This window comes from Macaca fascicularis, chromosome 12, assembly GCF_037993035.2.
Source record: "Macaca fascicularis isolate 582-1 chromosome 12, T2T-MFA8v1.1".
NCBI classification, from domain to species: Eukaryota; Metazoa; Chordata; class Mammalia; order Primates; family Cercopithecidae; genus Macaca; species Macaca fascicularis.
In genome coordinates, this window is record NC_088386.1 from 9950437 (window position 1) to 10022128 (window position 71692).

Genomic DNA, 71692 nt, shown 5'->3' on the forward strand with positions numbered 1-71692 from the left:
TCATGTCTCAAACAGGACCCATTCTGTATTCCAGACTCGCCACGGAGATGGGGCCACCAGTGGGGGTCTCTCTTCTACTGCTCTCCTGCCTTCCATCTGTCACTGCCTTCTAAGCCTCCCTTTCCATCCCTTCCCTGGGCATGGCTTACAGGTGTCCAGTGGAAGTGTCCACAGGCAGGAAAGAAACCTGGACAGTCCCACAAGACCCCACATTTAAAAAGACCCTGTGCTTGACTTAAATTTCTGCTGCCACCATCTTGAAATTCTTAGTAGTTTTTGAACATACGGGGACCCCCACATTTTCATTTTGCACTGGGTACTTCCAACTACATAGCCAGTCCCATCCACAGTACATACCACATGAATTAGTCAACTTTGACTAGCTAGCAAGAAACACAAAGCTTCAGAATCTCCCTCTCACCCTGAGTGTGGGTGGAACCCAGAGCGATGACAATGCTACAGCAACCTCACCCACATTTCTCTTCCAGGGAAGGTCAAGAGGGTGAGCAAGAAGATCAATAAAAATTATCACTAAGCATCCTCCCCACCTGGGCTTCAGGTTCCAGAAAGCAACCCTTGTCCCTAAGCCCCAACTACCTACCTGTGAATATACAGCAAGTGCCCCTATGGCCTAATTAACTGACCTCTCTGAGCCCGTGTTCTTTCTTTTCTCCAATTATAAAAGCCATAAATGCTCATTATAGAAAAATTGAAAAGTACAGAAAAATAGAAGGAAGAAAAGGTCACCTACCTTATTTAACACACATATTTTCTCTATAAGGTACATCGCAGCCTTACTATCTGAATGTCATCACTGTTAACACTTTCGAGTTTTCCTTCTGGCCTTCTTTTCATACCTACGCTTTTTCACATACATAAGGAAAGACCACCTTCTTCCCAGCAAGAAAGAGTATTGCTCATCTTGGGAGCTTCTGCTGCTGGTGGCCTAGAGAGCCAGACGAAGGAGTAGAGAAATGGCAGCTGACTGTAGGATGGTACCAGAAGGGGAGGAGAGGAGAGGTGAGGAGAGGGGAGGGGAGGGGAGGCGAGGGGAGGGGAGGAGAGGAGAGGCGAGGAGAGGGGAGGGGAGGGGAGGCGAGGGGAGGGGAGGCAAGGGAAAGGGAGGGGAAGCGAGGGGAGGGGAGGCAAGGGGAGGGAGGCAAGGGAAGGGGAGGGGAAGCGAGGGGAGGGGAAGGGAGGGGAGAGGATGGGAGGGGAGGGGAGGGGAGGCAGCCACCATGGCTCTCACGGGCATTGCATGCTTTCTACATAGGGGTGGGGGTGGGGAAAAGAATCCAGACCTGCAACCAGCCCAGCAGGTGACAAGGACCCCCTTGGCCCCAGCAGTGCCCTGCTCCTTTCACAGTTCCTACTGCAACCAGGATGGCAGGGGATGGAAGTAAACAGGCACAAGAAATCTTCTGCAGCTTTGGGGATGAGATCCTCAAGGAGCTGGGTAGACATGGATTGTGGATCATTTCTTTCAACCATAGCCCTCGTAGAGTAATGGGAAAGATGGCAGTGGCTAAGACTAGCCTCCCTCCATGACCAGAGGAAGAGACTTCCAGGGGGGTGCGGGTGGGGGATGGCGAGAAGGGAGGAAGGCACTGCAGGTGTTCATCGCCCCCTACCCACCCCGCAGGCTGATGGCATTTGGGAAACACCTGCAATGTGAAGAGGTTATCACATAGTATACGGAACTGCATATCCTGGTTTTTCACACGACACTAAGTGATTTTCCATCTTATGATAAAATCTTGATAAATATTTTATTATTTTCCATTATGTAGATATACTATAATCTATTTGGTACTGCAATGAATATCTTTGTAGTTAAAGTTTTTCAGTATTTAGGATTATTCCTTCAGGCTATAATCTCAGGAAATAAATAATTAGATTCAAATACTGTGCATTTGTCAGATACTCAATACACTGCTTTCCAAATTACACTAATTTACAATCCAACCAGATTAGATGAGAGTGCTGCACGTGGGAAAATACACATCTACACACACATATACATATACACTCAATTCTAATTATTCCTGGTAGTTACGTTCTATAAAGTCACTGCAAGCACTGAATTACAAATACTGAACTATGGCTCCTATGGGAAATACAGGGTTAGGTTCCTGCAAGCCTCTGCTCACAAGATTTTCATCAATCAGTCAATACATAACCTTGTTTTATGAGTGTTCTCTTTAAAGACACACACATGTTATTGATTCATTAACATTAAAATTACAGCCAATAGCACTGTAATGCATGACTCAGTGAAGCTTATCTAACACGCATATCTTCTCCGTAAGGCAACGTAACAGCCTTCTTGCACTCAGAAACACTAGACAGCACTTGAGCACTATTCTTGGGGGCCATTTCAACCAGTGAAATCCCCCCCGAAAAAAGCATACAAATGTAAAAAGTGTTCACCACATGTGGTGGCACACACCTGTACTCCCAGCTACTCGGGAGACTGAGGAGGGAGGATCACTTGAGCCCAGGAGTTCAAGGCTGCAGTGAACTATGATCATACCACAGCACTCCAGCCTGGGTGACTGAGTGAGACCCCATCTCCAAAAACAAGTTAAGGCTGGACATGGTGGCTCACGCCTGTAATCCTAGCACTTTGGGAGGTTGAGAAGGGCGGATTACCTGAGGTCAAGAGTTCAAGACCAGCCTGGCCAACATGGTGAAACCCACTCTCTACTAAGAATACAAAAATTAGGCCAGGCGTGGTGGCTTACGCCAGTAATCCCAGCACTTTGAGAGGCTAAGATGGGCAGATCACTTGAGGTCGGGAGTTCAAGACCAGCCTGACCAATATGGAGAAACCCCATCTCTACTAAAAATAAAAAAAAAATTAGCTGGGCGTGGTGGCGCATGCCTGTAATCCCAGCTACTCCAGAGGCTGAGGCAGGAGAATCACTTGCACTTAGGAGGCAGAGGTTGCAGTGAGCTGAGATCACGCCATTGTATGCCAGCCTGGGCAATAAGAGCGAAGCTCCATCTCAGAAAAAAAAAATGTAGCTGGGCATGGTGGCAAGCACCTGTAACCCCAGCTACTTGGGAGGCTGAGGCAGGAGAATCACTTGAATCCAGGAGGCAGAGGTTGCAGTGAGCCAAGATCATGCCACTGCACTCCAGCCTGAGCAACAGAGCAAAAACTCTGTCTCAAAAAAAAAAAAAAAAAAAGGTTAAATTAAAAAAATTTTAAGTGTTAAAAAAGGAGCACTAAATAGGCCACAAAATGGACCCTTGTTTACAGTGTGGGAGCTGAACCAAGAAGGCAGAGTATCCCCTTGTTCATCTCATCTAGAAATGTGCACATTGGAGAATTCAATTTTTTACCACTCTAAGCATGTCTGGGAATGACCATGAAGATTACTTTAGGAGTTACTAGTAAATTTTAACAAGTAGGTGAATTCACAAATACAGAATCTATGAATAATGAGGCTTGACTGTATTTATATGTGTGTGTACCTACATATGTATGTGTGTGTGTATGTGCATCTATATCTATAGATAGGGATAGACAGACAGATAGATCAATCTGGTCTTAGGCTCCAGGAGACCGTGTGAAGTTTTGAAAAAGTAAATCACTGGGTGCAGTGGCTCACGCCTGTGATCTCAGCACTTTGGGGGGCCGAGGTGGGCGGATCACTTGAGCTCAGGAGTTCAAGACCAGCCTGGACAATATGGCAAAACCTCGTCTCTACCAAAAATACAAAAATTAGCTAGGTGTGGTGGCATATACCTGTAATCCCAGCTACTCTGGTGGCCGAGGCAGGAGAATTGGTGAAACCCAGAAGGAGGAGGCTGCAGTGAGCCGAGATTTCAACACTGCACTCCAGCCTGGGCAACAGAGCCAGACCCTGTCTCAAAAAAAAAAAAAAAAAAAAGACAAACATACGATAAGACAGTAGAGTAAAATGTTAATGGTAAAATCTAGGTGGTGGGTTTATAGGTGTTCACTATAAAAGCCAACTGTTCCAAAGTTTAAAATTTTTCAAAATTTTTTTCTTTAGTCATATCTATAGAATAAACAAGGAAGAATATAGTCAAACTGATACAAGCACTTATTTCTGGAGAGTAGAATTATAAGAGACTTTCACCTTATTTTCTTCTTCTTTTTATTTACTTATTTTTTTAATTTAATTTTTTTTTTTTTGTAAGAGACAGGGTCCCACTGTGTTGCCCAGGCTGGTCTCAAACTCCTGGGCTCAAGCAATCCTCCTGCCTCAGCCTCCCAAAGTGCTGGGATTACAGGTGTGAGTCACCACCACACCCAGCCTGAGACTTTGTTTCTACCTGATACATTTCTAGAGAAAAAAATAAGATTATTCTTTATCCTTACCATTTCATCTTTTCTCATATTCCTTTTTCAGCCAAAGAGGTTAGCTGATTTGTCAATGTTTCTCCAAGCTTACTTGATGAGGACTCAGAGGCAAGGCTGACTGCGGAGGTGGGAGCTAGAATGTGGTGACAAGCCCGCAGTGTGGGCTGCTCAGACCTACTGCACTCACCGGTTCTCAGCCCACCCGTGCTATTTTCCTTCCACACCCCTGTATTGCTGGTGTCCTACATTGCACATTACTGCCCTGATCAGACAGCGAATTCCTTGAAAGCAGAGACTGTGGCAGCAGCACAGCAAATAGAAGGAGCCTCGACTTTGGACCAGGACTGCTGTGGGCTCAGGTCCCAGTGCAGGGCATGGCTCGAAACCTGTTTCCTTATCTCTAAAATGCTGTACAACTCAAGTCTCAGTTACAGAGTGCTTCAGCCTGGGGACATGATCCCAATCCTATCCCAAGAGTGCTGGGAATTTTGTCCCAAGCACGACTTCAGAAATGAGTCGCACCTAATCTTAAAGAAGGAGGAAAAGAACAAGGGTTAGAGTGTGGTGCAGGGAGGGGCTAGAGTTGAAGAGAGACTGCCTGTCTGAGTAGGGCATGTTGGTACTCTCTTGGCTGTGCAGCATTCAAATTTGCTTCCCACCCAGATTGTTGGAGCAGCATGAGCTTGGCTACAGTTTCCTCTGCCTACCTCTCTTGGCTCTAACCCGTTTTCCAGCAAAGGTGCCTCTTTGAGTTCAAAATGGTGCCCTGGGGTACCTTGGCACACAGCTTGAAACCCATGACTCTAGGGAAATAGGAAAAACAGAGTGGATGGGCAAGGATAAAATGCAGGCATCTTTGAATGTACCTTGTATAATGTTAGATTAAAAGCAAAAACAAAGTCATTCCTAACAATCAAACTCAAGCTGAAACTAATAAGCTTCATAGTATATCAAGTTTATGGCATAAAAATTATTTCAAGTGACTATGAAATACCTAGTTTCATTTTAATAGTACATCCCTAAGGACAAATACAAATACATCCAAAGGACAAAAAAGAATCATAAAGAAATCTTAAACCACATTCAGTAGAACTTAATGTTAATAACATCATTGGAATCAGTATTTTGGGGTTTTTTAAATTTTTATTTTATTTTATTTTTGTAGAGATGGGATCTCCCCATGATGCATGATGTCCAGGCTGGTCTCAAGCTCCTGGACTCAAGCAATTCTCCTGCCTCAGCCTCCCAAAGTGCCAAGATCACAGGCGTGAGCCACTGAGCCCAGCCTGGAATGAGTATTTTGAAATTATTGCAGAGCAAGAGATATGGATATTAATATAGATAATAAGAGAAGGCATGTAAGAAATCATGATAATATCATCAAGCACAAAAATGTTTAGGGTAGAAAAAAGAGAATCAAACATAAAATTCGAAAATGTTAAAATGCTGTCATCTTTAAATTGGATTGGAAATATCAGAATAATTCATGAATTATTTTTCTATTTTAAAAAGTATGGAGCCGGGTGTGGTGGCTCATGCCTGTAATCCCAGCACTTTGGGAGGCCGAGGCGGGTGGATCACCTGAGGTCAGGAGTTCAAAACCAGTCTGGCCAACATGGTGAAACCCCATCTCTACTAAAAGTACAAAAATTAGCCAGGTGTGGTAGCAGGCACCTGTAATCCCAGCTACTTGGGAGGCTGAGGCAGGAGAATCACTTGAACCCAGGAGGCAGAGGTTGCAGTGAGCCAAGATCATGCCATTGCACTCTAGCCTGGGTGACAAGAGCAACTGTCTCAAAAAATTTAAAAAAAATGAAACAATGAAAAAATAAAAAGTATGGGCTGGGTGCAGTGATTCATGCCTGTAATCTCAACATTTTGGGAGGCCAAAGAGGGAGGATCACTTGAGTTTGAGACCAGAATGGGCAACATAGTGAGATTTTTATCTCCACAAAAATGTTTTAAAAAATGAGTCAGGAGAGGCAGCACATACTTGTAGTCCCAGTTATTCAGGAGACTGAGGCAAGAGGGTCGTTTGAGCCTCAGTTAGAGGTTGCAGTGAGCTATGATCACAGGATAGCTGCACTCCAGCCTGGGTAACAGAGCAAGACCCTGTCTCAAAAATAAATAAATAAAATTTTAAAACTACATATGTCAAAGCAGTGACCACTGAAAAGGCCAGCAGCAATGATAACCCAGTACCAATTAGCAACCCCTGGCGCCCATACTGTGGTCTCTAAGTACCGTTTTCCTCTAAAGGGAACCAAGAAACCTTTGAGACATGGCTACTCCAGTTCTGCAGCGGAAAATGAATACTGAGTCTAGAATATCTTGTGTCTAAGAGTAAGAAAACTATCAGACACTCTCAGGTCATGTCAAAATGTTACAGAAATTATTGCATTTTGGTTAAGTTCACAAACAGACAAAACTCATTGCATCATGAGAAAAGTCAAGATAGTGGTTACTTTCAGGGTGGACAGAGCAGTGGCTGGGAATAGACAAGAAGCTTCTAGGGTGCTGGTATCTTGATCTGAAGGCAGTTACACAGGCACATATATTATTTTTTCTATGATTTCTTTATTTTTATCATTTTGTTATCTTTTTTTATACTTATCATCTTAACCATTTCTAAGTGTACAGTTTGGTAGTGTTAAGTATATTCCCACTGCTGTTCAACCAATCTACAGAATTCTTTTCATCTTGTAAAACAAGTTCCACATCCATTAAACAATAACTCCTCATTCTTCTCCTTCCCCAGTCCTCGGCAACCACCATTCTACTACGAATTTGACTACTCTATGTACCTTTTATAAGTGGAATAATAAACAGTATTTGTCCTTTTGAGTCTGGCTGATTTCAAGCATAATGTCCTCCAGGTTCATCCATGTTGTAGCATGTATCAGAATTTCTTCCTTTTTTTTTTTTTTGAGACGGAGTCTCGCTCTGTCGCCCAGGCTGGAGTGCAAGCTCCGCCTCCCGGGTTCCCGCCATTCTCCTGCCTCAGCTTCTCGAGTAGCTGGGACTACAGGCTCCCGCCACCACGCCCGGCTAATTTTCTGTATTTTTAGTAGAAACAGGGTTTCACCGTGTTAGCCAGGATGGTCTCAATCTCCTGACCTCGTGATCCACCCGCCTCAGCCTCCCAAAGTGCTGGGATTACAGTGCTGGGATTACCGCGCCTGGCCGAATTTCTTCCTTTTTAAGGCTGAGTAATAACCCACTGTGTGTATACACTACATTTTGTTTATTCATTCATCCATCAATGACGCTTGGGTTGCATCCACTTTTTAGCTATTGTGAATGACGCTGCTACGAGCATGGGTGTGCAAATACCTCTCAAGACCCTACTTTCAACTATTTAGATATATGCAGTGATGTGGAATTACTAGATCATATTTTTAATTTTTTGAGTATTTAAATTGTACCTAGCTATATACTTGAGATCTGTGCACTTTTACAGGGCATATGTTACTAACTGATCAGTGAGAATCAAAATACAAGCACTTTAGAAAACATTTTGACAGTGTCTGATAAAATTAACTATATGCTTATCATGAGTCAGCAATTTCATTTGTGGTTATTTACCCAAGAGAAATAAAAACACATTCACACGAAGAACTGTACCAGAATGTTTATAGCAGCTCTATTCATGGTATCAAAAAGCTGGAGACAACCCGGAGGATATCCATCTGCTAGTGAGTGGATGAATGAACTGTGGTACATCCATACGCATGAATCTGCTCAGCAACAGAAAAGGAAGAAACTCCGTTTCCTGCAGTGGAGAAAAGAAAAAGAAACAAGAAAAGAACAAACTACCACTATACACAAACATCAATGAATTTCAAAAGCAAGCTGGGCACAGAGGCTCACACCTGTAATCCCAGCACTTTGCGAGGCTGAAGTGGGAGGATCGCTTGACACCAGGAGTTTCAGACCCACCTGGGAAACACAGCAAAACCCCATCTCTACCCAAAAAGTAAATAAATAAACAATATGAAAGCATTATGCTAGGGGAAAGAAACCAGACACAAAAGTCTACCTACAAGTCCATTTATATGAAATTCTAGAAAAGGCAGAATTGTGGTGACAAGGCAGATAAGTAGTTGCCAGGAGCCTGGATTCAGGGAGGGCATGAAGGAACTTTTAGAGTTGGTAGAAATGTTCTGTGTCTTGATAGTGGTGGCAGTTACCTGGTTATATTTAAAACTCACCAAAATTGTATGCTTAAAATTGGTGAATTTTATTTTATTTAAATTATGCCTCAGTAAGGATTCCTCAGAGAACTAAAAGCAGATCTACCATTGGATCTAGCAATCCCACTACTAGGTATCTACCCAGAGGAAAAGAAGGCATTATATGAAAAAGATACTTGCACACGCATGTTTATAGCGGCACAATTTGCAATTGCAAAAATATGGAACCAGCCCAGATGCCCATCAATCAACGAGTGGATAAAGCAATTGTGGTGTGTATATATATATATGTGTGTGTGTATATATATGTGTGTGTGTATGTGTAGATATATGTGTGTGTATATATGTGTGTGTGTATATATATGTGTGTGTATATATATGTGTGTGTGTGTGTATATATGTGTGTGTGTATATATATACCATTGAATACTGCTCAGCCATTAAAAGGAATGAAATAATGGCATTCGCAGCAACCTGGATAGAATCGGAGACTATTATTCTAAGTTAAGTAACTCAGGAATGGAAACCAAACATAGTTTGTTCTCTCATACGTGGGAGCTAAGCTATGGGGATGCAAAGGCATAAGAATGATACATTGGACTTTGGGAACTCGGGGCAAAGGTTGGGGGTTGGCGAGGGATAAAAGACTACAAATTGGGTACAGTGTACACTGCTCGGATGGTGGGTACACCAAAATCTTAGAAGTTACCACTAAAGTACTTATTCATGTAACCAAATAATACCTGTTCCCCAAAAACCTATTGAAATTTTTAAAAATACTAAAATTTAAAAAAAAAATAAATAAATATAAATAAATAAATAAATAAATATATATATATATATATATATATATATATATATATATATAAAACAAGAGAAAAAAATATACCTCAATAAGGCTGCTTTTTTAAGTGTAAGAAGAGAAAGGAAACCCTCATTGGTCACTTTTGGGGGTTGCGAAGGCACCAATTCATCATTCTGGAAACTGATAATTAAAAGGAAAGAATCAAGTAATGGTCTGCCTTTCCTGTACGGACTATATTTCAGGGCGCAGCTTCTCCTGTGGTTCTTTTCAGATGCTACTAAACATTCAGACTCACAAGTTGACCACGAGCCACACCGGGAATCAGAGCCTCTGGGAAGGTCATAGGGCAGGAACCACAGCTGGCCCACCAGCAGCACCAGGCACTCCCCTTCCTTGGCTATAAGGACGCAAAGGCATAAGAACGATACATTGGACTTTGCCATGCAGCAGCCCTAGGGTCACCCCAGGAGCTGTCCTCTCCCCAGGGAGACCCAACATGGCACAGGAACAGGAACCGTGCTAGGGTAGAAGCCTAATGCCCACAGGAACCAATGTCTCTTGAAACAAGTCCACCGATAAGAGATTCCAGAGCTCCGCGAGAATCCCTGCACTCAAGGAAGCTATGCCAGATGGCGTTTTCCAAAGAGGGACACAATACTCTTGACCCATATGTTATTTCAGAAACTTGCCACATAGAGAGGTGAATCAAATTTTTACAATAAACCTGACTACTGATGTAACTGGTTTTTGTTTGTTTGTTTGTTTGTTTGTTTTTGTATTTCAGCTTCTTTTTATTTAGACAAATGCTTACAATTACAGGTCACTCCAAAACTCCCAGACCATGCACGTAAGTAATGATATTTACACATCACCCATAGTGGGAGCTATTGTCTACGGATTTAAATCACCCCATGCCTGGCACAAAGTAGGTACTTGTCTATCTTTGTTCAACTAAGATGTTGTTTTCCCCGTTACGTGTTTTGTGTCTAAAGTATAATTTCATATTTGTGTGATTATTTGATTAATGGCTAATCCCTCCTTTATACTAGAAATGCCTGAGGGTAACACTGTACATCTTTTTCTATTAGTATTTATATCCCCAGAACATATTATATACCATGCCGTCTGGCAAAAAGCTGGCCCTTGTTCTGTTATGAAGATTTAACATACAGTCCTTTAAAATAGTGGAATGGTTTTAGGTACATGCTAAATACCCTAAGCGTTACTGTCATTACTGTTGTTGTTGTTTGTTGCATAAATGAATTATTCATGGGCAATCTTACACCAACCTAATGTAGCAGATAAGGCAGCTTTTACAGTCTATATTTTTAGTAGATTTTATTATTATTATTATTAGACTTTAAGTTCTAGGGTACATGTGCATAACGTGCAGGTTTGTTACATATGTATACTTGTGCCATGTTGCTGTGCTGCACCCATCAACTCGTCAGCACCCATCAACTGGTCATTTACATCAGGTATAACTCCCAGTGCAATCCCTCCCCCCTCCCCCCTCCCCATGATAGGCCCCGGTGTGTGATGTTCCCCTTCCCGAGTCCAAGTGATCTCATTGTTCAGTTCCCACCTATGAATGAGAACATGCGGTGTTTGGTTTTCTGTTCTTTTGATAGTTTGCTAAGAATGATGGTTTCCAGCTGCATCCATGTCCCTACAAAGGACACAAACTCATCCTTTTTTATGGCTGCATAGTATTCCATGGTGTATATGTGCCACATTTTCTTAATCCAGTCTGTCACTGATGGACATTTGGGTTGATTCCAAGTCTTTGCTATTGTGAATAGTGCCGCAATAAACATACGTGTGCATGTGTCTTTATAGCAGCATGATTTATAATCCTTTGGGTATATACCCAGTAATGGGATGGCTGGGTCATATGGTACCTCTAGTTCTAGATCCTTGAGGAATCGCCATATGATGTAACTGTTTTAATCAATGATAAATGTTAAATAATAATGAAGTGGATACAAAGAAAATACAATAAAATTCACACTATATTTCTAAATTTCAAAGATGCAAATTACAAGCAGAATATAGACTGTAATTCTATTTTTTGGAAAATTTAGAACCACAAAAATATTAGTAGTAAATTTTCTTTTTTTGAGAGCACAAGATGATCTCACTGTCACCCAGGCTAGAGCACAGTGCACCATGATAGCTCTCTGCAGCCTCAACCTCCCGACCTCAAGCAATCCTCCACCTCAGCCTCTTGAGTAGCTGGATCTACAGGTGCACACCACCAGGCTTAGCTAACTTTTTAACTTTTTGTAGTGACAGCATCTTGCTGTGTTGTCCTGGCTGGTCTCAACTCCTGGGTTCAAGTAATCCTCCCACATCAGCCGAGCAAAGTGCTGGGATTACAGGCATAAGCCACCACACCCAGGTTATAGTGGGTATTTTGAGATGTTGGTGTTAAGAATAAACAATAAAATAGTAAAAAGATACATTGGTAGAAGTAGGCAAATTTTCAAACTCATAATAAGCTATGCTAGTGACAGCATGGTGAGACAGCCACTTTTACATACGGCTGGTGGTAGCATAAACCGGGATGACTTTTCTGGAAAGCAATTTGAAATTATGTATCTAGTCTTTAAAATATCATATCCTTTGCTACGGACTGAATCGTGACCCTCTAACATTTACATGTTGAAGCCCTAACCACCAATGTGACTGTATTTGGAAACTGGGCCTATGAGGAGGTTACGAAGGTTAAATAAGGTCCTAAGGGCGAGGTCTCAATCACACAGAGATGGTGCCCTTATAGAAGAGGAAGAGATATCAGAGCCCTCTCTGTGTCATGTGAGGACACAGTGAGAAGGCAGCCGTCTGCAAGTCAGGGAGCGAGCCCTTACCAGAAACCAAATCAGCTAGAACCTTGATCTTGGACTTCCCAGCCTCCAAAACTGTGAGAAATAAATTTCTGTTGTTTAAGTCACCTAGTCTATGGTATTTTGTTATGGCAGCCCAAGCTGACTAAGACACTCTTAATTCAAATATATGAGTTCGGGCAGGCACAGTGTCTCACGCTTGTAATTCCAGCACTTTGGGAAGCTGACGTGGGTGGACCACCTGAGTTCAGGAGTTCAAGACCAGCCTGGCCAGTGTGGCAAAACGCTGTCTCCACTAAAAATACAAAAATTAGCCAGGCATGGTGGTGCATCCCTGTAATCCCAGCTACTTGGGAGAGTGAGGCAGGACAATCATTTGAACCCGGGAGGCAGAGGTTTCAGTGAGCCGAGATCAAGCTGCTGTACTGCAGCCTGGGTGACAGAGCGAGGCTCCATCTCAAAAAAAAAAAAAAAAAAAAAAAAAAAAAAAAAAGCAAATATATGAGTTCTAGGAAATCTTCCAAAGGAAATAACCTGAGATGCAATCAATGGCTGCATATCAAGATGTTTATCACACTATTATTTGTCATAATGAAAAACTAGAAATTTTGTATCAAATATCAATATTATTCTTTATAGTGAAATAGAAAAAAATGGAAGACTATAAACAAAAATTTTAATAGTAGTTTCCTCTGGGTGGTACAAATAAGCATTTTTTTAAATTTCTCATGGGTTCTTTTTTTTTTTTTTCAATTTACTAGTGAATTTCTATAGCCTTTAAAATGTGTAGGGAGAAAGGATTTTTGTAAAAACAGTAGAGATAAGTCAACCACCTCCTCCCACCCCATCCCCCAGGGAACACATACCATCCATTCCCCAGCACCTGACCTATGGGCTCACAGTAGAGCATGCCAATAACAAAGGAAGAACAGCTGCACCTTGTTCATGTAGGAAACGTCTATTAGCTTATCGGAATGCATTCCTCTTACTGGTTTTGCTTCGGGGCCTCCTCTCACATTGGATAGTCAATGGGTGGTGGTGTGGTTGTCAATCAAGGGGCATTATTATCAGTCAGAACCCCAACAGGAAATCAGTGGCATGCTCAAACTGGGTAATTTGAGGAGAGTTTAATAAAAGGATAATCTATAAAGGGATGGATAGTGTTTGAAGAAAACATGAGGGCTAATGTCGTGCCCGTTAGCTAATAATAGGGCAGCACTGTTGTCACCCTGGCTGAGAGAAGGGCATGGTTATCGGAAGCTGAACGAAGGAAGAGAACTGTGAGGACAAGGTCCCCAGGCAGGAACTATGATTCTGGTTTAACAGACAAAGTCATCCCGATCTTACTTTCCTCCCTCCTCAGTCTTTTATCAGTGCTCCTTACTGGCCAGATACATCCAGAAGCTGGAAACCAGCGGAGACCTTTGACGTCATCCTCTAAGGAGACGGAGCAGAATGGAGAAAACTGGGAAGCAGACCTGAAGGCTATGTCTAGCACAGCCCCTGGGGCTCAGGAACCACAGCTCACAGCAAAGCTGAAAATTCAAAGTCTCTTCCTGGAATTCAGCTTCCAAGCTCTTGGTACAGGCATACTTCATTTTATGGTGCTTTGTAGATATTTTTTGCTTTGTATTGTTCTTTAGAGACAGGATCTCACTCTTTCTCCTGAGCTGGACTGCAATGGCACAGTCAGAGCTCACTATAACCTCAGATTCCTGAGCTCAAACGATCCTCCAGCCTCAGCCTCCCAAGGAGCTAGTTAGGTTTTGAAGGGAAGGCGAGGGACACCCACACAGAGAGGGCAGCTCAACAGCAAATGCAGGCTTTATGTCCCCCATAAAACCTACCAAAGTGGGGAACCATCCTAATGCCAGTGCCCACCACTGCTTATAGGCTGGGGGTAGTTACAGGTATGGGCGGGAGGGGTCTGAGCAGTACGGCTTGCTGACCGGCAGGATATTGAAAAGACGTTCCTGTGATGAGGTGGTTCTGGCCCTTGTTCCGGCGGGATGTCATCGCGGTGTTCCTTGGACCTTTGCCCACCAAGATATGATAGGGATGTTTCTTTAATACGGCCTTTGTCCGAGGTGGTTAGGCAGGATGTTTATTATGACCCAAACCCCTGTGAAATGTTTTGCTTCAACCAAAGTCTGTAAAATAGCAGGGAGCTTACAAAATGGTGCAATTTGGACTAACAGCTAGGACTACAAGTGCGTGCCACCATGCCCAGCTAATTTTTTCATTTTTTTGTAAAGACAGGGTCTTGCTATGTTGCCCAGGCTGGCTCAAACTCCTGGTCTCCAGCAATCCTCCCACCGCAACCTCCCAAGTGCTGGGATTACAGGTGTGCGCCGTTGCACCCAGTCCTAAACACAACTTTTATATGCACTGGGAAACCAAGAAATTCACGTGACTCACTTTATTCTGATATTTGCTTTATTGTAGTTGTCTACAACTGAGCCCAAAATTATCTCAGAGGTATGCCTATATAAATACGGGGCTTAGAGAAATGCTTCTCTAGCCAGTTTTTCCTTCACTAGAGAAAGGAGATTAAAACATTCTAAGGATAGAAAAACAGTTGGAAGACGGGCCGGGCACGGTGGCTCACGCTTGTAATCCCAGAACTTTGGGAGGCCGAGACGGGCGGATCACGAGGTCAGGAGATCGAGACCATCCTGGCTAACACGGTGAAACCCCGTCTCTACTAAAAATACAAAAAACTAGCCGGGCGAGGTGGCAGGCGCCTGTAGTCCCAGCTACCCAGGAGGCTGAGGCAGGAGAAAGGCGTGAACCCGGGAGGCGGAGCTTGCAGTGAGCTGAGATCCAGCCACTGGACTCCAGCCCGGGTGACAGAGTGAGACTCCGTCTCAAAAAAAAAAAAAAAAAAAATTAAAAAAAAAAAAAAAACATTCTAAGGATAGAAAAAGAGTTGGAAGACGATTGAGAGTGAGACACTCAACGATTGAGAGTGAGACACTCAAGAGAATCTTGGCTCCTAACCAGTCCCCAAAGGTGATGTCCAAGATAAGAGGATGACAGAGCCCTTCACACATTACGATCTCACAGAAGAGAGGGGACTTTCACCCCGCCCCTTGTCGAGACTCCCAGGAGGCGACAGCCTTCCTTGTGCTGTTAAGGCATGTAACAGTTCTATAGATTGGCAACCAACATGCTGGGGCAACTCCACGAGGCTACCTCGGTCCCATGTAACGTGTAAGTCAAATTTCCCCACGTCTCGCAGTGCGGTGTAAAAGTCAGCCAGTGGAGAAGAGCTGGTCCTGCAGTCAAGATAAGGGAAAGCCACAACAAAGACAAGCATGGGCCATATGGTCCGAGGCCAGGAAAAGGCGGACTTCACGATGGATGCCAACGTGGAACGAGGGAAACACACATTTGCACCTCCGAAGCTGTCAGCCTAAGACAGAGCATGACTGCAGACCAGCCACACACATGCACACACACAATCACACACGCACACACACACACACTCCCTCTGTCTCTCTTACACACACACTCTCCCACACTCTCACACACATACTCTCTCACACACACTCTCACACACACACTCACACATACACACTCTCTCACACACACTCCCTCTCTCATACACACACTCACACACATTCTCTCACACACACACACACTCACACACTCTCCCTCTCTCTCTCACACACTCTCCCTCTCTCTCACACACACTCTCTCTCACACTCCCTCTCTCTCTCACACACTCTCTCTCTCTCACACACTCTCCCTCTCTCTCACACACTCTCCCTCTCTCTCACACACTCTCCCTCTCTCACACACTCTCCCTCTCTCTCTCACACACTCTCCCTCTCTCACACACTCTCCCTCTCTCTCTCTCATACACACAGTCACACACACTCTCTCACACACTCTCACACACTCACACACACTCACACACATACTCTCACACACACACTCACACACATACTCTCACACACACCCTATCACACACACTCTTACACACTCTCACACACACATTCTCACACACACACACTCTCACACACACATTCTCACACACACACATACTCTCACACACATTCTCACACACATACTCTCACACACACACTCACACACTCTCACACACACACCCTATCACACACACTCACACACTCTCACACACACACCCTATCACACACACTCTTACACACTCTCACACACACACATTCTCACACACACACACTCTCACACACACATTCTCACACACACACATACTCTCACACACATTCTCACACACATACTCTCACACACATTCTCTCACACACACACACATTCTCACACACACACATTCTCACACTCTCACACACTCATACACATTCTCTCACACACACATTCTCTCACACACACACATTCACACACACTTCCTCTCAGTCTCACACACATTCTCACACACACTCCCTCTCTACACACACTCATACACATTCTCACACTCACTCTCCCTCTCTCTCTCACACACACATTCTCTCACACACATTCACACACACACTCACACACATTCTCTCACACACACACACATTCTCACACACACTCTCACACACACACTCCCTCTCTCCCTCACACACACACACTGTCTCTCACACACTATCCCTCTCTCACACAAACACACACACTCTCCCTCTCTCACACACACTCTCACACATCCTCTCACACACACACTCTCCCTCTCTCACACACACACATTCTCTCACACACTCCCTCTCTCACACACTCACACACATTCACTCTCTCACACACACACATTCTCTCACACACATTCACACACACACACACTCATACACTCACACACACTCTCACACACATACTCTCTCACACACATTCTCTCTCTCACACACACACTGCCATGGCACAGAACTGAGAGCCATCAAAGGGATGCGGTCAGAAGAAGAAACAATCCTGAACTGAATTCTCATCCAACATCACTGAGGACACCCTTATGTCACCGACGAAAAATACATTGGAGTTCTTTATACTATAAGAGAGAAGACATGTTCAAGACAGAAGTTAGGTTCTGTTATAGAGAAATTTATTTTTTTGCATACCTAAGTTCATGGCCCGTAAAAATCATACCTACTACACGTTGTCTTCAAAGTGCAATCTGATTCGCCATAGCCAAAAGGCAGAGCAACCCAAGTGCTCACCAGCGGGTAACAGACAAACAACATGAAGTCTACACACACAATGAAATATTACTCGGCTCTGAAGAGGAAGAACATTCTGACGCATGTTACAATATGGCTAAGCCTGGAAGCCATTATGCTAATGAAATAAGCCAGTCCAGTCACAAGAGGATAAATACTGTGTGGTTCTACTGACATGCAGTAGCCACAACTGTCTAATTCATAGAGACGGAAAGTACAATGAAGGTTGCTAGGTCTAGGAGGAGGGGTAAAAGGGAGTTATTATTTAACGGGTACAGAATTCCAGGTGGAAGGCCAGGCACAGTGGCTCACGCCTGTAATCCCAGCACTTTGGGAAGCCGAGGTGGATGGATCACCTGAGGTCAGGAGTTCAAGACCAGCCTGGCCAACATGGCGAAACCCCGTCTCTACTAAAAATACAAAAAATTAGCCAGGCATGGTGATGCACACCTGTAATCCCAGCTACTTGGGAGGCTGAGGCAGGAGACTCGCTTGAACCCGGGAGGCAGAGGTTGCAGTGAGCCAAGATCATGCCACTGCACTCCAGTTTGGGCAACAGAGCGAGACTCCGTCAAAAAGAAAGGAAGGAAGGAAGGAAGAAGGAAGGAAGGAAGGACGGAAGGAAGGAAGGACGGAAGGAAGGAAGAGAATTTCAGTTTGAAAAGATGAAAAAGTTCTGAAGATGGATAGCGGTGAAGGTTGTATAACAATGTGAATGTATCAATGCCACAGAATTACTCACTTAAAAATGGTTGAAATGGTAAATCTTAAGTATGTTTAATCACAGTTTTTCTTAAGATGTAGTCCATAAGCTTTTGTATAACTTCTGCAAGCTGCTCATCTTTCCAATAAATTTCTTTTTTATGGTTGAAAATTCTTGCAACTAAAGGCTGTAGCTAATCCTGAGGAGTTACCAGATGCCCAACCCGCAGGATATTCTCAGGAAGCCCATAGCAGTGTGTCAAAGACACGGATAATCTCTCAACTGTAGAATTTCTTGGACTTTCTCCATCAGTTCCCCAATCAATGGGAGTAAAGACAACTCCAAGTTATGTGGCCCAATAGAAGCCAAAAGCCGCATATCAAGCCCCACCCTGATTTCTCTCTCCAAGTCTCTCCCGGATACATGCAAGTGACTCCCTTCCCAATGCACCAAGTCAACCGCCAATCTAGACACAGAAATGTGTCCATCTTTTCTAAGGGCACAGAGTCCTTCAGCTCCTACCTAGAGTCTCCGCCATAGTCCCTTCCCATTCTTCTTCGTGCTGAGCCAGCAACCCACAATAATTGCAGGATTATAGAAGAGGGTATGGTCTTTTGTGATTGGCTTTTTTCACTTAGCACAATGTTTTCGAGGGTCATCTTTGTTGTAGCATGCATATTTCATTTTTATTATTGCCAAATAATATTTCATTGTAAGGAAACACCACATTTTGTTTATCCATTCATTCGTTGATGGACATTTAGATCGTTTCCACTCTCTGGCTATTGTGAATGATGCTGTTACCAACATTCTTGTTTTTCTGTGGACGTAGGTTTTTCAGTTCTCTCAAGTATATCCTGAGTGGGATGGCGAGGACATGGGTAACTCTGTTTAACACTTTGAGGGGCCTGGTGTGGTGGCTCACACCTGTAATCCCAGAACTTTGGGAGGTCAAGGTGGGAGGATCACTTGAGGCCAGGAGTTTGAGACCAGCCTGAGCAACATAGTGAGAATTCATCTCTAATTTTTAAAAATTAGAAATTAAAAATTAACTTTTGGCCGGGCGCAGTGGCTCACGCCTGTAATCCCAGTACTTTGGGAGGCTGAGGCGGGCAGATTATGAGGTCAGGAGATCAAGACCAGCCTGGCCAACATGGTGAAACCCTGTCTCTACTAAAAATAAAAAAAAGTAGCCGGGCGTGGTGGTGGGCACCTGTAGCCCCAGCTACTCTGGAGGCTAAGGCAGGACAATGGCGTGAATCCAGGAGGCAGAGCTTGCAGCGAGCCGAGATCGCGCCACTGCACTCCAGCCTGGGCGACAGAGTGAGATTCTGTCTCAAAAAAAAAAAAAAAAAAATTTAACTTTTTAAAAGTGTTTTCCACAGCAGCACAAGATCAGTTTTGAACCCTTGACACTGTCAAGTGGTGACCAGAATTCAAGCTAAAGTACAAGCCAACAAGCATGTAAGTAGGTGATAGCAGGGAGAGGATGGGCTGGCTGAGGAAGAAAAGCAGTGCCTCCTCCTCCGACTGTCTAAGACTCAAGCTGTCAACCCCAGGAGTCACACAGAATGGGTCACAGAATGGGTCACAGGACAGCTTCAAAAGTCAGATGATGTGATGAATGTAAAAATGCTTCACAAAGCAGAAAATGGCATACGACATCGTCTAGTTTCATAGGAATATCCAACAGTGATATGTTTTTTTCAATAATATCAGCTGTTAAATCAAGTTTACCTAAAGCTGTCTCCTTTACATATTTTAAGTTCAGCCTAAAGGTTTCTCTGTACATCGTGGACTATAACAAGTGGAGGTATAAACAGACCATAGCCTACACTTGTGCCAATCACCAAGTTTTGGCCAATCAAATGTAGCCATCCGTTTGAACCTTGGTTCAAATGAGGCAAACATCCAGTTGTAACCAACCAGGCTGTTTCTGTACTTCATTTTTGTTTTCTGTCCATCACATTCCTTTTACTTTTTTTTCTCTTTCTTTTTTTTCTTGGAGATGGAATTTCACTCTTGTTGCCCACACTGGAGTGCAATGGCACGATCTCAGCTCACTGTACCCTCTGCCCTCTGCCTCCCGGGTTCTGGTTTTTTTCTGTTTTTTTTTTTTTTTTTTTTTTTGAGATGGTGTCTCACTCTGTTGCTCAGGCTGGAGTGCAGTGGTGTGATCTCGGCTCACTGCAACCTCCGCCTCCCGGGTTCAAGTAATTCTCTCACCTCAGCCTCCTGAGCAGCTGGGATTACAGGCACCTGCCACCACGCCCAGATAATTTTTGTATTTTTAGTAGAGACAGGGTTTCACCATGTTGGCCAGGCTGGTCATGAACTCCTGACCTCAGGCGATCCACCTGCCTCAGCCTCCCTAAGTGCTGGGATTACAGGCATGAGCCACCGCACCCAGCCACATAGTTTTTTGGGTTTTTTTGTTTGTTTTTCCGGGACAAATTCTCGCTCTGTCACCCAGGCTGGAGTGCAGTGGCGTGATCTTAGCTCACTGCAACCTCCGCCTCCCGGGTTCAAGCAATTCTCCTGCCTCAACCTCCCAAGTAGCTGGGATTACAGGCGCCTGTCACCTGATTTTTGTATTTTTAGTAGAGATGGGGTTTCACCATGTTGGCCAGGCTGGTTTTGAACTCCTGACCTCAGGTGATCCACCCGCCTTGGTCTCCCACAGTGCTGGGATTACAGTCATGAGCCACCGCACCCGGTCCACTTTTCTTTTTCTGTCCGTAGATCTTCCACCATGTGGCCAGGTGAGTCGCTGAGCATACTCTGGCTCAGGAGGCTGCCCGATTTCAAATTGTTGGTTGCTCAATTAAACTCTTTTTTTTTTTTTTTTTTTTTTTTTTGAGACTGAGTCTGGCTCTGTCGCCCAGGCTGGAGTGCAGTGGCCGGATCTCAGCTCACTGCAAGCTCCGCCTCCCGGGTTCACGCCATTCTCCTGCCTCAGCCTCCCGAGTAGCTGGGACTACAGGCGCCCGCCACTTCGCCCGGCTAGTTTTTTGTATTTTTTAGTAGAGACGGGGTTTCACCGTGTTAGCCAGGATGGTCTCGATCTCCTGACCTCGTGATCTGCCCGTCTCGGCCTCCCAAAGTGCTGGGATTACAGGCTTGAGCCACCGCGCCCGGCCTCAATTAAACTCTTTTAAATTTAATTTGGCTGAAGTTTTTATTTTATCACAGCTTTGTACAAAAGGGGCAATGGAAAACGTGCTGCTAAGGGACGGAGGCAGCCTGACTGCAGAACCCGCACATCCACAGGGCTTGCAGAGAACTGGAGACCAACCGAACCCTCTGCGCTTCGGTGAAGGAGTTCAGCAAAGAGAAGGGACCATTCACATAAGCCATTAGCTAAACAACAGTATCAAATCAAAAGGTCATAGTAGAATTCACAGGTATCTCAGAAAGTCTTTTAAAACTCAGTAGTATATTTACGATAAATCACAATACAAAAAATCTATACACATCTTTATAATTTTTTGGCTATTTCCCAATTTTTTTTTTTTTTTTTTAAACAGGGTTCTCACTCTGTCACCCAGGCACTGCAGCCTCGACTTCCTGGGCTCAAGCAATCCTCCCACCTCAGTCCCCCTAGCAGCTGGGACTACAGCTGCGCACTACTACGCCCGGCTAATTTTTGTATTTTTAGTACAGATGGGGTTTCACCATGTTGGCCAGGCTGGTCTCAAAGTCCTGAGCTCAAGTAATCCACCTGCCTCAGCCTCCCAAAGTACTGGGATTACAGGCATAAGCCACCATGCCTAGCCAATTTCCCAATTTTCTATGATGATTTCTTATTTCTAATAAAAGTAGCACGAGTCAAAAAGGAGGAAAACATACAAAATGTATCATGAAGCAATGATACAGACATTTAGATATTCCCCGCAACTCCCACCATACCTGTGACAGAACACCAGGCAGTACCAACTATATCCCCTTCCCTCCTTCCAATGTGTATTTTTTAAAAGAAAGATTAAAGCCAAGGTTTTCCTTCTCCTTCTGGAGTCAGCTCACAAATGCTTGTGCCAACCCCACTTCCTTTTTCCTCAGTGAAAGTAGTTGGGGAAATAGTCCTCTTTCTGTTTTCGGTTTAAGGAAAGGTTACAGCTGCTTGATGATACAGGCAGCCCACAGCCCAAGAACCCGGGCACCCATTTTGCCGGTTTCATAAAACAACATAAAGTCACGTCCTTGTTCTTTGAGGGGGTGGGACAGTACATAAGACAGGCTTTCCAAGTCCCCTGGGCAGGACTCCTGTCGTTAACCCACTCATGCCCACCACCTCTGGGGTTGATCCCAGGAAGACTGATGGCCAAATTCTCCTGGGAACAGCTGAAGAAAGAAAAACCGGATCCATCCCTGCTGATCCTTTGTTCTTGGTCTTGGAGATTTGAGGGTTAACATCTAGATGCAAAGAAATAAAATCCAAACACTAACACTGACTGATGATGAGTCTTTGCTGTGGCTGGGCATGGTGGCTCACACCTGTCCTCCCAGCACTTTGCGAGGCTGAGGCGGGTGGATCACCTGAGGTCAGGAGTTCGAGACCAGCCTAGCCAACATGGGGAAATGCCATCTCTACTATAAACACAAAAATTAGCTGGGCATGGTGGCGGGCACCTGTAATCTCAGCTACTCGGGAGGCTGAGGCAGGAGAATCACTTGAACCCGGGAGGCGGAGGTTGCAGTGAGCTGAGATCGCACCACTGCACTCCAGCCTGGGCAACAGAACGAGGCTCCATCTCAAAAAAAAAAAAAAAAGAGTCTTTGTTGTATGGGTGCTGGTTCTAACAGTGTATCAAAGTAGAAGGGCCCAGTCCATCAACCATGCTTCCAAAACAACCCCTTAAATGATTACAACAGTCTTGCCATCTTTCCCCAGAAAGTAAAAGCAAACATCCTGCCCTTTATACTTCCCAACTGTGAAAAATTATCCGGCTTCACTTCCATTGTCAGGGTGAGCAAAGGGTTCATTAAAGGAAGCTCTGACAGCAGGGACGTGGCAGAGGAAGCTGAAGGGGAATCCTTCCGACTTCTGAACTGGTCTTGCTGGCAGGTCCAGCTGGTGGGTCCAGACAGCGAGGCCAGCATTCGATCATGAAAAAACACAGCTGCAACGGATGAACGCACAACTCTAGCCAGAGCAGATGGCTGTGGGTAAATGTTAATTAATATTAAATGACACCAGATGATCATGAGTAACTGATGTAAGGGTCAGGCTAAATAGGTTACTGCCTTTGTCATTTTTTTTCTAACAAGTCCAACTTTCTTCTATGGGGATTCTACATAATTTCATAGGTTTATTTTCCTTCAGCCAAAAACCTTACAGTCTTCGTAGTAAGTAAAGGATTTCTAGTGCAGTAGGAGAGAAAGCACGGTGCATCTGTCACATAACGGCCCCAGCTCCTGCTTGGGCAGACCTGGACACAGGCCTCCGGCTCCTCCCATCTTCTTGATGTCTTCAATCATGTCCCTGGGCTCCCTCTTCATCACAACCACAGTTCCAAGATCCACTCTATATCTAAAGGACTCCCTCACCTCCAGCCTCAGGCACCCAAAATTCTAGTCCAAAAAGTACAGCCAGCCATGCAACATCTAACACAGTAAACTCAACACTTGCAAAATTGAACTTCTCATCTTCCCCTCTTCCCCCAGAAACTAGTTCCACTGTTCCCATGGATATTCTTTCAGAAGCTCAGGCAGCTTTCCACTTCTCTCAGCCCCTACTCTGTCTACCCCAACTCCATCAGTCAGCAAGCTTGGCCAATTCTCTCTGCAGTGCACTCCATCTGCCCTTACCCAGTCATGCCTATCACCAGCTACCCAATCTGACCCTTACCTCAAAGACAGCAAGAGCTTGCTCACAGGTGTCCCTGCCTTTGGTCTCTCCCCATTGGTAACATGATAGATGCAGGATTCAAAGCTAGGACTGTCTGACTCCAAAGCTGCTCCCTCCTCGCCTCAAAAAAACCCTTCAGTCCTCCAATGCCTATCATTTGAAGTCCAAACTTCCTAACCCCCCAATTCAAGCTTTCCTAAATCTAACAATCCAACCTTGCCAGAGTTCCTCCTCCACTCACATGGGTGACCTCCCGAACCCCATTAAATGGATACGTTTCCACATTGGTGTCAATTATTCCGCCCAACCAAAATGACCTTCTAGTGCCATGCTTGTCTAAATCTCACCTCTTTCGGTGGTGGCTCACGCCTGTAATCCCAGCACTTTGGGAGGCCAAGGCAGGTGGATCACCTGAGGTCAGGAGTTCGAGACCAGTCTGGGCAACGTGGTGAAACTCCATCTCTACTAAAAATACAAAACTTAGCTTGGTGTGGTGACATGCACCTGTAGTCCCAGCTACTCAGGAGGCTGAGGCAAGAGAATTGCTTGGACCCAGGAGGCAGAGGTTGCAGTGAGCCGAGATTGTGCCACTGCACTCCAGCCTGGGCAACAGAGCAAGACTCTGTCTCAAAAAGACCAAAAAAAAAAAAAAAAAAAAAACTCACCTCCTTCATGACCTAGTTCAAGCAGCAGCTCCTAAACTATAGCAATTATTCACAAGTTATTTAGAAATTAACTACTGTGCCTATGACATCTTGTCTGTTATTGTCTTGAATTTAAACTCCTAGTAGGCAACCCTGATATATTGCTGGTGGGAATTTAAAATAGTGCAGCCACTTTGGAAGCAGATTGGCAGTTTCTTAAAAAACTAAACATAAACTTACCATTTTTACCACAGATTCCTAGGTACCTATCCAAAAGAAATAAACTCACGTTCACACACAGACTTGCATGCTAATGTTCAGAGCAGCATTATTCATAATAGCCAAAAAAATGGAAACTTAAATGTGTCACCATGTGATGAATGTATAGATAAAATGTGGAATATCTGGCCGGACTCACACCTGTAATCCCAGCACTTCGGGAGGCCAAGGCAGGCAGACCATCTGAGGTCAGGAGTTCAAGACCAGCCTGGCCAACATGGCAAAACCCGCCTGGCCAACATGGCAAAACCCGCCTGGCCAACACGGCAAAACCAGCCTGGCCAAGGTGGCGAAACCCTGTCTCTACTAAAAATACAAAAATTAGCTGGGCGTGGTGGCGCACACCTGTAATCCCAGCTATTCGGGAGGTTGACACAGGAGAATCGCTTGAACCCGGGAGGCGGAGGTTGCAGTGAGCCAAGATCGTGCCACTGCACTCCGGCCTGGGTGACAGAGCAAGACTCCATCTCAAAAAAAAAAAAAAAAAAGTGGAGTATCCAAACAATGGAATACTACTTAGCAATAAAAAGGAACAAACTAACATAAGTTATGAACCTTAACAACATTATGCTAAGTGAAAAGACACACGATCATTTACTGTAGGAGTCCATTTCTATGGAATATCCAGAAAAGGCAAATTTAGAGATGAAAATTAGTGTCGCCTAGGGCTGGCAGTAGGAGCAGGGATATTTTGGAGAGATTTTAAAAAGTTCTAAAACTGATTTATGGTGATGCTTCCACCACATGGTAAAATTAAATCACTGATTCATATACTTGATATGGGTCAATTTTATGTGTGAATGTATTTCAATAAAGCTGTTAAAATAAATCATAGTAGGCACTCAAATATTAGTTGAGTATTTAACCTCTTACCTGTTTAATATCTTTTCTCACCACCTCCTCCCCTGCAACTAGACCTAAACATCTTGAGGGTGAGGACCAAGTCTATTTATTTTCATGCTTATTTTTAAGACAAACCACACTTAGCCCAAAGTTAAACATACGCTTTGTGCTCTTAACTATTTGTGGATTTGATGTTTGCCTTGTCAGGCTATGAAGGGATGCCATGCAAGAGCATCCAGGAAGAAATGGTCTGTTAGAATGTCGAGGCAGAATAACTGGGTTCTGAATAGCAGCTCTTTCATTTCATAGCTATGAATTCACAGCCAGTTAACTGCCCTCTCTAAGCCAAGTCTAAAATAAGGAAAATAGTAGTAGCTACCTCACAGAGTTGTTACAAGGACAAAATGAGGTAACTAAACAAAATGTTTAGCCCAGCACATGGAACATGTAGAGCTCACTGAATATTGGCTTAAAATGTAACACAAATCCAACGCAAATGCACACACACCAGAGAACTCTGTCAAACAGGAGAGGGGTCCTGGGGCATCTTCTCTCCCTCCCAAGCCAACTGGTGTTTATGTGTATATGGAAATATTACTACTATATATTTAACAAATTGAACTAAACATCCCCCAAAACTTCAATATTTGTCTATCCATCCTCTCATCCTACAAGACAGGATTTCACTTCCTGACCCCCTTGTGGTTTAGCAGGGTCACATGTCTAGCTCTAAACAATGAATTGAGGGTGGGTGTGGTGGTTCACACCTGTAATCCCAACACACTGGGAGGCCAAAGTGGGAGGATCACTTGAGCTCAGGAGTTTGAGACCAGCCTGGGCAAGATAGTGAAACCCTGTCTCTATAAAAAATTTTAAAAATTAGCCAGGCATGGTAGCATGCACCTGTAATCCCAGCTATTAATACTAGGGAGGCTGAAGTGGGAGGATCACTTGAGCCCAGATTGCACTAATGCACTCCAACCCTGGTAACAGAGCCAGACTATCTCCAAAAAAAAAATAATAATTGTCAGAGTGACCAGATCATGTATTTGTGCAAGACACTCCACAGCTCCTTCCCTCTCCCACTAAAACTAGCAATGGTCCAGTTAGTGGCTGCTCTGTCACCCTACATAAGGACAACGTGGAACAGATCTCCAGCTAAGCTGCAATGGAGAGGGAAGCGAGTGAGAAATAAACCTTGTTCTTTGCCTGTGAGCTCTCGTGGTGTTCCCACAGGATAACCTAACCTAACCTGACAGATGAGTCATGGAGCTCCCAGGCTGTAGATTATTTTAAATCCCTCACCCAAAAACCTAAGATCCTTTATTCCCTGGCTTCTGAAACAAGCCACTCTTCCCATTCTGTTAGCCTCTCTGACCATTTCTCCACTTCCTTGTGGACTCCATTTCCTCTGCCTACCTTAAGCCATGCTATTAACCAAGAATTCGTCCGCAGCTTGTGACTCTTCTCATTGTAAACGCTCTCCAGGGAGATCTTACCCACCTTTGATGTATCCACCTGGCTGCTCCAGTGTCATAAACCCAACACATCCAAAAGCAAATGCATCAGCTGCCCAGCCCGCTCCAGACACGCGATCTTCCTACACTCCTCACCTCAGTGAATGGCACCAAACCTGGGCCAGAAACCCGGCAGCGATGCTAGATCCCTCCCCTTCCCATCTCGTCTCGTCCCACTACCCGCACCCAGCCCACTCATTCAACCAACCAGTCCTGGAAATTTTACCGCCTTTAAATGTTTGTTATTGTTGTTGTTGTCCAGGGGAAGGGACACTGTTTATTTTTGCTTGTTTGTTTGATGCTTATTACAGTAGATACTAAAAAAAAAAAAACAAATTCAGGCTCAGGGAAAGTCTTATTTTGGTGTCAGCCCTGACTGTGATGCTTTATCTGAAAAGGAGGACAAACAGTTTAATCCAGACTGAGAAACAAGCAAACTTTAATTTCTGAGTACACAATTATGAAACTATGCCAGTAGCAACCTGCATGTTTGTCTCATCTCTTTAGCCACTTAAGGTCTCAAAACACTGCCAAAGCTTTCCTTCTCTATTAAACTCCCTTAAGCATTGCTCCTATTATCATTCAAGTTTAAGACACGGCAAATATCCCCACGTGTATATGACTGGTTATCTTCTTATAAATGAATCCGTAAGACAGTGTCTCCTAATTCGTCTCTATTTTCTCTAACCTGCTTGATTTTCTACAATTGAAAAAAGTAATTCTGGTATACTCACACCAGAGCCCAGGTTTCTCAACATCTTCAGTTAAATGACTTTTAATTCCCCAATCAAGGTATAACACACAAATGTTATCTGTGCTTTACAGTATAGAACTCTGAGCGGCTGGTGTCTTTTGGTTAGTGTAACCATTACACGGCAGTATGTGCTTGTCACCCCGGTCTTCTTTAGCCTCAAAAAATATTCAGAATTTGTTATGCACATGGGAGATTTCTTACAGCAGCACACTCACTTACAAAAAGACCAAAAAAATTTTATTGCTTTACAACAAGCCAGCAACAAACACAACTGAGTAAGTATAAACATGACACTTCTAAATCCTCAAATGGAATTCCAAGACCAGAGTGTGCTTCTCCACTTAAATTGCATGTGTTAAAACTGAAATCCACAACTTCTGGCAAGTACTTCAATATTCTCAAGCAGAATCAATACTTAAAGAGGTTAAAAAAAAAAACCAAAAAAACCTATTATCAAACTTACTGCCTTATGTGTGATGATCTAATTTAAAAGTCTTTCATGCTTGATCCTGGCAGTGCTATTAATGCACATTTTAAGTGACCGCCATGGGCACTTTTAAGAACCTAACTTCACAAAAGAGCTGTCAAGAAAATTGTTCTAAAATCCCAATGCACAGTAACTCATGCCTCATTTCAACTGCTTTTCTCGTGATGAAAAAATGTAGTCAGCCTTTAACTTGTACTGATAAAAGCTGTGAAGAGTATGCCAAATAGCCCCTCATACAAACAGGAAGCCCAAATTGTTGATCAGGTTGATCAGGCCAGAAAAGGTGACACTTTTAGATACTTTGTATTATTCTGGAAAGCACTTTCCTTTCAGTGAGTGCAAAGTAACTATGGATTAAGTCACCATTTTAATCGTCTCAATTCGATAGCAAGAGTTTCCTGGCACATACTCTTAGTACTACCTGAAAATTGAAGACCACCAACAGTATGTACATGACTTGCCCCAAACTGTACATTTAAAACCTGACCGGGCGCGGTGGCTCAAGCCTGTAATCCCAGCACTTTGGGAGGCCGAGACGGGCGGATCACGAAGTCAGGAGATCGAGACCATCCTGGCTAACATGGTGAAACCCCGTCTCCACTAAAAAATACAAAAAACCAGCCCGGGCGACAGAGCAAGACTCCGTCTCAAAAAAAAAAATTAAAATTAAAAAAGAAAAAAAAAAAAAACCTGACAGTCACCAACAACCTGAAATTTCTTACTCTAAAACATATTACCAAATCCCACTGATTTATTTTGTGTGTACTTTCGTGTTTTTTGTTTTTATATAGAGATGGAGTCTCACTTCGTTGCCCAGGCTGGTCTCGAACTCCTGAGCTCAAGCAATCCCCCTGCCTCGGCCTCCCAGTGTGCTGGGATTACAGGCGTGAGGCACCACGCCCGGCCTGATTTATTTAGAATTCACTATTTTATCTTTCTTCCAGACAAAGCAAAGCATTTTTCTCTAACAACATAATAGTCAGGATTTTGCTTATTAACTTATGTGGGTGGTTTTATACTCCCAGATCAAATGATCTAGCTGACTACTAGAAAAAAGGTTTCATAGTTTAGGAATATATCATATCACGTGTTAGTTCCACATGCACGTGAAGACCATTTTTAATTGCTGCAACAGCAGAATATTAAGGCAACATGAGAAAGCAGAGGTGTTTTAAAACACTAAGCCCTACTCCCTGCATAGTGGAGAACCAAATGATGTCACTAAATCCCTTAATACAAAAACTTTCCAAAATAATCTGCTGAGCTTGACTTTGCAGTTTAATCTTGTATATTCTGATGGCAGTGAGAGAGAACCTGGGGCTATAATTCCCTTGGCAAAAGAATTCAACATCTGATTTACTCACAATGCTTAAAATAAGGAAGGGAAAATATAAAATAAGTTTTCCTTGCTTGGCAACCATCTTTTTAATTATCTATTTTAATACTGTATCCAGGCTATGCCTGGGTGTGGATGGCTAACTCGCATATAGAAAATATCAAGCATCACATCTGGAAGAATCACAAACGAGACAATGAACTTCTCAATCAGTACATCAACAGTCAAGGTAAGCAAGAAAAGGACTTTACCAAGAAACTAACATTTACACTTTTTGACGGAACTGAAATACACTGAATTACAGAGCCAATTCACTGGAACAACAAAGAAAATTCTGTCCATGTAAAGGCTATTATTTTTTACCCCCAAAAAAGTGTTTCAATTCTGATACTCACACCACAACTGGTTAAAAAAATAAAGCGCAGTGTTTAGCAACTGGGCATCCTAACTACCGTAAGAGGCACTCTGTGCTCACCCCTTCCTGGCAACCGCTGAGGTCAGCAAGGCCAGGAGCAAGGAGAGCCTCCTATTTTTCAACACAAGCTGCTGCCGTCTCCTTATTGAAGCCCCGGATGGAGAGATCATAGACCACCTCCTCTACTTTCTTCACGTCATATTTCAATCCGTCGTAGCGCTTCCTCAGGGAGTCATTTTTCAGGTTGAGAAGGCGGAAACCGGAATCCAGCTCATTGATGAAGGTGGAGATGTGGAGGGGTCGGGAGTAGTCTCCAGCAGTCACGCTGTTGACAGACAGCCTTGACTGTACCAGGAAAGAGAAATCAGGGGCTTGTTACAACATGCTGCTCCTCAGTGCATCTTCTTCTGAATCAAAGCCACAAGAACCGCAGGTCTAGACAGCTACACTCATGTTCTATCTCAGCGCACATGCAAGTACAGACAACACAGGAGCTTCTCCGAAAAGAATCCCACTGAAAATGAGACCATTTTTGCCCAAGTAAAATTTAATATTACTAACATCTAAAATTTCTCTAATTTCTTAAACTGGCTATTGCATAATAAAGTGTTACATTACATACACAAGCATCTTTACAGCTCATCTGCTTTCATAACGAAGAAATAAACCACAAAGTAATCACAGCAGCTCCACTATCTCTTCCAACCTTGGCCAAATGATCACATTTCTAGAGCCCACCTACTAAGCTGCAACTCTAATCACCTAGAATCAAGTAAGGCAGACTTGGGATAAGAATCTAAAATTACGTCAGTGTAACCCTACCTTGAAGGAGAACTAAGATTGATTTCAAGACCCAACTCAAGGCTCCCCTTCTCGGTGTCAGTATACAACCCCTCACTGCTCCATTTGACTGGCTTTTCAAAACATCTTAACATAATAAAAAAGATTCCCCTTTCTGTAAATCCTCTCCACTTTCCCAGGTTTACCTACACCACCCCTTTAGTGCATTCTCAACATACGGGTTTTTTTTGTCTCACATAAAGGTTTTGTTGTTGTTGCTGTTGTTGTTGTTTTTAATATAAATCAAGAAGGGGTCTTGTTTTGTTGCTTAGGCTGGTGTGGAACTCCTGACCTCAAGGGATCCTCCCACCTGGGCCTCCAAACCTGCCAGGATTACAAGTGTAAGCCACCGCACCTGGCCCCAACATGTATGGTCCTAAAGACACCTTCCACTTAACAACTAATACTAACAAGATGCTTCATGTTTACTGGTCAGGTGTCTCGAAAAAGCCGGACAAGTGGTACAGCCTGCAAGTGGACCCCATTATCCATTCTCACCATCTTCCTCAGGTTTTCAATGCACACATACCCACTCCGATAGACTCCATTTCTGCCTCCCCTGCAGGCAAGGCACCAGAATGTTAATAGAAGTTGTGTGGACAACTTGAAAGAAATGTCCTCAAAGCGAGAGGGCATATCCTTTTTCCTATTTCCTCCTACTGCTGGCTAGAGTGAAGATGTGACTAGAGCAACAGTTCTGGAACGTAAGAAAGAAGCTGAAGCTAGAAGAACCTAGGGCCAAAGATCAAGGAATCATCAGACCAGCCCTGGACTGCTTTCCTCTGGAACAAGGACAAGCAAACTGTTTCTTAACGAGCCAGAAGTAAATATTTTCACCTCTGCAGACTGGCACAGTCTCTACCACAACTACTCAATTTTGCTACTGACAGTTTTTTTTTTCTTTAGACTTTTACCAGGCAATTTCCCCAAATAGTGATTAAAGGAATAAAGAATAACTTATATGGTTATATAGACAAATGAGTCCCCAAAACAATTACATGAATTAACAGTTACCAGGAATAGATGTTTCGCCACTACCCTAAAAGGAAGAGGTCTTATCATCTGTTGAAAATTCTTAACTCAGTAAGTATGCACTCATCATTTGATCTGGCTTTTCTCTGATGCCTAGGAAACTGTAACACCTACAGTGCCAGTCAGTGACTACCTGGTGACTGAGAGATGGCTTAGAAAAGAATTAAGACGTTCTGAATTTTGGTACCCATTTTAAAAACTGACAGTGAAGCAGAAAGATCAAAAAAGCAACCAGCAAGTTACTGAGCTTACCAGTTCACTGGCAAGAATTAGAACTCCTGAGAGATAATCTTCTACATCCAGATGAAAACCTTTCTCCCGATCTGGCTCAACTAAAAACACATGAAAATAAAGTCATGCTGTGAATCCAAGTCAAGCCTCAGAACATAAAAATATACACATAACTTCTCCCAAAGTAAGTGAAGAAAGGATGAATCTTTTAAAAACCGGCTTTTTATTATATTCACACCCTTGGCAACTAAACCTCACTGTGGATTTTTTGAGTTCTTAAGCAAAATTCAATTCAGTCTTCCCTCAAAAAGTAGTACTATCAAAAATGGTATCGAGTTGTGTCAGAGAACATACTTCTTGTTAGAAAGTGCATGATAAAGCATTTAAGACAGGAGTTACGATATTTGCAACTATCAAATGGCTGACAGAGACACACACAAAATGAGAAGATTAAGCAGATGTAGCAAAATGTTAACAAGTGGTAAATCTAAGTGGCGTGTAAACAGGTATTCATTTTACTATTCTTTCCATTTTTCTGTAGGCTTGAAAGTTTTAAAAATTCAATTTTAAAAACTAAAGCAAGTACAAATAAGTTTGCCGTTGTTATTTTTAGCTTTTGTTTTTCCAAATATAGTCGGCCCTCTGCACTAACTGTGGATCAAAAATATTTGGGAAAAGGCCAGGTGCGGAGGGCTCATGCCTGTAATCCCAACACTTTGGGATGCCAAGGCAGGCGAATCACAAGGTCAGGAGTTCAAGACCAGCCTGGCCGACACAGTGAAACCCCATCTCTACTAAAAAAATTCAAAAAATTGGCTGGGCGTGGTGGCTCACACCTGTAATCCCAGCATTTTGGGAGGCTGAGGCGGGTGGATCACCTGAGGTCAGAAGTTCAAGACCAGCCTGACCAACACGGAGAAACCCCATCTCTACTAAAAATACAAAATTACCCAGGTGTGGTGGTACATGCCTATAATTCCAGCTACTCAGGAGGCTAAGGTAGGAAAATTGCTTGAACCCAGGAGGTGGAGGTTGTGGTGAGCCGAGCACTACAGCTGGGCAACAAAAGCAAAACTTCATTTTGGGGGGAAAAAAAAAAATTAGCTGGGCGTAGTGGCAGGCACCTGTAATCCCAGCTACTCGGGAGGCTGAGGCAGAACTGCTTGAACCTGGGAGGTGGAGGTTGCAGTGAGCTGAGATTATGCCACTGCACTCCAGCCTTGGCGACAGTGAGATTCTATCTCAAAACATATATATATATATTTACATAGCACTTACACTGTATTAGATATGTTAAGAAACCTAGAGATGATTTAAAGTACGTGGGAGGATGTGTATAGGTTACATGCAAATACTACACCAGCTATATAAGGGACTTGAACATCCTCAGATTTGGGTATTGGGAGAGCTCTGGAACCAATCATCCTCAGATACCAAGCTACAACTACAAGTGGTTTCTAGCTAATTCTTATTTGTTTTAAGAAACAAAGTACAACCACCCTTTCCACCAAAAACTAAGCAACCATGCCTGATTCTGCAGATCCCACTAATAAAGACACTTACTGCCAAGAATTTCTGTAACCGCTTCTCGAGTCACTAGTGTTTCTGTTTCCAAATACACAACAAATGCTGCCAAGAAGACCAAGCGCTGCAACACAAACCTCCAGTGCTCATGAAATCTGCAGGAAAATAAGCAAATTTAGCCTCCAAGGTTAGGGACCTTCAGAAAGACGGGTTTAATATAGTCATGTTCAAACAGTTTAGAAATGGGATCATTTTTCAAATAAAATCTTATGCAAATCCCCAATATGTAAAGAGAAATATGACATTTAGCATAAATTTTACAAGTTGAAATTTTAACAATTATTTAAGTTTAATCAGTGAGAAATATGGTCTAATTCTGATGAGTATAAAAATTTACGCCCAGTGCGATGGCTCACGCCTGTAATCGCAACACTTTGAGAAGCAGAGGCAGGTCGATCACCTGAGGTCAGGAGTTCAAGACCAGCCTGGCCAACATGGCAAAACCCCGTCTCTACTAAAAATACAAAAATTAGCCGTGCGTGGTGGCGTGTGCCCATAGTCCCAGCTACTCGGGAGGCTGAGGCAGGAGAATCGCTTGAACCTGGGAGGCAGAGTTTGCAGTGAGCAAGATCATACCACTACACTCCAACCTAAGCGACAGAGACTCCATCTCAAAAAAAAAAAAAAACAACAACAACTGAAGGTTACAGATGACAAGAGCAATTGTGCTTTCTAAAATTCATCAGTAAGAACAATGATACTGCTCTGAAAAAAATAAAACTTTGCAACTGATGATTGAAGACAACTGCAGTTATATATCATCCTCAACGTATTCCCACATTTTCATCTGAGTGCAGGATACCAAGAAAATTCTGATTCACAAAATTCCCATTTGCAATCACTAAACAAATGGACTTAAAACAGAATACTGAGCTAGAAGCCTGAAAAAAGAAAAGGAAATTTTACAACCTGTGGATATTTACACAATGCCTCCTGATTTTCAAATGTGGCAATACATTCAAAAAAAGGTCTCGACACAATGCAGGTCACACAAACCCTTCTGAAGACCAAATCCAGCCAGAGGGCAGCCTGTGTGTGACCTCCAGAGAAGATGGTCTCTAAATACCCCACCCGTTCTACTGTCCTACCTCTCTCTGTGCTTCAGCTATGACAACAGCGGTCCCTGACCTTTTCAGCACCAGGGACCAGTTTCGTGTAAGACAATTTTTCCACAGAAGCGGGGCAGATGGTTTCAGGATGAAACTGTTGCACTTCAGATCATCAGGCATTACAGTCTCATAAGGAGCATGCAACCTAGATCTCCTGTGTGCACAGTGCACAATAGGGTTCGCACTACTGTGAGAATCGAATGCTGCCACCAGTCTGACAGGAGGTGGAGCTCAGGCGGTACTGCAAGTGATGGGGAGCAGCTGTAAATACAGATGAAGCTTCACTCGCTCACCCACCGCTCACCTCCTTCTGTGCATCCCGGTTCCCAACAGGCCACAGACCAGTACCAGTCCGCGGCCTGGGGGTTGGGAACCCCTGCCTTACAGCAAGGATCAGCAGATTTTTTCTGTAAAGGGCCAAGTAGTAAATATTTTAGGCTTTGTGGGCCTCTTTCACTGTTATGTATTCTTATCTGGGCATTTTCCTTTTTTTTAAACAACTCTTGAAAAAACAAAAGCAAATTCTTAGCTCCCAGAGACAACAGCCACTAGTGGTTTATCAATCTCCGCCTTAAAAGAATATTCTCATGAGGTTATACTATCCACCCTTGAAAATATTCATCCTGTTTACTGTTGATATATATGCCTTACAAGAACATCTTTCTCAGTAAAACAATTAAAATGAGTAGAAATTCTTGATTCAGATGCAGTTCTTCCCAGTTTAACACCTATGAAACCAGGAGACATTTCACAATCCATGTTTCACAATTTTTTTTTTTTTGAGATGGAGTCTCACTCTGTCATCCAGACTGGAGTGCAATGGCGCAATCTCGGCTCACTGCAATCTCCACCTCCCAGGTTCAAGTGATTCTCCTGCCTCAGCCTCCAAAGTAGCTGGAGTTACAGGCATGAGCCACCATACCGGGCTAATTTTTGTATTTTTAGTAGAGACAGGGTTTTACCACGCTGGCCAGGCTGTCTCAAACTCCTGACCTCAGGTGATCTGCCCGCCTTGGCCTCCCAAAGTGATGGGATTACAGGCGTGAGCCACCACGCGTGGCCCACGTTTCACATTTATGACTAGCAAAATTTTCCTTCCCTACTGGTACATAAAATAATGGTGTATCTTAAAATCAACAGTGTTGACTTTAACAAGAAGACATGGCATAAAATATTAGCTAATTATGTTACTTGGCAGTGAAACTCAAGCTTCAAAATAAAACTCAACTCCATATATATACTGCCACCTAATCTCATTATTTCACTAACTATAGTTCACCTAATTTCACAAGAAACTTGAATACAGCAAAAAGATATTCTCACTTTTGACCCTCATACCACATTTTCTTTTTAATTGCTTTTTCACTGCAAAAGTAATACATGTTCCTTAAGATTCAGAAAGTAAAAAGAAGAAAAAAATAAAATCACCAATTTTTGTCATGACCATTATCAGTTTAGTTCTTTCTCTTTTTGTTACTTCTACACAGAAGGATGCTTGCCTAGTTGCAAGCAATCATTTAGTATGTATAATTTTTCTCTTTTTTTTACTTAACATCATAAAATAATGCTGTTTTTCTTACAAACCTGTAATACTGTTCAGCAGGAAATTTGGTCTTCAAAGATGTTAGATGTGTTTTTACTGTACCAAAATGTTCTCGAGCTTTCAAACACCTCTTTGGAACTAATCACAAAAGATAACCAAATGTAATAATGAAAAACTTACCAAATTTCAAATACAGTTCTTGCTTAATAATCTAAGTAATCTACCTGGAAATTAATAAACTTTTTTTTTTAACCTCACAACTAATGTACACATCTCTGCTTTTCAACCTGGTTCTCAAAAAATATCATCCCCAGTTTCCCTACTAATTAGCTATACTGAAAAATAAACAACTTGCCAAAAGGGAATATATTAGGAGACACATTGGTAATTGGTTAGGTTGTCATAAATAACGTCATCCTTAAGGAGCTGCACACCAGCTGCTATTCCTGTTCACTCCTCAGAGGATGCATAAAATTGGATTGCTTCTTCCTCCCATATTTGGCAGAAAAAAGCCTTTACCAAGTATTCACAATCAGGATGACCAACTCCGTATCATTAAGAAAAATGACTTGCCTCTACCACGTGTAAATACATTATTATATCATTCTTATATCTGAAAACATACTTCAGCTCTTTTAGCTGTGCTGGCTAAACCTTACAATGAAGGTTCCATGTCTAAACTTGACATATTTTACTTTCATTCAAGAGGCTGACTATAAACACATTAATTTGAGAACATTTTATACTGTTCATCTCATATTAAAAGGTATTCAATCACTGAAAGACTGGATTCAACTACACACTGGTGCATACACACACATATACACACACACACAAAAGGGCCAAATAAAAGTCACTAGATAACACAAGAGTTATAAACGCTTGGGCCAGGCGCGGTGGCTCACACCTGGTAATCCCAGCACTTTGGGAGGCCGAGGCAGGAGGATCATCTGAGGTCAGGAGTGCAAGACCAGCCTGGTCAATAGAGTGAAACCCCGTCCCTACCAAAAATACAAAAAAAAAAAAAAAAGTAGCTGGGCGTGATGGCGGGCGCCTGTAATACCAGCTACTCAGGAGGCTAAGGCAGGAGAATCACTTGAACCTGGGAGGCGGAGACTGCAGTGAGCTGAGATGGCGCCACTGCACTCCAGCCTGGGCAACAAGAGCGAAACTCCGTCTCGGGAGAAAAAGTAAATAAATATTAATAAACCCTTTTCCCACTTATCCTGAGAATACTGTGCTAGCAGAAAGCTGCACTTTTTTTTTCTAAACAGGAAATGGGTTAAGCAATTGTAATTATCATCAGTAGAATGCCATCACAATAGAAAACATCTCTATTTAAACCATACTATCTGGTAGTGCAAGAAAAATCAACCAAAATTATCAAATCACCTCCTTCTTCAATTTTTACTCACCATAAAGCATGATAGCCATTTTTCATTATAAAATGTCTTCTGGATAGAAACTCTCTTCTAAATAAGAGACTGATAATTGAGTATAAAACAAAGAACTTACTGTCCTGAAACCCAGCACCCTGATGGACCCCTTGAAGTAGAGTTAAAATCTCTCGAGCTGTTTGTTCTAAACTCTGTACAACTTTTCGGATTTCCTAGAGAGAATTAAAAATAAAAATCAGATACTCAACAGAATTATTGTCATACACTCACACCAAACACATTAGTTTATGTGATCATAACCAAGTTTGAATCCTGACTTTTTTCCACTTATTTCCTCTGTAAGACTTCAAAAAGTCACTAAAAAGCCTTAGATTCCTCAGGTACTCTTTAAAAGATAATAGCCACCCATTCACCCCAAGGATTCAATTGGGACATTATAATGGATGATGTGTGTGAACGTAACTTGCAGAATGAAGAGTTAAATGCAATACAAGAGTTGGGTATTTACATTTCTTTTTTTTCTTTTTTCTTTTTTTTTTGAGACGGAGTCTCATTCTGTCACCCAGGCTGGAGTGCAACGGCGCGATCTCAGCTCACCGCAACCTCCGTCTCCTGGGTTCAACCAATTCTCCTGCTTCAGCCTCCCAAGTAGCTGGGATTACAGGCGTTCGCAACCATGCCCAGTTAATTTTCTTTTGTATTTTTAGCAGAGACAGGGTTTCGCCATGTTGGCCAGGCTGGTTTCAAACTCCTTGCCTCAAGTGATCCACCCGCCTCGGCCTCCCAAAATGCTGGAATTACAGGCATGAGGCGCCGCTCTCGGCCTCTAATTCATTTTTAAAATATTCACTGAGCATACTTATGTGTGAGGCACTGTGTAAATACTGGGGAACCGAGCACACAATCCTTTCCCTCTGATGGTTTAACATACAATGGGGGAGAAGATTTTTTTTAAATAATCAACATTACACACATTTAAAAAACTTAAGGTGCTACTAGAAAACATAACAGGAAATAGATCGTTTAGACTGTGACGTCAATGACATAAATACGAGACAATCACGAAAAGAACGGGAAAGAAGCAAATTCCAGGAAAAGTGAACAGGCAGGAAGCTATCTGGCGCACTAGAAGAGGTAAAGTGAACATCATACACAAAGACAGAGAGCATAAATGAGATTGACGAGAGACCGTGTGAGCCACAGGAGGGTCTGATTTTTTATCCTGTGTGGGATAGGAAACCATAGGACAGTTTTAAGCAGGAGATCACATGTGCTTTTAAGACACCAACAAAAATACACGAAACGCTCATTCGCCGAAGACCAGGTGCTAATCGAGCCTTCGGTATAAGCAAGCGCTGAAAAGAAGGAAAACTGACACAAATGAGGCAGGTAATGCTTAGAAGCTGAGACCCGAACACAGGGAATCAGGACAGAGCGGCAAAATTTGGGGCGGGGGCGGGGAGTGTCCTAACCTAAAGCTAGAGGGGAAGCAACCCACCCTCGGAGGCGTCCCCACCGCCCGAGACTGAGCGACAGAGGAGGGTCGGGCGCAGTGGCCCACCTAGGCATGGAAAGGCAAAGGGAATGGGGAAGGGAGGGGGCTCGCCTCTCGGATGTCCTGCTCGGCAGCCAAAAAGCCCTGCAGCTCCACGAAGATCTCGCTCACAGACATGGCGCCGGCTGCACAACAATCAGCCAGTGTAGCAAGGGCGGCCAGGGAAGTGGACGCCGGAGGCAACCAGCGCAATCAATCGCAACGGCCGCCGCTATCGCCGCGTCCCCCCGGTCTTACGCCACGACCGTCGCTGGGGTCCTCCGAGGCCCGCGGCGCGCCGGAGGACGGGCTGTCCGCCGCGCTGCCTGAGGCGCCGTCCGCGAGGCGCGCGTCCAAAGGGCAGAGGAGGAGGAGAGTGGGCGGGGCCTCAGTCTGAGGCCTTCAGACAGGCATCGCCAGAAACAACCTGCGAAGGGGGCCCTCGGAGCACGTGGGCCTCAGGGAGGGCGGGCACGGGCTTGTAGGTGGTGCCGGCGAGCGGGGTTGTTTCGGTTACGTGTGTGTATTTATTTCATACACTACAGCAGTTGGGGGGAAATATTTCACAACGAAAGAGTATGCACAAAAACACAGATGCAGAAGAACGTAGAGAGAGTGCAGCCTTCGTGAGAAAGTAGGGGGCCGTGCATTTACATTTCCAAAAAAAGGAAAATAAAAGTAACGTATGTAGGACTGTGAGTAGGGAATGGATTGGGAAGGAAAATTTTCTGTGTAAATCTTTTATTTTAATGTCTTCTCTGTATGGCTGTATTCCCTATTTTTAAATTAAACGGATTTTTTAAGCGTGGGCGGTGGGATGTTTCTCTTTCCACTCACACCTTGCCCTAATTCCCCTTCCATGCCCTATAACTGTTTCCCCTTTGTTTTTGAAGAGTTATTTCATACACAAATACTGTGTGTATGTGTTCTTGAACAGTTATTCCATACACAAATACAGTGTGTGTGTGTTGCACTCTCCAGATGAACTGGAATGATTCTTATCTAAATTATAACTTACTGCTTGCTTTGTGCCTGACGTTATTCTAAACTCTTTATATGAAGGATCATATTTAATTCTCATTATATGAGAAGAATTTCATGTCCATGAAGAAGACAGTAAGACCACTAGCACCTACATTTTTAAAAAATTATCCGCCGGGCGCGGTGGCTCACACGTAATCCCAGCACTTTGGGAGGCCGAGGCTGGCAGATCACGAGGTCAGGAGTTCGAGACCAGCCTGATCAATATGGTGAAACCCCGTCTCTACTAAAAATACAAAAATTAGCCTGGCGTGGTGATGTGCGCCTGTAATCCCAGCAACTCGGGAGGCTGAGGCAGGAGAATCGCTTGAACCCGGGAGGCAGAGGTTGCAGTTAGCCAAGGTCACACCACTGATCTATAGCCTGGGCAACAGAGAGACTCCGTCTAAAAAAAAAAAAAAAAAACCCTTTCTTAGCTCCTGTTTGTTCTCCCAAAACCCATTTGTCTGTCTTAAAGAATCCTATTTGTTTTCATACAAACTTTCGTCACCTCTCCCTTTTACCTACTGAGTTAGGCACATAAGCCACTAATTGGTTTTTGTCTTTCTTTGTTTTTTGTGTGGATTTTTTGTTTGTCGCTGTTTGTTTTGTTTTTTGGTAGAGACGGTCTCACTCTGTTGCCCAGCCTGGTCTTGAACTCCTGGGCTCAGGCAATCCCACCTCAGCCTTTCAAACTGCTGGGATTACAGGTATCAACCACTGCACCCAGATATAAACCTCTAATTTTAACCATTTAGTAGGCTAGCTACTTATTTTGCTAGCTCCAGCATCCATGCAAATAATCCTTTTTTGAGAGTGTTCTATAAAAAGTTTAATTAGACCCTATTAGTTGATGGTGGTGTTGAGTTCTTATATGCCCATGCTGATTTTCTGTTCTGTTAATCTGTCTTTTGTCAGTTTAATTTGCAGGCCCTGGCTGGGCATGGTGGCTCACACCTGTAATCCCACCACTTTGAGAGGCTAAGGAGGAGGATCACTTGAGCCCAAGAGTTCGAGACCAGCCTGGGCAACATAGTGAGACCGCTATCTCTACAAAAATTTTTTGAAAATTGGCTGAACATGGTAGCGCATGCCTGTGGTTCGAGCTACTTCAGAGGCTGAGGTGGGAGGATCACTTGAGCTCAGGAAGCCGCAGCTGCAGTGAGCCATGATTCTGCCACTGCACTCAAGCCTGGGTGACAGAGTGAGACTCTGCCTCAAATAAATAGTTTTTTTGGAGGCCCCCATAAACTGAACAAAATATAACAAAGAGAAAGCTTTTCCTCCCCCAGTACTAGCTTCATAAAGAACTGGAAAGTGTCCCCTTCTGGCGTATTATCTGGAAGAGCTTATGCAGATTGGTGTTTGTTCTTTAGTTGGTAGAATTCTCTGCTGAAACCTTCTCCAGTGAAACCTTCTTTGGAGCTCTCTTTTGGAGAATTTTTATTGCAAATTCAATTTCCTAATAGTCATAGTGCTACTCAAAGTATCTTTTTCTTTAAGAGATGGGGTCTCGCTCTGTCAGCAGGTGATTCTTCCGCCTCAGTCTACCCAGTAGCTGGGACTATAGGCACATGCCACCACAACTAGCTAATTTTTGTTTTTTTTGGTAGAGATGGGGTCTAGCTATGTTGCCCAGGCTAGAAAGTATCTATTTAATATTGGGTGAGCTATGGTAGCTGTGTTTTTTAAAGGAATTGGTTCATTTAGTCTAAGAAGTCAAATTTATTTGAATAGAGTTGTTTATAGTATTTCCTTATATTCGTTTGTTGTTTTCAGGCTCTGTAGTGCCACCCTGTATTTCATTCCTGATAGGAGAAATTTATTCATTTTCTCTTTGTTTCTCTTTGTTAATCTTGCTGGAGGTTTATCCACTTTATCGATCTCTTAAAATAACTAGTTCTCTGTTTAATTTTCTTTTCTTTTTTTTTTTTGAGATGAAGCCTCATTCTATCGCTCAGGCTGGAGTGCAGTGACGTGATCTCGGTTCACTGCAGCCTCCGCCTCCTGGGTTCAAATGATTCTCCTGCCTCAGCCTCCCGAGTAGCTGGGATTACAGGTGCACACCACTGTGCCCAACTAATTTTTGCATTTTTAGTAGAGATGGGGTTTCACCATGTTGCCCGGGCCCACCTTGAACTCCTGACCTCGGGTGACCCACCCACCTCAGCCTCCCAAACTGCTGGGATTACAGGCATAAGCCACCATGCCTGGCCCCTATTCTGTTTCAGCTTCATCAATTTCTGCTCTTTATTATTTTCTTCTTTCTGCTTGTTTTGGTTTTATTTTACTCTTCTAGGTTCTTGAGATGGAGCTTAGATTATTAAGATCTTCCCACTTTTCTAATGGATGCATTTTAGTGCTGTAACTTTCCCGCTGGGCACTGCTCTTTTTTGGTATATTGTATTTCATTTTTATTTGGTTCAATGTATTTTTTAAATTTCTCTTGTGACTTCCTCTCTAATGGAGTATCTAGAAGTATATGGCTTAATTTTCAAGTGTTTGGAGATTTTTCTGTTATTGTGTTATTGATTTCTAGTTTGAGTCTATTATAGTCAGAGAACAAGCTATGATTCAATTCTCTTAAATGAGTTAAGATTCTGTTTTGGCCGGGCGCGGTGGCTCAAGCCTGTAATCCCAGCACTTTGGGAGACGGAGACGGGCGGATCACTAGGTCAGGAGATCGAGACCATCCTGGCTAACAGAGAAACCCCGTCTCTACTAAAAAAAAAAATACAAAAATCTAGCCGGGCGAGGTGGCGGGCGCCTATAGTCCCAGCTACTGGGGAGGCTGAGGCAGGAGAATGGCGTAAACCTGGGAGGCGGAGCTTGCAGTGAGCTGAGATCCGGCCACTGCACTCCAACTGGGTGACAGAGCCAGACTCCATCCAAAAAAAAAAAAAAAAAAGATTTTGTTTAAATACTCCAGAATATGGTCTCTCTTAGCATATATTCCACGAACACTTGAAAGGCTCTGTTGTTCGGTGGAGCGTCAATTCAGCCCTTTTAGCTGATGGTGTTATTGAGTTCTTCTATGCCCTGCTGATTTGTCTAGTTGTTCTATTCATTTTTTAAGGAATTTTCTACAGAATCAGTCATTTCATCTGTGAACAAATAGTTTGATTTCTTCTGTCCCAGTCTATATACTTCCTATTTCCTTTTCCTGTCCTAATGCATTATATAGGACTTCCAGTAAGATATTGGATAGGAATGGAAAAGGGACATTTTTGCCTTCTTCCCAACTTTACAGCCAAAGTATCCAGTCTCTCACCCTTAACTGTGATGCCAGCTGTAGGATGTTGTTGCTGTTGTTGTTGTTGCTGTTTGTTTTTAGAGACAGGGTCTTACTTTATCACCCAGGCTGAAGTACAGTGGTGTGATGATAGCTCACTGCAACCTTGACCTTCTGAGCTCAATTGATCCTCCTGCCTCAGCTTCTAGAGTAGCTGGGACTACAGGTGTGCACCACCATGCTTTGATAATTTTTTTTTAATTTTTTCATAGACATGGGGTCTGGTCATGTTGCTCAGGCTAGTCTTAAACTCCTGGCCTCAAGGGATCCTCCTGCCTATGCCTCCCAAAGTGCTGGGATTATAGGCGTGAGCCACTGCGCCTGGCCTTTGTTTTGGCTTTGGTTTTTTAAGAGACAGGGTCGGCCGGGCGCGGTGGCTCAAGCCTGTAATCCCAGCACTTTGGGAGGCCGAGACGGGCGGATCGCGAGGTCAGGAGATCGAGACCATCCTGGTTAATACGGTGAAACCCCGTCTCTACTAAAAAGTACAAAAAACTAGCTGGGCGAGGTGGCGGGCGCCTGTAGTCCCAGCTACTTGGGAGGCTGAGGCAGGAGAATGGCGTGAACCCGGGAGGCGGAGCTTGCAGTGAGCTGAGATCTGGCCACTGTACTCCAGCCTGGGCAACAGAGCGAGACTCCATCTCAAAAAAAAAAAAAAAAAAGAGAGAGACAGGGTCTTGCTCTGTCACCCAGGCTAGAGTACAATGACATGATCACAGCTCACTGCCGCCTTAACCTTCTAGGCTCAAGCAATCTTCCCACCTCAGCCTCCCGAGAAGCTGGAACTATAGGTGTGTGTCATCCTGCCTAGCTAAATTTTTTTTAGTTTTGGTAGAGATGGAGTCTAACTGTGTTGCTCAGGCTGGTCCTGAACTCTTGGGCTCAAGCAATTCTCCTGCCCTGGCCTCCCAAAGGGGTGGGATTACAGGCATGAGCCATCGCACCTGGCCTTATTCTATCAATTGTTAATAGAGGAGTCTCTAACTATCACTACAGATTTCTTTTTTTTCAGATGGCGTCTCACTCTGTCGCCAGGCTGGAGTGCAATGGCACAATATCTACTCACTGCAACCTCCGCCTCCTGGGTTCAAGCAATGCTCCTACCTCAGCCTCCCAGGTAGCTGGGACTACAGGCGTGCACCACCACGCCCAGCTAATTTTTGTGTTTTTAGTAGAGATGGGGTTTCACCATGTTGGCCAGGATGGTCTCGATCTCTTGACCTTGTAATCCGCCTGCCTCAGCCGCCCGCCTCAGCCTCCCAAAGTGCTGGGATTACAGGCATGAGCCACAGCACCAGGCCATTGATTTATTTCTCCTCTCAGTTCTGTCAGTTTTTGTTTCACAAATTTGCAACTCTGTTGCTTGCTATATACACATTTAGGATTACTATGTCTTCTTAGTGGATAGACTTTTTATGATTATATAATGTTCCTCTCTGTCACTCATTTTTTTCTACTGAAGTCTATTTTATCTGATATTTTTATAGCCACTCTTGCTTTCCTTTTATTATTTGCATTATATATGTTTCATCTTTTTTCAAATTTCAACCTGCCTATATCATTGCCTATATCTTTTTATTGGAGGTGAATTTCTTCCAGATAGGATATAGTTGGATCTTTTTTGTAAAATTCACTCACCAATCTCTGTCTTTTAATTGGTATATTTAAACAATTTATATTTGATGTTATTATTGATATGTTAGCACTTAAGTCTGCCATTTTGGTTTTTTGCTGTTTGTTTTCTGTTTTTTATTTCTGTTTTTCTGCCTTCCTGTGAACATTTTTTTTTTTTTTTTTTTTTTTGAGACGGAGTCTGGCTCTGTTGCCCGGGCTGGAGTGCAGTGGCCGGATCTCAGCTCACTGCAAGCTCCGCCCCCCGGGTTTACGCGATTCTCCTGCCTCAGCCTCCCGAGTAGCTGGGACTACAGGCGCCGCCACCACGCCCGGCTAGTTTTTTTTTTGTATTTTTTAGTAGAGACGGGGTTTCACCGTGTTCGCCAGGATGGTCTCGATCTCCTGACCTAGTGATCCGCCCGTCTCGGCCTCCCAAAGTGCTGGGATTACAGGCTTGAGCCACCGCGCCCGGCCCCTGTGAACATTTTTAAGAATTCCACTTTGTCTACACTGTTTTTGAAAAGATCTCTTTGCATAGCTCTGTGGTTACTCTAAATGTTTTGTGTGTGTGTGTGTGTGTGTGTGTGTAGACAAATAGACAAAATTTATCACTGTCTACTGGTATTATCATTTTATTAGCTCAAGTGAAATATAGAAACTTTATTTCCCTATGTCCCTTTACTCTCCCCCATTAATAATAGTTGAATATTTCCTCTACATACAGTTATAACCGCATCAGACAATATAATTTTGGCTTCAGCAATCATAGTTTAGAAAACTCAGGAGAAGGAACGTCTATTGAAGTTACCCATATTTTTGCTTACTGTGTCCTTTCTTCCTTCCTGATGTTCCAAGGTTTCCTTCTCTTATTTTTTCTTTCCCATTTAGAGAATTTTTTTGCCATTCTTTCAGGGTAGGTCTACTGCAACAAATTCTAATAGCTTTCCTTTATCTGCAAATGTCTTGATTTCCCCTTCATTGCTAAAGTATATTTTCCCTGTGTATAGGATTCTGGGCTGACAGTTCTTCACATTCATCCTTTGAAAAATTTGTCACTTTTCTCCAAACTTCAGGGTTTTTAATGAGAAATCTTCTGTCAGTGATTTTTCTCTTATGGGTAAAGTCTTTTTTTCCCTCTGGCTGCTTTTGAGATTTTTTTTCCTTTAGTTTTCAGAAATTTAATTATATTGTGTCTTCACATGGACTTCTTTGAGTTTATTCTCAAAGAATAAACTTTTGGGGTTTGCTTGCTCACCTTCTTAAATCTGTAGGTTTATGTGTCTTGCTAAATTTTGGGAGTCTCTTTGAACATTTTTTCTTTTTTATTATTTTCTTGGGGCGGGGAATGGAATCTCACTCTATCACCCAGGCTAAATGTAGTGGCACAATCACAGCTCACTTCAACCTCGGCCTCACAGGCTCAAGTGATCCTCCTACCTCAGCCTCCCAAGTAGCTGAGACCACAGGCATATACCACCATGCTTGGCTAATTTTTGTATTTCTTATAGAGGCGGGGTTTTACATGTTGCTCAGGCTGGTCTTGAACCCCTGGGCTCAAGTGATCCACCTGCCTTGGCCTCCCAAAGTGCTTGGACTATAGGCATGAGCCAAGGTGCCCAGCCTAAACATTTTTTCTTTGAGTGCGTTTTCAACCTTTCCTTCTCTCTCTTCTCCTTCAGAAACTCTGATGACAATCATATTACATCTTTTGTTATAATCTCAGAGGTCCTTGGGGCTGTGTTTTTTACCCTATTTTCTCTCTGTTGTTCAGATTTATCATTTTTATTTTTCTTCCAGTTCGTTGATTCTTTCTTCTGTATTCTACATTCTGCCCAAATACTGAGTTTTTATTTTGTTCACTACATTTTTCAATTTCAAAATTTCCATTTGGTTTTTCATAGCTTCTATTTTATTGCCAAGACTTTCTGTTTCTTTGTTGAGACTTACTATTTCTTTCATTCATCTCAAGTATGTTCAGAATTGCTCGTGGAGGAATTCTTATCATGATTGCTTTAAAATCTTTGTAAGATAATTCTAACATCTCTGTCATCTTGGTATTGGCATCTGTCTTGGCCCACTCAGACTGCTATAACAAAATACCCAAAACTGGGTGGCTTATAATAATGGAAATTTACTTCTTACAGTTCTAGAGGCTGGGAAGTCCAAGATCCAGGGGCTAGCAAATTCAATGTCTGCTAAGGACACATTTTCTGGTTCATAAATGACCATCTCTTCATTGTGTGGCAGAAGGGGCTAGGGGGCTCTGCAGGGCCTCTTTTATAAGGTCACTAATCCCATTCACGAGCGCTATCCCCTCATGACCAAATCACCTTCCAAAGGCCCTACCTCCTAATACCATCACTCTGGGGAGGTTAGGATTTCAATATAGGGATTTGGTGGGGGAAAGGGGGTATAAACATTCAGACTATACCAGCATCTATTGATTATCTTGTTTCATTCAGTTTGAGATCTTCCTGGTTCTTGGTATGACAAGTGATTTTCTATCAAAACCTGAACATTTCTGTATTATGCTATGAAACTCTGGATCTTATTTAAACCTTTTGTTTTAATTGGCTTCTTCTGATACTTCTCCAGCAAGAGGAGGAGGACACTGCCTTGTGACTTTCTGGTGGAAATATACAGCCAGGTTTCCCACTTGGCCTCTGTTGACACCCAAGCGTAGGGGCTTCTCTTTACTGCTGAATGGGGTTGGAAATCCAGGCTCCACACATGGTCTCCACCAACACCATCATTACTGCTGACGTTATCAGTTGGCAGGTTGAAAGCCCCAGCTTCTCTCCTGGCTTTCCCGACAGCATCATGGGAGGGGTGTTTCGGTGCATCAGCAAGCCTCATGAGGGTGGAAGTCTAGGCACCCCACTGGGACTTTGATGGCATATGTGAGGTAGGGGGGAGCACTGTTTTTTCTGTGTGTTTGGCTGGAGTAGAGCCATTATTGTCTAAAAGTTTTCTGTTTGGCCAGAGGTGACAAAAGAAGAAAAAAAAAAATGAGTAGTTTTCTGTCTTGCTAACCTGCTCCTTTCTTGGTCTTTTGGCTAAGGAGAACAGGCTTTTGATGGGACATTTTTTTTTAGAGACAGGGTCTCACTCTATCACTCCTGGAGTGCAGTAGTGTGATCACCACTCACTGCAGCCTCAACCTCCTAGGCTCAAGTGATCCTGTCACCTCAGCCTCCCAAGTAGCTGGGACTACCAGCATGCACCACCACGTCCTGATAACTTCTTCTTTTTTTTTTTTTGAGATGGAGTTTTCCTCGACACCCAGGCTAGAGTGCAACGGCACAATCTCAGCTCACTGCAACCTCAGCCTCCCAGATTCAAGCAATTCTCCTGCCTCAGCCTCCCAAGTATCTGGGATTACAGGTGCCTGCCACCGCACCTGGCTAATTTCTGTATTTTTAGTAGATATGGAGTTTCACCCTATTGGCCAGGCTGGTCTTGAACTCCTGACCTCAAGTGATCCACCCGCTTCGGCCTACCAAAGTGCTGAGATCAGGCACCCACCACTGTGCCCGGCCTTATTTTTGTATTTTTAGTAGAGACAGGGTTTCACCATGTTGGCCAGGCTGGTCTCGAACTCCTGACCTCGAGTGATCTGCCTGCCTCAGCCTCCTGAAGTGCTGGGATTACAGGCGTGAGCCACCGTGCCCAGCCATGACCTCATCTTAATGTGATTCCATCCTCAAAGACTCTCCAAGTACAGTGTCATTCACACGTACCCATGTACCAGCGATTAGGACTTGAACAAATCTTCCGGAGGGTGACAGAATACATTCTGTCCCAGAATTCTGACTCAGTAATCAATGCCACAAATCTCTATTCCTGTTTTTAAGTGTGGTCTATGGAGTATTGGCCTCTTCTGGAAGCTTGATAGGAACATAGAACGTGGGCCACCTCAGACCTACTGAATCAGCACCTGCCTGGCCCCAAGGGCCCCAGGCAATCCACATGCTTATTCAAGTTTGAGAAGCCTTGGGTCACTACCCACCTGAGGGGATGTAAGGCAAGGCCAGGCACTCATGGAGGTGGAGTTGGTTGGGAAAACCTGAGAAAGGATTTCTCTAGAGATGTGTTTGCCGTCATTCCTTCCCGTATCCTCCTCTCCCCTTAGTAGCTATGAGACATGTCAAGATGTCACCTTCAGGAAGGAGGACAGGGTTCACACAAACACAGACACACACACACGAGGACACAGATGACACCTTCAGGGAACCAGTGAATTTGGTCTACGTCCTCTGGAATTTGGGGGATACAGGGACTTGTACCTGGTTTATACACCGACATCTATGAGGCCAGCCAGGAGGTCTGCCTGGCAGCAACGCAGAGTGCAATCCCATGGCAGTGACAGACAAAAGACGTGGCCCTTCTTAAAAGATCAGGATGATAAAGTCCAGTCGGAAAGGCCCCTCCAGCAGGAGCCTCTGGACGCAGAGCTGACCTTGGCCGACAAGCAGAAGCTCTGGCAGGCAGGCAGAGTCATGAGCGGCCGGCTAAGGGACACCTCAAATGTGTGCTTGGAGAGAAGGTGCCAGCACCCTGGCATTTGCCGCCTCTGAAGCTCCCTGGCCACGTGGCACCCGCTAGCAAGGAGCCCCTTTCTCCTTTCTCCATTTTTTTTTTTTTTTTGGCCTTTCCGGGATTAGAAAAGGCCAAAAAAAGAAACTGGGGTGTAGAGAGAAGGTGGAGCCAAGAACAAATACGATGTGGACTGTGCTCCCCTTTGGGGATTTCTCTGCCTGAGACACTGAGCCAGGGAGAGGAGACATTTGATACTAGATTTTGAACGCGTGGAAATGCTTCTGTTAATTGACATCTGAGGAGCCATCACAAGTGCAGAGCTCTCCCCAAGATTTCATCCCGGGGACAGCAAGAACAAGCCCATGGAAAGGGGCACTCCTGAAAAAGAATCAAATTGCTCTTGCTCGCTCACTCCCAAAAATCCAGCCTAGCCATGAAAACACAATGGGGTAGGCCGGGTGTGGTAGCTCAAGCCTATAATCCCAGCACTTTGGAAGGCCGAGACGGCGGATCACGACGTCAGGAGATCGAGACCATCCTGGCTAACACGGTGAAACCCCGTCTCTACTAGAAAATACAAAAAACTAGCCGGGCGAGGTGGTGGGCGCCTGTAATCCCAGCTACTCGGGAGGCTGAGGCAGGAGAATGGCGTAAACCCGGGAGGTGGAGCTTGCAGTGAGCTGAGATCCGGCCACTGCACTCCAGCCTGGGCGACAGAGCGAGACTCCGTCTCAAAAAAACAAAAAGAAAACACAATGGGAAGAGGGCGCTTAACTGGAAGAGCTGACTTTGCTACAGCCTCAGGGATGCCCCCTTGGGGGTGACAGTGGAGCTGAACCGGAGGGTGCCGGGGTGAAGGAGGCGAAGGCTGTGAGTGAGGGAGGCAAGTGTCTGTCAGAGGAAGTGGGCTGGCCTCTGCTAGGCACTCCCTCCCAGGGCCTCCACCTCAGGCCCACAGGCCACTCTTCAGGCACACACACCCTGGGCTGCCCTCAGGGCTTCCAGAGGGGGGTGCTATCCCCTGACGCTAGCTGTGCTTGATCTGTCACTCTCGCCTCACCTCCCTGCTTCCTCGGCAATCCACTCCCCACTCTTCCTCTCCACTCAGTTACTCACTAGTGTAATAGTATTTGAAAGGTACAAACAGGTCGGGTGCGGTGGCTCACACCAGTAATCCCAGCACTTTGGGAGACCGAAGCGGGTAGATCACTTAAGGTCTGGGGTTCATGACCAGCCTGGCCAAAATGGCGAAACCTCGTTTCTACTAAAAATACAAAAATTAGCCAAGAGTAGTGGTGCGCACCTGTAGCCCTAGCTAGTCAGGAGGCTGAGGCAGGAGAATCGCTTGAACCCAGGAGTCAGAGGTTGCAGTGAGTGAGCCGACATCGTGCCATTACACTCCAGCCTGGGCAACACAAGACTCCGTCTCAAAAAAAAAAAAAAGACAAGACAGAGGTGACAGCGTGCTAGCAGCCCTCGGCGTCCGCTCTGGCCACGCTGGAGGAGCCCTTCAGCCTGCGGCTCCACTGTGGGAGCCCCTCTCTGTGCTGTCCCAGCAGCTCCCTCTGCTTGAGGGGAGGCGTGGAGGGAGAGGCGCAGCAGGAACCGGGGCTGCCTGCAGTGCTGGTGGGCCAGCGCAAGTTTTGAGTGGGTGCAGGCTGGGCCAGCCCTGCACTGGAGCGGCAGTGAGGGGCTTAGCACCCAGGATAGCAGCTGCGGAGGGTGTGCCAGGTTCCCCATCAGTGCCAGCCCACCCACGCTGTGCTCAAATTCTTGCCAGGCCTCAGCTGCCTCCCATGGGGCAGGGCCAGGGACCTGCAGCCCGCCATGCCCCGCAGTGGGCTCCCGTGCAGCCCAAGCCTCCCCAAGGGGTGCAGCCCCTTGCTGGGTGGCGCCCCTTCCCATCTACCCGCCCAAGGGCTGAGGAGTGCAGGCACGCGGAGCGGGACTGGAGGGCAGCTCTGCCTGTGCCCCCTGTGCTGGATCCACTAGGGGAAGCCAGCTGGGCTCCTGAGTCTGGTGGGGACTTGGAGAACTTTTATGTCTAGCTTATAAATATACCAATCAGCACTCTGTGTCTAGCTCAAGGTTTGTAAACACAACAATCAGCACTCTGTTAAAACGGACCAATTAGCTCTCTGTAAAATGGACCAATCAGCAGGATGTGGGTGGGGTCAGATAAGTAAATAAAAGAAGGCTGCTCCAACTAGCAGTGGCAACTTGCTCAGGTCCCCTTCTATGCTGTGGAAGCTTTGTTCTTTTGCTCTTGCAATAAATCTTGCTGCTGCTCACTCTTTGGGTGTGCACCGCCTTTATGAGCTGTAACACTCACCACAAAGGTTTGCAGCTTCGCTCCTGAAGCCAGCAAGACCACAAACCCACCAGGAGGGATGAACGACTCCAGACGCACTGCCTTTAAGAGCTGTAACACCGCAAAGGTCTGCAGCTTCACTCCTGAAGCCAGTGAGACCACAAACCCACCCGAAGGGAGAAACTCTGAACATGTCCGAACATCAGAAGGAACAAACTCTGGACACACCATCTTTAAGAACTGTAACACTCACCACGAGGGTCTGTGGCTTCATTCCTGAAGTCAGGGAGACCAAGAATCCACCAGTTCTGGACAAAAAAGGTGTAAACAGCCACAGCCTCGCTTAAAACCCAACCACCCCCTCGCATTTACAACAAAACCCCAGTTTCATACTTTGACACACAGAGCCATGGGACTCCAGCCTGCCCCCTCGCAGCTCTTCCCTCCTACGCTGGGCTCCAACCCCACTGCTGGGTCCTTCTTTCTATACCTAGGAACACATGTGTAGGCCTGTCTGATCCAGCAGATGGCAGGGCCTCAGTTCTCCAGACCCTGCTCCTTAGCCTTCAGGCTTCGCTGCCAACACCACCTCCTAAGGGGGACCCTCCTGCGTCACCCAGTGTGCCTCTCCCCCACGAGGTTCTTTCATCTCTCAAAGCAGCCATGCTGCCCCAGGCTGTAAATTCTCTAGGGGTCTCCACACAGGAGGGGCTCACACACTAGTGAGTGAAATAACCAAATTAGGGCTGGGCACGGTGGCTCACACCTGTTATCCCAGCACTTTGGGAGGTTGAGGCGGGTAGATCACCTGAGGTCAGGACTTCGAGACCAGCCTGACCAACATGGTGAAACCCCATTTCTACTAAAAATAAGCCAGTGGGGCGTGGTGCGGGCGCCAGTAATCCCAGCTACTCGGGAGACTGAGGCAGGAGAATCACTTGAACTCTGAAGGCAGAAGTTGCAGTCAGCTCAGATTGAGCCATTTCACTGCAGCTGGGGCAACCAGAGCGGAAACTGTTTCGAAAATAATAATAAGCAAATTGAGGAATGTGAGCAGCATCTCGGGCACCAGTACTGTTTTATAATTGTAGACCGCCTTTCTAAGTAGGCGTGAAGGTAATTGTTTCAGGCACTCTTAAGCCAAGCCAATCGGCGCCCCTACAGCGGAGGGCGCGGAAACTATCCCCAGCCCAGCCCCAGACCCCACTCCCCCCCGCCCCGGGGCCCCCCTGCCCCGCACCGCTCTGTCCACCCCCCCCCGTCTCCACCCCCACCCCTGTCCCCACCCCACCCCCGTCCCGCCCCACTCCCCACCCCCGCCTCGGCACAACTCACGCCCGGTGCCGCGCCTCCGCGCGACTCATGCCTCTCCCCGCCCCTCGCCAGGCCTCGTGCCCCGCCCTCGCACCACGGCACAATTTATGCCCCGTCCCGCGTCCCGCGCCCCGCGCCTCGTGCCCCACCCCCGCTTCTCCGTGCTACTCCTGCTCCAACCCCGCGCGCGACTCATGGCCCTCCCCACCCCTCGCCACGCCTCGCCTCCGCGCTTCGCCACGCCCCTGTCCTGCCTCTACTTCCGCCTCAGGGGAGCTGGGAGCCCGTCGTTTCCGGGAGCGCCGCGTGGAGTTAGTGTTGGCCGCTTTTGGCATGGCGGCTTTTTCTGGCCCAGCTGGGCCGATCCTGTCGCTTAACCCGCAGGAAGATGCCGAGTTTCAAAAGGAGGTGGCGCAGGTTCGCAAGCGCATAACCCAGGTGAGCAGGCACCCTGGTCCAGGCTGCGAGCGGGGGCGACGGACAGGGTCTAGGGGGTATCCGGGGTTGCGCGGTTCCCCGCCCGGACTCCCCTTGCCTTCGCGCACGCCTTCCAGAGTATCCTTAGCGGATTTGACCGAATCAGGGACCCACCTCTTAAGCTTGCAGGCCACGGTTTCTGAGACTAAAGGGTTTACGCTGGTGGGTAAATGATGGAGAGGTTTGGCCGCTGAGGCCTTGGAGCCTTCATGTGGAGGGTAAGGGGGAAGTATTGGGGTGACGGAAGCCGCGGAGGGAACCACCTGGAGGGAATAGGTTCCCATACCACAGGTTGTCTCCGGGTTAGACCTGTCACGCTTCCGCGTTCCCCCCGAAAACGGGGGCCCCAGACTTAACACATTCGGGAGGTTTGTATGCCGGGTTGGTGATCTGGGAGTTATTAAAATAGAGTAGTTGCCAGGTTCCGCTTGCTGACCAGGGCCCCTGACATCGCTTATACTTTCTGTGGTTTTTAGCATAAACTACACAGGAAAACTTAGAAGTTCTTGTTACAGAGGTAAGGGTATGATGGTTGAGACGCTGAAAGGCTAATCTGTATTGTGAGAGTTAGCAAGCGTCTCGAAAATTTTTCGATGAAATGCGAGTAAACAGTAATATGCATACAAAATTGAAGGCTATATTTATGTAGAGTTCTCTGGGCAGAAGATCCAAAATGGCTTGTTCGAAGATGTCCTTGCTTATCCGTTGATTGACATAGTTATTGAGCACTAACATTATACTGGGTGCTGGGATGCCAGGCTGGAAAGATAGTTGATTACTGCTTGGCCATGGCCTTTGTGGGGAGAGAGACACTCAACAGCCACTTCTTTAATTACTACTGTGGTAAGTGGAAATGCGGAGTAGGTTCTTGGGCCTAGGGCTAGGGGTTTTGTAAGTTTTGTTACAATGTGATTTTCTTATTTTAAAAAATATTTAATTTACCTGGTCTTTATGTCTTCAGCGGAAAAAACAAGAACGACTTACTTCTGGAGTAGTCTATGTGGGCCACCTACCTAACCTACTTAACGAAACCCAGATCTTTTCGTATTTCTCCCAGTTTGGCACTGTGACACGATTCAGACTGTCCAGAAGTAAAAGGGTAAGATTTTTAAAGTTGGATTTGACGTTTTGTTTTTCAAATGTGTGTGATTCTTGACATTAAAGAGCACGTTCACATACTCTTATCAGATTTCATTCCAAAAAGAAGAGTGGAGGTTTAGAATCTGAAACATAGAATCCCGGCACATAAACTTGGGTTGTAGCCATAGGCACCTATTTGATTTAGCATCTAGGGGATAGGGTGTGCATCCATCATCTGTTAGTTGTCCTAAAGATACAGATTATAGGTAGAATTGAGGTCCCTTTTGTACCCTTCCCAGTGTTCTTCACCTTCTCCTTTAATTAGGGAATTAAATTCACAAATTCCGTTTTCTTTTTTTTGAGACAGAAGCTTGCACTGGAGTGCAGTGGTGCGATCTCAGCTCACTGCGACCTCCGCCTCCCAGGTTCAAGCGATTCTCCTTGCCTCACCCTCCCAAGTAGCTGGGATTATAGGCACCTGCCACCACACCTGGCTACATTTTTTTTGTGTTTTTAGTAGAGACGGGGTTTCATTAGTTGGCCAGGCTGTTCTCGAACTCCTGACCTTGTGATCCTCCCACCTCAGCCACCCAGAGTGCTGGGATTACAGGCGTGAGCCATCGCTCCTGGCCACAAATTCAGTTTTCATTGCTATATATGTTTATAAGTTTTTACTGTATCTATATATATATGTGCTACAACACGTGTGTACATATATAAATGTACATATAGTATTATTTTAAAATTATTTCTATCATTCTTCAGCTGAATTTTTTTACTCAATAATCTGAGCTTTATCCGTGTAACTCTAGTGCCTTTGTTATCATCATTGCTTGTTACTTAGGTAACTAAAGTTTATCCACGCTCCTATTGAACATTAGGTTTTGTTTTGGGGTTTTTTTTTTTTTTGAGACAATCTCACTCTTGTCACCAGGCAGCTGTAGTGCAGTGGTACGATCTCAGCTCACTGCAACCTCTGCCTCCACATTCAAGTGATTCTCCTGCCTCATCCTCCTAAGTGGCTGAGATTACAGGTACTGGCCACTGCACCTGGCTAATTTTTATATTTTCAGTAGAAACCGTGTTTCACCATGTTTTGGCCAGGCTGGTCTCAAACTCCTGACCTCAGGTGATCCGCCCACCTCGGCCTCCGAAGGTGCTGGAATTACAAGTGTGAGCGAGCCACTGTGCCTAGCCTGAACATTAGGTTTTTTACTATTTTTAACTCTTTACATGAAGCTGCTAGGAACAATCTTTGTGCAGGTATAGACAGATTTTTCTAGAAGAGCATTTTGCAGACTGGCTCACAATAAGAAGTAAGTTTTTACCATCACAGAGAAGATGAGGGTTTTCAAAAAAAGTTTCATAGCACAAACCAGCACACATACACATACATGTAAGCATAACTGAAATAAAAGCCATATGAGACAATATTTAAACTTGTTTTGTGTGATTTGCTGATTTTCTATTTCATTCTATTCAGGGTTTTTTTGGTTGTTGTTTTGTTTTGTTTGAGACGGAGTCTCGCTCTGTCGCCCGGGCTGGAGTGCAGTAGCACAGTTCCTCAGCTGACTGTGACCTCTGCCTCCCAGGTTCAAGCGATTCTCCTGCCCTCCTCCAGACTAGCTGGGATTATAGGTGCCCGCCACCATGCCTGGCTAACTTTTTTTTTTTTTTTTTGAGACAGAGTCTCGCTCTGTCACCCAGGCTGGAGTGCAGTGGTGTGATCTCGGCTCACTGCAAGCTCTGCCTCTCGGGTTCACGCCATTCTCCTGCCTCAGCCTCCCGAGTAGTTGGGACCACAGGCGCCCACCACCACACCTGGCTAATTTTTTTTTTTTTTGGTACTTTTTTAGTAGAGAGGGGGTTTCACTGTGTTAGCCAGGATGGTCTCGATCTCCTGACCTCATGATCCTCCCGCCTTGGCCTCCCAAAGTGCTGGGGTTACAAGCGTGAGCCACCGTGCTGGCCTTCCCCCCCCCTCCCCGAAACGGAGTCTCACTCTGTTGCCCAGGCTGGAGTGCAGTGGCGCGATCTTGGCTCACTGCACCCTCAGCCTCTTGGGTTCAAGCGAATCTCCTGCCTCAGTCTCCTGAATAGCTGGGATTACAGGCGCACACCACCACCCCTGGCTAATTTTTGTATATTTAGTAGAGATGGGGTTTCACCATATTGGTCAGGATGGTTTCGAACTCCCGACCTCAGGTGATCCTCCTGCCTCAGCCTCCCAAAGTGCAGGGATTACAGATGTGAGCCACTGTGCCCGGCCTAATTTTTGTATTTTAGTAGAGATAGGGTTTCACCATTTTGGCCAGGCTGGTCTCTAACTCCTGACCTCAGATGATCCACCCACCTCGGCCTCACAAAGTGCTGGGATTATAGGCATGAGCCACCTCGCTTGGCCTAGTTTTTCTTTTTTGAGATGGAATCTTGCTCTGTCGCCCAGGCTGGAGTGCAGTAGCACAATCTCAGCTCACTACAACCTCTGCCTCTCAGGTTCAAGTGATTCTCCCAGCTCAGCCTCCCGAGTAGCTGGGATTACAGATGCATGTCACCATGCCCAGCTAATTTTTTGTATCTTTAGTAGAGATGGTGTTTCACTGTGTTGGCCAGGCTGGTCTCGAACCCCGGACCTCGAGATCCACCCGCCTCGGCCTCCCAAAGTGAATTTTTTGTGTTTTTAGGGGAGATGGGGTTTCACCATGTTGACCAGGCTGGTCTTGAACTCCTGACCTCAGGTGATCCACCCTCCTCAACCTCCCAAAGTGCTAGGATTACAGGCGTGAGTCGCCACGCCTGGCCTTCTCCTCCCTTTTGAGTGTTGAGATTATAAATGGATTTTGAGGGATTTAAATTTTTCCAAGAATCCCCCTGTTGAAGATAATTAAGCTGAGACTCAGTTGTGGAAGTGTCCAAGTTGCTCGTTACTGACACAACTGGTGCTAGAAATGAGCCTCTTGATTCCCACTGTTAAGCCATGTGGCTTTTAAGTTGAAGACTTTTTTTATACCATGGGGTGTTGTTACTGAATAAATTCCAGCCATAGGAACTGTGTATTTATCACATATAACCAAAATCCCAAGAATACCACAAAATCAGCTGTGCGTCCAGATTCTTGCATCTTTTCTTTTTCCCATAACAGTCCCCAGAATATGTGAATTGAAGTTAGAATTAAGTGTGTGGTAATATTTGATAAGGAGCTAATATACATTATTTAAAATAATGGCATTTTAGGAATTTGATGATGCATTCAAATTTGATTGTTCTACTTTTTGTGGCGACTTCTCTGTTGCAGACTGGAAATAGCAAAGGCTATGCATTTGTGGAGTTTGAGTCTGAGGATGTTGCCAAGATAGTTGCTGAAACAATGAACAACTACCTGTTTGGTGAAAGACTCCTGGAGTGTAAGTGCCCCTGTCTTACTGCAGGGTTGCCTGGTGCCTGCTGCTGGTGGGTGACTGGTGGGAAGGGCGGCGTGCCCAGCTGCTTGGACATGCCACTTCATCTCTGGGATGACTCTTACAGAATGGTGCAAGGACTTCAGTGTATGTTGCAGGCAGATTCTAATTGGAATTTTAAAATCTCCCAGCCTGAGAGCTGTTTTTACCCTCAATGGAACCGAACAAGTTACCTTGGGGACACACGGGAGGAGCAGCTAACCATCCTTATGGGCTGTGAAAGGCTTCTCTGAGGAAGCAGCATTGACATTGAAACCTGAAGACTAAACAGGAGCGAGCCAGGTGAAGGGGACAGGAGTCCCTTGGCTGAGGAGCAGTGAATGCCAAGCCAAAGGTGCCTAACCATTCGGCTGTGAGAGAATGTGAGGAAAAGTAGCAAGAGAGGAGGGAGCAGGAAGAAGCTTCAGGTCAGGTTACCGAGGGCCTTCTAAGTCAGCCAGTTCAGAATTTATCATGAGGGCAGTGGGGATAGCATCAAAGGTCAGGAATCGCATTGCAAAATCTGTCTAAATGGCAGTGGCTGCAGCGCTTCCACACGAGAGAAGCCAGAGGGAGTGGAGGAGCGATAGCACGAGGTGAGTAGTGCGTCTTGCAGAAAGCAGCCAGTGCAGGTTCGTCCTACAGAAAGGAGCTAGCACAGTTCCTACTCTGCAGAAAGGAGCCAGCGCAGCCCCTACCCTGCAGTCCATAGGATGCAGAGAGCATCCCTGTCCAGATCCTGCTGCCCTTGGGAGCCAAAGTGAAGTTTCTGGCCTCCCTGTGCACATGGTGGCATGTGGCCGTCTTGGGTACCCAAGTTCACAGCTGATGAGGCTGACCCGGTAGTGTCTCTATTCACTTCCCATTGCTGTGAGAGAAGCTGGGATTACAGGTGTGAGCCACTGGACCCAGCCACATCATTTTGTTATGTGAGGAATGGCACTGGGGAGATTCTAAAGTTAGCATTAAAATCTCTTTCCTACCATTTTGTTGAAACTTTTTATGTTTTTTTCTTTTTAAAAATAGGTCATTTTATGCCACCTGAAAAAGTACATAAAGAACTCTTTAAAGACTGGAATATTCCATTTAAGCAGCCATCACATCCATCAGTGAAACGGTATAATCGGAATCGGACACTAACACAAAAGCTACGGATGGAGGAGCGATTTAAAAAGAAAGAAAGATTACTTAGGAAGAAATTAGCCAAAAAAGGAATTGATTATGATTTTCCTTCCTTGGTAAATATTCGTGAAATCTTTTTTGTGGTTTGTTGTGGGGAGGGGAGGGGGCGACTTTGTACCTTGTAAAGGACCTAGCCTAGTGCTTATCACAATCTTGGCTCACTGCAACCTCCACATCCTGGGTTCAAGCAATTCTCCTGCCTCTAGCCTCCCAAGTAGCTGGGATTACAGGTGCACACCACCATGCCTGGCTAATTTTTGCATTTTGAGTAGAGACAGGGTTTCTCCATGTTGGTCAGGCTGGTCTCGAACTCCTGACCTCAGGTGATCCACCCACCTCAGCCTCCCAAAGGGTTGGGATTATAGGCGTGAGCCACTGTGCCCAGCCAGTTTTTTGACTAAACTTTTTTTTCTTTTTTTTTTTTTTGAGACAGAGTCTTGCTCTATTGCCCAGGCTGGAGTACAGTGGCACAATCTCAGCTCACTGCAACCTCCACCTCCCAGGTTCAATCGATTCTCCTGCATCACCCTCAGGAGTAGCTGAGATTACAGGTGCGCACCACCACACCTGGCTAATTTTTTGTATTTTTAGTAGAAATGGGATTTCACCATGTTGGTCAGTCAGATCTCGAACTCTTGACCTCAGGTGATCCGTCCACCTCGCCTCCAGAAGTGCTGGGATTACAGGTGTGAGCCACCATGCCTGGCCTGGCTAAACTTTTGAAACATTCCATTGTAAGTTCTTCCTAAAACATTGTGAGACCAGATTCTGTTATTTCCATTATACAGAAGAGGAAAGTTGTTTTTTGTTGTTGTTTGAGACAGAGTCTCTGTTGCCCAGGCTGGAGTGCAGTGGCACAATCTCGGCTCACTGCAAACTCCTCCCAGGTTCAAGTGATTCACCTGTCTCAGCCTCCCAAGTGGCTGGGATTACAGGCGCCCACCCCCACGCCCAGCTACTTTTTGCATTTTTAGTAGAGACGGGATTTCACCACGTTGGCCAGGCTGGTCTCGAACTCCCGACCTCGGGTGATCCACCCGCCTTGGCCTCCTAAAGTGCTAGGATTATAGGAGTGAGCCACCATGCCTGGCTAGAAGAGGAAGCTTCTTTTAAGGAGATAATCTGATTTGTTTACCTTACATAATCTGTTTTTTAAGTTACTGAAGTAAACCCACTATTTAACTGAAAACTGTAATACTCTTAGATTGCCATTTATTAGCCAACTGAGGTAGTGTGTGCCTGTAGTGCTTGCTACTCAGGAGGCTGAGGCAAGAGGATCTCCTGAGCCTAGGATTTAAAGTTTGCAGTGAGCTGTGATTGTATCATTGCACTCCAGCCTCAGCAATAGAGCAAGACCATATCTCTAAAAAAAGAAAAAGATTGTCATTCAGAGGTGACACTGCCAGAATTAAGTCTTTGGTTTACTGTATGCTATAAGTAAATACCAAAACACTGAACCTTTCGTCCATCTGTCACAGTAAGGAGAGCTGTGTCTTTTATTATAGATCGAGAATGAAGCTCATTATGGTATGGCTAGTATAGGTAAGGGTCTTATTCTTTTCTTTTTTTTTTTTTGAGACAGTCTCCGTCTGTTGCCCAGGCTGGAGTGCAGTGGCGCTATCTTGGCTCACTGCAACCTCTGCCTCCCGGTTTCAAGTGATTCTCCTGCCTCAGCCCCCTGAGTAGCTGGGACTATAGGCACACACCACCACACCCAGCTAATTTTTTGTATTTTTTTAGTAAAGATGGAGTTTCACCATGTTAGCCACGCTGGTCTCAAACTCCTGACCTCATGATCCACCCACCTCAGCCTCCCAAAATGCTGGGATTATAGGTGTGAGCCACTGGGCCAGCCAATCTACTAGGTTTTTAACCTTATCCAGAAACTAGGTGACTGTGTTATTCTCCTTTGGCTCAATTCTCGGTGGTTAACTTTTTGCCCAAATTCCAAATATTGTCTTTAATAGTATTAGAACATTTCGCCAAGGCCTTAGGCCCTGGTACTCTTGTGAACCATTTGGGAACTGAGACAGTGAAACTTGGTAAGAGGCATGCAAGCACTGCTTTTCCTGTACCCTGTTTGTGACTTAGTGGAGATGGGGGTGGCCTGGCTTTGCACGTTCTTCTTGCTTCCGCCCTCCTGAATTCAGGATTCTGTGAATCAGTGAGCTCCAGGTGTTGGCCTTCCCTTCAACCTCTGCAGCTCTGTCAGTTCCTCTACTGGGTATTTCCTAGTTTTGCCCTTTACTTGAGATAATTCACTATATTTATGAGTTTTGATTTTTAAATTGAAATGTTCTGTCATTTAGCGAGGATTTACTGATAATATATATGAGGATCTAATGCTAAGTTTAGAAAGAAAAGATACGAGATTGTCAATTTATAACTTCTTTATTAAAGATTTTGCAGAAAACGGAAGGTGTTTCAAAAACTAATCGTCAGACGTCCACGAAAGGCCAGGTAAAATGTTTTTTATCATTTTACATGCAAGATATTAGAGAAAGATAAGTAGGAAAACATTGAAGACTACCATAGCTGATCCATATTCAAATTGATGACCTTTAAAATTTTATTTTAAGGTTTTACGTAAGAAGAAGAAAAAAGTTTTAGGTACTCCCAACGTTCCTGAGAAGACTGTGGATAGCCAGGTAAAATGGTTTTCAATATTCTGGGCACCAGATATTATAGAAATAATTTGAAGGAGGAAAAGTAGTTTCTGCTACTCTCATTTTAAGATTTCAAATTAAATATTGTGACATTTGGTAGATCTTTATTGTTGATTTAGCAATTTTCTGCCTAAAACCTTGTAATGGAACATGCTATTTTTGTTGTGAATTTCTGTACTAAGTTGATAAGCATCTGAGTTCTTTATTCTTTGCAATAGTATCACCAAAAGACGGAAACAGACCTAAAATAATGGGGCACAACTTGTAAAAATAGAGACGAGGTGATATTTTTAGGTTAAGTCATAATCTTGGTCTACATTTCTGTATTACAATCTTTACTTGTTGAATCCAGGGCCCCACACCAGTTTGTACACCAACATTTTTGGAGAGGAGAAAATCTGAAGTGGCTGAACTGAATGATGATGATAAAGATAATGAAATAGTTTTCAAACAGCCCATATCCTGTGTAAAAGAAGAAATACAAGAGACTCAAACACCTACACATTCACGGAAAAAAAGACGAAGAAAAAGCAATCAGTGATTTTCAATGTATTATATTTCTTCTGAAAAATACAATATTTTTATGAGAGTGGACTTTGTATTTTACTAGGTGCAATGAATTGCAACCTTTGACAAGATTTTCAGAGGAAAAATACACTGTTTGGTCAAGTTAAAAAAAAGCAATCTGTAATTTTGGATTGCCTGCCCTTGTCTGAAATACAGAGGTGCATACCAGCTTGCATTGGGTTGGCTGACACTGCCTCTTTGTCCTGGCCTCTAATTTTCTTTTGATGTTTCATAGCTATCCTTAGTTTACTCTGCTTGGATAGAAAGTTGACCACTAACTGCAGGTTTAAGTACTAAACTGCAGCCTTTTCTGTCACTGGCATTTAAAGACCACCAATCTTGTTTGTCCACCTACATGGTTTGTCAGGGACATTTAACTCATGGGGATGCTTTAGATTTCAACATGAAATGGTTAAAGCTGGAAGTTTAATTATATGTAGAGTGAGAAGGCAGTTCCAGTGTTAACACAGATTTGTTTTTGTGTTCACATTTTAATCGAGATTCAAAAATGACTCATTTTTACCGATAATGTTAACGTTAGTTTTGGTTGTGCTAGCATGGATTAATAACCACCATTTTATACCAGTGTCATCAGTGAGGAATTGTATTTCAAGATTCAAACAATAACCAGCAATTAAACTTTTTTTCTACGATTTATTTGTTTGCGAGTAGGACTTGGGAGTCATTGTGGGGATAAAAAAAGTAAATTTTCCCCTTCATTAGCGAATTCAGATTCATTAAAAACATTGCTTTCAGATGTCATAGCTCATGCCTATTATCCCATCTCTTTGGGAGGCTGAGACAGGAGGATCATTTAAGGCCAGGAGTTGGAGACCAGCCTGGGCAACATGATGAGAGCCCCTCTCTACAAAAAATTTTTAAAATGAGGCTGGGCATGGTGACTCACACCTGTAATCCCAGTACTTTGGGAGGCCGAGGCAGGTGGATCATAAGGTCAAGAGATTAAGAGCATCCTGGCCAGTATGGTGAAACCCCGTCTCTACTAAAAACACAAACATTAGGTGGGTGTGGTGGCACATACCTGTAGTCCCAGCTACCTGGGAGACTGAGGCAGGAGATCACTTGAACCCAGGAGGCGGAGGTTGCAGTGAGCCAAGATTGCGCCACTACACTCCAGCCTGGTGACAGAGCAAGACTGTCTTAAAAAAAAAAAAAACAAAAATGAGCTGGGCATGGCAACGCATTCCTGTAGTCCCACCTACTTAGGAGACTGAGGTGGAAGGATCACTGAGCTCAGGAGTTTGAGGCTACAATGACCTATGGTTGCACCATTGCACTCCAGCCAGAGTGACAGAGCAAGACCCTGTCTCTTGAAAAAAAAAAAAAAGGCTGGGCACGGTGGCTCACGCCTGTAATCCCAGCACTTTGCGGGGCTGAGGTGGGCAGATCGGCTGAGGTCAGGAGTTCAAGACCAGCCTCACCAACGTGGAGAAACCCCATCTCTTCTAAAAATACAAAATTAGCCAGCCATGGTGGCGCATGCCTGTAATCCCAGCTACTCAGGAGACTGAGGCAGGAGAATTGCTTGAACCCAGGAGGCGGAAGTTACAGTGAGTCAAGATCGCGCCATTGCACTCCAGGCTGGGCAACAAGAGTGAAACTCCATCCCAAAAAACAGACACCAGTTAGGATGGCAATCATTAAAAAGTCAGGAAACAACAGGTGCTGGAGAGGATGTGGAGAAAGAGGAACACTTTTACACTGTTGGTGGAACTGTAAACTAGTTCAACTATTGTGGAAAACAGTGTGGCAATTCCTCAAGGATCTAGAACTAGAAATACCCTTTGACCCAGCAATCCCATTACCGGGTATATACCCAAAGAATTTATAAATCATGCTGCTATGAAGACACATGCACATGTATGTTTATTGCAGGACTATTGACAATAGCAAAGACTTGGAACCAACCCAAATGTCCAATGACAGACTGGATGAAGACAATGTGGCATCTGCCAGGCGCTGTGGCTCACCTGTAATCCCAACACTTTGGGAGGCCGAGGCAGGTGGATCACCTGAGGTCGGGAGTTCAAGACCAGCCTGACCAACATGGAGAAACCCTGTCTCTACTAAAAATACAAAATTAGCTGGGGTGGTGGTGCATGCCTGTAATCCCAGCTACTCGGGAGGCTGAGGCAGGAGAATCACTTGAACTCAGGAGGCAGAGGTTGCGGTAAGCCAAGATCCCGCCATTGCACTCCAGCCTGGGCAACAGGGGTGAAACTTCATCTCAAAAAAAAAGAAAATGTGGCACATACACACCATGGAATACTATGCAGCCATTAAAAAGGATGAGTTCATGTCCTTTGTAGGGACATGGATGAAGCTGGAAACCATCATTCTGAGCAAACTATCACAAGGACAGAAAACCAAACACCACGTGTTCTCACTCATAGGTGGGAATTGAACAATGAGAACATGTGGACACAGGATGGGGAACATCACACACCGGGGCTTGTTGTGAGATGGGGGGAATGGGGAGGGATAGCATTAGGAGATGCACCTAATGTAAATGACGAGTTAATGGGTGCAGCACAGCAACGTGGCACATGCATACATAAGTAACCTGCACATTGTGCACAAGTACCCTAGAACTTAAAAGTATAATAAAAAAATTCATTATCACTCTAAAAAAAATTTTTTTTTTAATTCATTGCCGCTAAGCATTCTTTCATCTATAATTTTGTAAGTCTTTCATATGATATTGGGCTAGGTATTCTGATGCAAAATAGAGTTGGTTTTAAATACATGCAAAGAGCAGATTAGATCTCTAGAACTGTTCCTGGCACATAGAAGATTTAGTATGTATTTGTTAAATAATGCCCTATTTGAACCATCTCTCAAACTTTGGATCTGGACATCCATCTGGTTTCCCCTGGGAAAGCATCAGATAAAGTTCTCCATGTGAAGACAAAAGTCTGTTGTGTTTGATCTTAAGGGGCATGTGCATTCAAACACATACATGTACATGGCAAGATGAACTGAGTATTTCTCCCTGAACAACCACCTGCCACCCCCCTTATTTGTTTGTTTAGAGATGGAGTCTCACTCAGTGGTACCCAGGCTAGACTGCAGTAGCACGATCTGCTCACTGCAACCTCCACCTCCCTGGTTCAAATGATTCTTCTGCCTCAGTCTCCCGAGTACCTGGGATTACAGGCATGCATCACCATGCCCAGCTGATTTTTGTATTATCAGAGACAGGATTTCACCATGTTGGCCAGGCCTGTCTTGAACTCCTGACCTCAAGTGATCCACCCGCCTCGGCCTCCCAAAGTGCTGGGATTACAGGCATGAGCCACCACACCTGGCCAGCTATAGACATTTCTTGTAAAAAAACTGTTTTTTTTTTTAATGGAAAAGTGTATATCAAAATTAATTCAGTTATCAAACTAGGTTTTTCCCTGTTTCTTTTGTGTTTTTTTAGTTGAAGTAGGTCTCGCTGTGTTGTCCACAGTGTTCTTGAATTCTGGGGGTCAAACGATCCTCTTGCCTCAGCCTCCTAAAGTGCTGGGATTCCTAGCATGAGCCACCAGGCCAGCCATTTTTCCCTTTCTTAGTTTTTAAAAATTAATGAGGTTTGTTTTGCTATTATATATAATCAGACAAAAAGCTATACAGGAAAAAATTTGGAGCCTGACATTTTGCAAGCTGTGTATTGGCCATAAGATGGAGTGTTGAGTGAATAGATGCCACAGAAATGGCCTTTGAATGGCAAATGAATGAAGTTGACACAAGTTCAGAATGGGGTTTTCCATTACTATTGTTTGGAATACAGCGTGGCCAAAGCCAAGGCAACTGGTCACTGTGACTGAAAATTGTAGCCCTGGCTGATTGTGGTATGAGACTGCTAATATTAATTCTAAAATCTCACTTTAACGCAACAAAGGCAATTTCTTGAAGTGGTTGGGGGGAAAGTACAGCACGTGAAAATGATAGAGAATTCACATTTCAGTGTATGTAAGTAAAGACTTACTGGAATGCAGCCACACTTATGTGTATATGTTGTCTCTGGCTACTTTTCTGCTATGGGAACTCAGTTGTAACAGACCATATGTGGTCCTCTGCTTAGCACTGCTGCTGGATGCACTACAGATTGTGTATTTCATCATTGGAGTAGTCCCAACTCATAGGAAAGCATCAGAAGAGTTAGATGTTTAAAATGGAGTATCGGCTGGGTGCGGTGGCTCATGCCTGTTAATCCCAGTACTTTGGGAGGCCACGGCAGGCATATCACCTGAGGTCAGGAGTTCAAGACCAGCCTAGCCAACATGGTGAAACCTCATCTGTACTAAAAATACAAAAAACTGGACTGGGCACAGTGGCTCACGCCTGTAATACCAGCACTTTGGGAGGCTGACGCAGGCAGATCACGAGGTCAAGAGATGAGACCATCCTGGCTAACATGGTGAAACCCCCATCTCTACTAAAAATACAAAAAATTAATCGGGCATGGTGGCACGCGCCTGTAGTCCCAGTTACTCGGGAGGCTGAGGCAGGTGAATTGCTTGAACCTGGGAGGCGGAGGTTGCAGCAATCCGAGATCACGCCACTGCACTGAAGCCTGGGTGACAGAGTGAGACTCCCATCTCAAAAAAAAAGAAAGAAAAAAAAAGGAAAAAAATACAAAAAATTGGCCAGGCACAGTGGCTCACGCCTATAATCCCAGCACTTTGGGAGACTGAGGCAGGTGGATCACCTGAGGTCAGGAGTTCGAGACCAGCACGTCCAACATGGTGAAACCACGTCTCTACTAAAAATAAAAAAAATTAGCCAGGCATGGTTGCCAGCACCTGTAGTTGCAGCTACTCAGGAGGCTGAGGCAGGAGAATTGCTTGAACCCGGGAGGCGGAGGTTGCAGTGAGCCGAGATCACCGCTGCACTGCAGCCTGGGCAACAAAAACAAACTCCATCTCAAAAACAAAAAACAAAAATTACCCAGGCCTGGTGGCAGGCACCTGTAATCCCAGCTACTCGGAAGGCTGAGGCAGGAGAATCACCTGAACCTGGGAGGCAGAGATTGCAGTGAGCTGAGACCATGCCATTGCACTCTAGCCTGTGCAACAAGAGCGAAACTCCGTCTCAAAAAAATAAAAATAAAATAAAATGGTGTATCAGCACCCAATTTCTTGACAGGAAAATGAGGCTGTAACTAAAGTAAGTTTCCAAGTGGCTTGTTAGCCAAGCAAGGAAAGCCATTTAGCAATGATGAGATAATTGTGTTTGATTCCAACAGCAGAAGAAATGTGGCCAGAGAAAATAAACTTCTTGTTGTTAGAGACAGGATCTCACTCTGTGGCCCAGGCTGGAGTGCAGTGGCATGATCATGACTCGCTATAGCCTCTGCCTGCCAGGCTCAAGTGAACCTCCCCACGCAGTTTCCCAAGTAGCTGGGACCACAGGCACACGCCATCATGCCCAGTTAACTATTTTTGGTAGAGACATCTCACTTTGTTACATGGGCTGGTCTCGAACTCCTGGTCTTAAGCCGTCTTCCCTCCTCATCCCAAAGTGTTGGAATTACAGGCATGAGCCACCAAAATAAACTTAGAACTGTTGGCCTTTCAGTGAAAACAGTTGCTTGAGGAAGCAACGTCAGTAGTTTAAAAACAAGACAAATGATTTTGAACCTTTTCCTTGGCTCCTGAGGGGCTAACAGGTGTTACAATACTGCTCAGTCGATCATTCAAAGAGTCATTGCCGAGTTGGAAGTGTTGGGGCGATCAGTTTGTTTCAGTTTGCCTAGGACCTTTCTGGCTTAAACACTGGAAGTCCCACATTCTGGGAACCTCCTCAGTCCCTGGAAAATTGGACCTTAGAAGTCACCCTGGAAGTGACTGAACAATTAGCCTCTGAATAGTCTGTGGAGCAACCGTAAGCAAAAATATTTTCAAAGTTGAGAAATGTATTACAACCTGAAGCAGGATTTGCCAAGTTGGGACACAAACTGATAGCAGTAAAAATATGTATGTAGTAGAAAAGGGGTTAGTTGAACAAATTTCCCACTTGTGAAAATACAGGGCATTTGAAGGTTAGTCATTGTATGATTTACCAGCAGATGCTTTTCAGAAAATACGTAAACCTATGGTGTCATTGAAGCAGTAGTCACCAGTGCACTTCATTTGTTCCCATGGACTTGGTCATCATCAGCAGTTCCATGGATTTTTGACAGAAATAGAATATCCTGACTCATCCTACCTACCACACAGCAGTTTGATGGCTTAGCAGAGATAAAGATTTACCTAGACTTCCTGAGTTCAGGGCCAAGATTTAAAATTTCTGAGTGAGAACATTCAACTATTATCAAATACTGAACAGGTGCAGAAAGTAAATTTTGCTGCAAACTCGCTGTTTCTGCATGAATTTAAGTCAATGAATTCAATTTAGAATTAAAAGCCAAAGCCACTTACATTCAAAACTTACAAGACTGAAAAGTCATTTGGATGACAACATTTGAATCATGAGTAATATCAGGCTACTTTATGTACTTCCTGTGCTGTGGAGAGTTACAAGCCGTGAGATCTGCATTCCTACACATATATTTACAGCAGATATACTTTCCAACCTCCAACTGTGGTTCTAACAGTGTTTTCAGACCTCAGTAAAAGTGCAAAGGAAATTTCCATGTTTCAAAATGTATGTAACTGAGTGACTACAAAGCTTCCACTTATCTTTCAACAGAAGATGACTAACTGCAGTGTAATTACATGCTGGCACATACCACAACAGAAAGGTAATAGAATTCTACAGATGATTTTCAATTGAGGAATATACTCAATTGAAATCCTATGTGGCCAGGGGCGGTGGCTCACGCCTGTAATCCCAGCACTTCAGGAGGCTGAGGGTCCCAAATACCTGAGGTCAGGAGTTCGAGACCAGCCTGGCCAACATGGCGAACCCCGTCTCTACTAAAAACACAAAAATCAGCTGGGCGTGGTGGCAGGTGCCTGTAATCCCAGCTACTAGGGAGGCTGAGGCAGGAGAATCACTTGAACCTGTGAGGTGGAAGTTGCAGTGAGCTGACATCCAGCCATTGCATTCCAGCCTGGGTGACAGTACGAGACTCCATCTCCAAAAATATGTATATGTAAAATCTTATTGCAGATCAACATCAACATGTGAACATCTGCAAGCAATGTTGATAGGAAACACTAGCTTCACACCTTCTACAAAAATGAACTCAAAATGTATCACAGACCTACATGTAAACATAAAACTAAAAAACTTTTAGAAGAAAACAGAAAAATTTTCATGACCTGTGTTTAGGCAAAGAGACGTGAAACCAAAAGCATGATCTATAAAAAGGAAAAGTTGATAAATTGGACTTAATCAAAATTTAAAACTCACTTGGTGAGGAGTCTTTCTGAACCTGTTCTGGTTCAGGGCTGCCCAATTAAAAAAAAAAAAATGCGGCCGGGCACAGTGGGTCACACCCATAATCCCAGCACTTTGGGAGGCCAAGGTGGGTGGATCACCTGAGGTCAGGAGTTCGAGACCAGCCTGGCGAACATGATGAAACCCCACCTCTACTAAAAATACAAAGAGTAGCCAGATGTGGTGGTCCACACCTGTAATCCCAGCTACTCAGGAGGCTGAGGCAGGAGAATTGCTTGAACCAGGGAGACAGAGGTTGCAGTGAGCTGAGATCTCGCCACCGCACTTCAGCCTGGGCAACAAAGCAAGACTCTGGGGAAAAAAAAAAAAATGCTTGGTGAAAGACTGTTAAGAGACTGAAAACACAAACCAGACTCCGTGAAAATATGTGCAAAATACTTTTTATCCAAAACAGACCTCTCGGCTGAGGACAGTGGCTCACACCCGTAATCCCAGCACTTTGGGAGGTTGAGGCAGATGGATCGCCTGAGGTCGGGAGTTCGAGACCAGCCTGACCAGCATGGAGAAACCCCGTCTCTACTAAAAATACAAAAATTAGCTGGGCATGGTGGCACGCGCCTGTAATCCCAGCTACTCAGGAGGCTGAGGCAGGAAAATCACTTGAACCTGGGAGGCCAAGAGTGCAGTAAGCCCAGAGGCACATGCCTGTAATTCCAGCTCCTCAGGAGACTGAGGCAGGAGAATGGCTTGAACCTGGGAGGCAGAGGTTGCAGTGAGCTGAGATTGCGCCATTGCACTCCAGCCTGGGCAACAAGAGCAAAACTCTGTCTCAAAAAAAAAAAAAAAAAAAAAAAAAAAAAAGCCAGGCGTCGTGGCACGTGCCTGTAATCCCAGCTACTCAGAAGCCTGAGGCAGAAAAATCACTTGAACCTGGGAGGCCAAGGTTGCAGTAAGCCCAGATCGTGCCAGTGTACTCCAGCCTAGGCAACAGATCAAGACTCTGACCACCCCCTACACATGCACAAAAAAAGATAAATCAATCAGCCTGAATTGTCATAGGGAACCTAATTTCTGCTTTTTGACCATAAAATAGGAAGTAATCATGACTTTTCAACACTTGTACTCCATTTAAGGACTCAGGCGGCCGGGCATGGGGGCTCAAGCCTGTAGTTCCAGCACTTTGGGAGGCTGAGGCAGGCGGATCACGAGGTCAGGAGTTCGAGACCAGCCTGGCCAGTATGGTGAAACCCCATTCCTACTAAAAATACAAAAAATTAGCCGGGCATGGTGGCACGCACCCGTAATCCCAGCTACTTGGGAGGCTGAGGCAGGAGAATCCGTTGAACCCGGGAGGTGGAGGTTGCAGTGAGCCAAGATCACGCCATTGCACTCCAGCCTGGGTGAC

General features: G+C 44.6%; 2 protein-coding genes across 5 annotated transcripts; one reads left to right on the forward strand and one right to left on the reverse strand.

Moving 5' to 3' along the window:
• Positions 1–28142: 28142 nt before the first annotated feature.
• Positions 28143–39705, reverse strand: TSN (translin). 2 transcript variants are annotated; one of them, XM_005572892.4, is made up of 6 exons: positions 39508–39705; positions 38020–38113; positions 36546–36642; positions 33832–33947; positions 32290–32369; positions 28143–30510 (listed from the first exon to the last, which is right to left on the reverse strand). In XM_005572892.4, the coding sequence occupies exons 1-6, from the start codon at positions 39571–39573 to the stop codon at positions 30277–30279; spliced, it is 687 nt and encodes a 228-aa protein (XP_005572949.1). In that variant the 5' UTR covers positions 39574–39705; the 3' UTR covers positions 28143–30276. The 2 variants fall into 2 exon arrangements, with proteins under 2 accessions (XP_005572949.1, XP_005572950.1); XM_005572893.5 differs by lacking the exon at positions 32290–32369.
• A 14135-nt stretch (positions 39706–53840) lies between these two features.
• NIFK (nucleolar protein interacting with the FHA domain of MKI67) lies at positions 53841–65198 on the forward strand. Of its 3 annotated transcripts, none has more exons than XR_012421049.1 (8): positions 53841–53963; positions 54964–55101; positions 58378–58486; positions 58672–58874; positions 59546–59757; positions 62102–62161; positions 62281–62349; positions 62720–63587. XR_012421049.1 is itself a non-coding variant. In XM_074008816.1 (8 exons), exons 5-8 carry the CDS (start codon positions 59554–59556, stop codon positions 62906–62908), a joined length of 522 nt encoding a protein of 173 aa, XP_073864917.1. In that variant the 5' UTR covers positions 53841–53963; positions 54964–55101; positions 58378–58486; positions 58672–58874; positions 59546–59553; the 3' UTR covers positions 62909–65198. The 3 variants fall into 3 exon arrangements, 2 of the variants coding, with proteins under 2 accessions (XP_073864917.1, XP_005572951.3); XM_074008816.1 differs by having other exon boundaries at positions 62720–65198; XM_005572894.5 differs by lacking the exon at positions 58672–58874 and having other exon boundaries at positions 62720–65198.
• The last annotated feature ends 6494 nt before the right edge of the window (positions 65199–71692 follow it).

Excerpts from the sequence above, each read along its gene's own strand:
- TSN (XM_005572892.4), bottom strand. The coding sequence starts at position 39,573 with ATGTCTGTGAGCGAGATCTTCGTGGAGCTGCAGGGCTTTTTGGCTGCC. Across the intron at positions 36,643-38,019 it reads GGGTGCTGGGTTTCAGGACA|TTCCAAAGAGGTGTTTGAAA; the intron begins GTAAGTTCTTTG and ends TTTTGTGATTAG. Across the intron at positions 30,511-32,289 it reads TAATTCTTGCCAGTGAACTG|TCAAGGCTGTCTGTCAACAG; the intron begins GTAAGCTCAGTA and ends TTCCTGGTACAG.
- NIFK (XM_005572894.5), top strand. The coding sequence starts at position 53,859 with ATGGCGGCTTTTTCTGGCCCAGCTGGGCCGATCCTGTCGCTTAACCCG. Across the intron at positions 55,102-58,377 it reads GACTGTCCAGAAGTAAAAGG|ACTGGAAATAGCAAAGGCTA; the intron begins GTAAGATTTTTA and ends TCTCTGTTGCAG. Across the intron at positions 59,758-62,101 it reads ATTATGATTTTCCTTCCTTG|ATTTTGCAGAAAACGGAAGG; the intron begins GTAAATATTCGT and ends TCTTTATTAAAG.